The 72,089-nt window shown below is 32.1% G+C and overlaps 3 protein-coding genes across 6 annotated transcripts; 1 reads left to right on the plus strand and 2 right to left on the minus strand.

Moving 5' to 3' along the window:
- Nucleotides 1-30,352: 30,352 nt before the first annotated feature.
- Nucleotides 30,353-34,560, minus strand: LOC124934449 (homeobox-leucine zipper protein MERISTEM L1-like). Of its 4 annotated transcripts, XM_047474984.1 has the most exons (9): nucleotides 34,343-34,560; nucleotides 33,792-34,168; nucleotides 33,336-33,613; nucleotides 33,145-33,262; nucleotides 32,321-32,509; nucleotides 31,808-32,242; nucleotides 31,625-31,726; nucleotides 31,323-31,523; nucleotides 30,353-30,847 (listed from the first exon to the last, which is right to left on the minus strand). In XM_047474984.1, exons 3-9 carry the CDS (start codon nucleotides 33,572-33,574, stop codon nucleotides 30,368-30,370), a joined length of 1,764 nt encoding a protein of 587 aa, XP_047330940.1. In that variant the 5' UTR covers nucleotides 33,575-33,613; nucleotides 33,792-34,168; nucleotides 34,343-34,560; the 3' UTR covers nucleotides 30,353-30,367. The 4 variants fall into 4 exon arrangements, with proteins under 4 accessions (XP_047330940.1, XP_047330943.1, XP_047330941.1 ...); XM_047474987.1 differs by lacking the exon at nucleotides 33,792-34,168; XM_047474985.1 differs by lacking the exon at nucleotides 34,343-34,560 and having other exon boundaries at nucleotides 33,792-34,309.
- A 10,916-nt stretch (nucleotides 34,561-45,476) lies between these two features.
- Nucleotides 45,477-46,690, minus strand: LOC124934053 (probable dolichyl-diphosphooligosaccharide--protein glycosyltransferase subunit 3B). The gene has a single exon (XM_047474518.1). It carries the CDS (start codon nucleotides 46,628-46,630, stop codon nucleotides 45,581-45,583), a length of 1,050 nt encoding a protein of 349 aa, XP_047330474.1. The 5' UTR covers nucleotides 46,631-46,690; the 3' UTR covers nucleotides 45,477-45,580.
- A 14,059-nt stretch (nucleotides 46,691-60,749) lies between these two features.
- Nucleotides 60,750-61,079, plus strand: LOC124935138. The gene has a single exon (XM_047475595.1). It carries the CDS (start codon nucleotides 60,750-60,752, stop codon nucleotides 61,077-61,079), a length of 330 nt encoding a protein of 109 aa, XP_047331551.1.
- The last annotated feature ends 11,010 nt before the right edge of the window (nucleotides 61,080-72,089 follow it).

Here is a 72,089-nt window from a genome sequence, read left to right on the forward strand (position 1 = left end):
TTCGCAATTACATTTTCTTAACACTTAGAATTATTTTCAGTTTTTTTGGGGAAAGAGTCAAAGCCTTTGGTTTTTTGAAAAATCTTCGTAATGACCTCTTCCCAACAATTAGGATTATTTTTAGTTTTTTGGGGAATAGTCAAAATCGATGGTTTTTTAAAAACTTTCGCAATTACATTTTCCCAACACTTAGAATTATGATCAGTTTTTTGGGGGAAGAGTCAAAGACGAGAGTTTTTTGAAAAACCATCGCAATTACCCCTTTCCAACACGTAAAATTATTTTTAGTTTTTTTGGGGAAGAGTCAAAACTGGGTTTTTTTTGAAAAACCTTTGCAATTACTCATTCCAACAATTAAAATTTTTTTTCAGTTTTTTTGGGGAAGAGTCAAAATCGAGGGTTTTTTGAAAAACCTTCGCAATTATCCTTCCCAACACTTAGAATTGTTTTTAGTTTTTTTGGGAAAGAGTCAAAACCGAGAGTTTTTTGAAAAATATTCGTAATTACCTTTTCCAAACATTTATAATTATTTTTAGTGTTTTTGAAGAAGAGTCAAAACTGACGGTTTTTTGAAAAATCTTTGCAATTACCCCTTCTAAACACTTAGAATTATTTTTAGTTTTTTTTAGGAAAAGTCTAAACCGATTGTTTTTTTAAAAACCTTCACAATTACCTTTTCCCAACAATTAGAATTATTTTTAGTTTTTTTGGGGAAGAGTCCATGCCTAGGGATTTTTTGAAAAACTTTCGCAATTACCGAACCTGAACACTTAGAAATATTTTCAGTTTTTCTTTTACGAAGAGTCAAAATCAAGGGTTTTTTTGAAAAACTTTCGCAATTACCTTTTTCTTTTACGAAAAGTCAAAATCGAGGGTTTTTTAGGAAAAGTCTAAACTGATTGTTTTTTAAAAACCTTCACAATTACCTTTTCTCAACAATTAGAAATATTTTAAGTTTTTTTTGGGAAGAGTCAAGACTGATTGTTTTTTAAAACCTTCACAATTACCCTTTTCAACACTTAGAATTATTTTAAGTTTATTGGGGAATTGTCAAAACCGATGATTTTTTTAAAAAAAACCTTCGCAATTATCACATTCCCAACACTTAGAATTATTTTTAGTTTTTTTGAGGAAGAGTCAAAAACAGGTTTTTTTTAAAACCTTCGCAATTACGTTTCCCAACACTTAGAATTATTTTCATTTTTTGGGGGAAAGAGTCAAAACCGAGGGTTTTTTTTAGAAAAACCTTCGCAATTACCAATTCCCAACACTTAAAATTATTTTCAGTTTTTTTGTGGAAGAGTCAAAACCGAGGGTTTTTTAGAAAAACCTTCGCAATTACCCATTCTCAACACTTCAAATTATTTTCAGTTTTTTTGGAAAGAGTCAAAACCGATTGTTTTTTAAAATCTTCACAATTATCTTTTCCCAACACTTAGAATTATTTTCAGTTTCTTTGGGGAAGAGTTAAAGCCTATGATTTTTTTAAAAACTTTCGCAATTACCCATTCCAAACACTTAGAAATATTTTCAGTTTTTGTTTTACGAATAGTCAAAATCGATGGGTTTTTTGAATTTTTTTTGGCAATTACCTCTTCCCAACACTTAGATTTAATTTCAGTTTTTCTTTTACGAATTGTCAAAATCCAGCGTTTTTTTAAAAAACTTTCGCAATTACCTCTTCCCAACACTTAGAATTATTTTCAGTTTTTTTGGGGAAGAGTTAAAACCGATGGTTTTTTAAAAATCTTTGCAATTACCCCTTCCAACACTTAGATTATTTTCAGTTTTTTGGGAGAAGAGTAAAAAACGATGATTTTTTGAAAAACTTTCACACTAACCTTTTTCTAACACTTAAAATTATTTTCAATTTTGGGGGAAGATTCAAAATCGAGGATTTTTTGAAAAATCTTCACAATTACCCTTCCCAACACTTAGAATTATTTTCAGTTTTTTTGAGGAATTGTCAAAATTGAAGGTTTTTTGAAAAACTTCACAATTACCCATTCTTAACACTTAGAATTATTTTTAGTTTTTTTAGGGAAGTGTTAAAACCGAGGTTTTTTTGAAAAACCTTCCCAATTACCCATTCACAACAGTTAGAATTATTTTTAGTTTTTTTTGGGGAATAGTCAAAACCGAGGATTTTTTTGAAAAACCTTCGCATTTACTCATTTCCCAACACATAGAATTATTTAAAGTTTTTTGGGGCAGAGTCAAAATTGAGGGGTCTTAAAAAACCTTCGCAATTACCCTTCTCAACACTTAGAAATCTTTTCAATTTTTTTAGGAAGAGTAATAACTTATTGTTTTTTTAAAAACTTTCAGAATTACCCAATTCTCAACACTTAGAATTATTTTCAGATATTTTGGGAATAGTCAAAACCGATGGTTTTTGGAAAAACCTTCGCAATTACCACTTCCCAACACATATAATTATTTTCAGTTTTTTGGGAAAGAGTTAAAACTGAGGGTTTTTTTGAAAAACCTTTGCAATTACCCTTCCCAACACTTATAATTATTTTCAATTTTTTTGTGGAAAAGACAAAACCGAGGGTTTTTTGAAAACCTTCGCAATTACCGCCTTCCCAACACTTAGAATTATTTTCAGATATTTTGGGAAAAGTCAATACAAAGGGTTTTTTGAAAAACCTTCGCAATTAACATTTCCCAACACTTATAATTATTTTCAGTTTTTTGGGGGAATAGTCAAAACCAAGGGTTTTTTGAAAAACCTTCGCAATTACCCATTTCCAACACTTAAAAGTATTTTTAGTTTTCTTGGGGAAGAGTGAAAATCGGCGGTTTTTTAAAAAACCTTCGCAATTACCTTTTCCCAACACTTAGAATTATTTTCAGTTTTTTTGGGGAAAAGTCAAAACCGAGGATTTTTTGAAAAACCTTCGCAATTATCCTTCCCAACACTTAGAATTAATTTTAGTTTTTTGGGGGAAGAGTCAAAACTTAGGGTTTTTGTGAAAAACATCACAATTATGTCTTCTTAACACTTAGAATTATTTTCAATTTTTTTGGGGAAGAGTCTAAACCGAAGGTTTTTTAAAACATCCGCAATTAATGCTTCCCAACACTTAAAATTATCTTCAGTTTTTTGGTTAATAGTCAAAACACATGGTTTTTTAAAAACCTTCGCAATTAGCCCAATCCCAACACTTAGAATTATTTTCAGTTTTTTGGGGGAAGAATTAAAATCGATGGTATTTTGAAAAACCTTCACAATTACACCTTTTCCCAACATTTAAAATTATTTTCAGTTTTTTTTGGCGAAGACTCAAAAACGAGGATTTTTTGAAAACCTTCGCAATTACCCTTCCCAGCACTTAAAATTATTTTCAGTTTTTTTGGGGAAGAGTCAAAACCGGGGTTTTTTGAAAAACCTTCGACGTTATCCCTTTCCAACACTTAAATTATTTTTAAGAGATGAGTCAAAACCGATGGTTTTTGAAAAACCTTCACAAATACTTTTTTCCTAACTTAAATTATTTTCATTTTTTGTGGAATTGTCAAAGCCTATGGTTTTTTTAAAAAACGAAATTACATTTTCCCAACACTTGAATTATTTTTCAACTTTTTTGGAAAAAAGTCATAGCCGAAGGTTTTTAAAAAACCTTCGTAATTACCCCATTCTCAACACTTAGAAATATTTTCAGTTTTTTTTTGGGAAGAGTCAAAACTAATTGTTTTTTTTTTGGAAATGGTTAAAACCAATTCATTAAATCCCAAAAGTGTGAGGGTTAAAATCAAAGTTAGATAAACCCTAGCTATGATGAAGGATGACAATCAAAAGACCCTAAAAAACTGATTAGTAGCATTCATACATTTGAAAAAAACAGAGATTATAAACAAAAAAGACTACATTCAAACCTAACCATCCCAACATGGGATTTTCGCATGCTATATATTTTCATTGAGATCCATACTTACCCTTACTCTTCCACTTCCTCTTCCTCTAACGATAAAAGGAGATTGTATTGAAGAGGATGATGAGTATTGTTGATTCTCATTTTGAATTCTCTTTTTGAATTCTCTCTTTGTACGAGCCCATTCTGATTTGATAGAAAGATTTATTTCTGAGAATTTCAGGTCTTATACCTTTGTTATCTTCAATTTGAATTTATGTATTCTTGTCTTCATTATCTTCAGCTTCGACTTCAGACTCCACATCGGTTTTGGAATCTTCTTTATCGTCTTTAGAATTCTCTGTTTCAACTTTGAGATTCTGGGTGTTTTTCTCTTGAGTTTTCTCAACAACAACTTGAGGTTCATCTTCCCTTTCCATCCTGATCTTTCGCATTACATAAAATTTTCTTTTCCTCTTCACTTTGATTCCCTTTACTTTCTTTTTTTCTTCGCTTTCCTTTTTCTCAGAATCCTTCTTGCTTTCTTCCTCTGCATTTTCCTCATTTTTGTCTTTTTTTATCACTATCCTTAACTTCCACAATATGCTATCCCATTCTTGATTCTTCAGTTTCATTATCCTACTTTTTTTGCTTCTCAGGCTTTCATGATTTTATGTTCTTTCTCAATTGCTTTTGCACATTTTGTACTAACATGTTGGAAAGTATTGCATAAAGCACACCTGTTTGGCCTCCATTCATATGAGATTTCCATGACTTTGGGCTTTCTATTCATATCAACAACTGTCATGTTTTTTGGAAGTGTAATTTGAGGATGCACTTCAATGCGTATTCTAATAAAAGTAAGGTGCTCTCCTTCCTCTATAATTGAGTCTATATATAATGGTTTACCCAATAGACTAGAAAAGTGACTTAGAGCTTCTGCATTGTACATGTGTGCTGGGATGTTCTTAACTTTGAACTATATTTGGAATGTTTCCTTTGGCTTGCTTAGAAGACTCAATACTTCAGACCATCTCTCCAACTTCATATAGTTGGGTCTAATATAAGTATGCCCAATTTTTAGAATATCATCCAAGTTAGTTCCCTTTTTGAATTGTAGAAATACAGATCATGGATGTTTGTAGAAACCTTCTACAGTCCCTTCTGCTCTCATTGTTTCATTAGTGATTCCTTAGTGTTTGGAAAAGATACACGGTTCTTTCCTATGTAGTTCCCAACAACTACATTTTCCCATTCTTTGACGCATTTCTCTTCCACTTCAGTGGGCAATTTAAATTCAAAAGAAGAGTTGAGAATCTCAACTTTTGTTTTAAACTCACCCAAGTAGATTTGACATTTGTATGAATGATCTTCTGCTTTCTTTTCTGCATTCTTTTAACAGACTTCATTTACCTTCCAGTTGGAATTACTCCTGATAGTATAGGTCTTTGATTTTGGGGACTTCATTAGCTCCCTCATTGTTTCCACTGACCAGTTTACTATATTTTCGTATTCTTCCTTCTTCAGTAGGTTCCAATCTTGAAGATAATGTTTATTCAATTGGACGGTTGTTTGCTATATTTTCTCTTTTTTGAGCACAATCTCTCCTTTTTTACATGCATCAGTAGCTTTGTGATTTGATTTTTAAGTCCAAAGAGGTTTGCTCTTTCATTATACCCAACCTTCCATATTCCTTCATTTTCCCCCTGTTTTTCTGTTGCATTTTCTTCAGAATTTATATTAGTAATTGGTTCATTACCTTTGCTGCATTCCTGTTTTTCATGGATAATTTCTTCAGCAATCATATCGTTTTCTTTTTCAGCACAACCGTCATCATACCTCCCTTAAACTTTCCATCACAAATTCTCTGACTTCTTTATTCTTATTGCTTTTTGCCTTCCCATTTTGATGAATAGAAGAACACACAAAAAAAAGCAATAATAGAATAGGGTAGACTAGAAACCCTAACAATTACATAACATGGTAAACTAGAAACCCTAACCTTCCAACCAAGATTTGCAGATGAATAAACGACCTAGTGATTAGAGTCGATACCGTTTCGTTCGTGCTGATTGTGTCGTTCGTGCCGATCGTGTCGATTGTGTAGATCGTGCCGATTGTGCGCACGTTCTTGAATTGACAAGCGAGTTTGAGCGACTAGCAATCGCGACCACAACAAAAAAATGATTGTTTTTTAAAACCTTCACAATTACCTTTTCCCAACACATAGAATTATTTTCAGTTTTTTAGGGAAAGAGTCAAAGCCTATAGTTTTTTGAAAAACTTTCGCAATTACCCATTTCAAACACTTAGAAATATTTTCAGTTTTTTCTTTTACGAATAGTCAAAATAGAGGGTTTTTTTAAAAAAAACTTTTGCAATTACCTCTCCCAAACACTTAGAATTATTTTCAGTTTTTTTGGGAAGAGTGAAAACCGATGGTTTTTAAAAAATCTTTGCAATTACCCCCTTCCAATACTGAAAATTATTTTTAGTTTTTTTGAGGAAGAGTCAAAACCGGGGTTTTTTTTGAAAAACCTTCGCAATTACCCTAATCACAACACTTAGAATTATTTTTAGTTTCTTTGGGGAAGAGTCAAAGACAAAGATTTTTTGAAAAAAATTCGTAATTACCTTTTCCCATCACTTAGAATTATTTTTAGTTTCTTTGGAGAATAGACAAAACTGACGGTTTTTTGAAAACCTTCGCAATTACCCCTTATAAACACTTAGAATTATTTTCAGTTTTTTTGGGGAAAGAGTCAAAACTGAGCGTTTTTTTGAAAAACTTCACAATTACCCCTTCTTAACACTTAGAATTATTTTTAGTTTTTTTGGCGAAATGTCAAAATCGAGGGTCTTTTAAAACTTTCACAATTACCGCTTCCAAACACTTAAAATTATTTTCACAGTTTTTTGGGGAATAGTCAAAACCGATGGTTTTTTAAAAACTTTCGCAATTACCTCATTCCCAACACTTAGAATTATTTTCAGTTTTTTTGGGGAAGAGTCAAAATCGATTGTTTTTTGAAAAAACCTTCACAATTAACTTTTCCCAACACTTAGAATTATTTTCAGTTTTGGGGGGAAAGAGTCAAAGATGAGGGTTTTTTGAAAAATCTTCGCAATTATCCCTTCCCAACACGTAAAATTATTTTCAGTTTTTTGGGGAAAGAATCAAAACTGATGGTTTTTTAAAAACCTTCGCAATTACCTTTTTTCCAACACTTAAAATTATTTTCAGTTTTTGGGGGGAAGAGTCAAAGACGATGGTTTTTTGAAAAACCTTCGCGATTACCCCATCCCAACACGTAGAATTATTTTTAGTTTTTTGAGGAAGAGTCAATACCGGGTTTTTTTAAACCTTTGCAATTACATTTTCCCATCACTTAAAATTATTTTTAGTTTCTTTGGGGAAGAGTCAAAGACAAAGGTTTTTTAAAAAACATTCGCAATTACTCACTCCAAACACTTAAAAAATTATTTTCAGTTTTTTGGGGAAGAGTCAAAACTGAGGGTTTTATGAAAAACCTTCACAACTATCCTTCCCATACCTTAGAATTATTTTTAGTTTTTTGGGGGAAGAGTCAAAATCGATGATTTTTTGAAAAACCTTCACAATTACCTTTTTTCAACACGTAAAATTATTTTCTGTTTTTGGAGGGAAGAGTCAAAGACGAGGGTTTTTTGAAAACTTCGCAATTATCCCTTCCCAACACGTAGAATTATTTTCAGTTTTTTTGAGAAAGAGTCAAAACCGATAGTTTTTAAAAACCTTCTCAATTATACCTTCCCAACACTTAGAATTATTTTCAGTTTTTGTATGGAAGAGACAAAGACGAGGGTTTTTTGAAAAACATTCGCAATTACCCATTCCCAACACGTAGAATTATTTTTAGTTTTTTTGAGAAAGAGTCAAAACCGGGTATTTTCTTAAAACCTTCGCAATTACATTTTCCCAATAATTAGAATTATTTTCTGTTTCATTGGGGTAGAGTCAAAGATAAGGGTTTTTTTGAAAAACCTTTACAATTACTCACTCCCAACACTTAAAATTATTTTTAGTTTTTTTAGGGAAGAGTCAAAACCGAGAGTTTTTTGAAAAACCTTCGCAATTATCCTTCCCAACATTTAGAATTGTTTTTAGTTTTTTGGGGGAAGAATCAAAACTGAGGGTTTTTTGAAAAACATCACAATTACCCCTTATTAACATTTAGAATGATTTTCAATTTTTTTGAGAAAGAGTCTAAACCGAGGGTTATTTAAAACTTTCACAAATAACGCTTCCCAACACTTAATATTATTTTCAGTTTTTTGGGGAATAGTCAAGACGATGGTTTTTTAAAAACCTTCGCAATTACCTCAATCCCAACACTTAGAATTATTTTCAGTTTTTTGGTGGAAGAGTTAAAATCGATTGTATTTTGAAAAACCTTCACAATTACCTTTTCCCAACATTTAAAATTATTTTCAGTTTTTTTGGTGAAGATTCAAAACCAGGGGTTTTTGAAAACCTTCGCAATTACTTTTTTCCAACCCTTAGAACTATTTTCATTTTTTTGGGGGAATAGTCAAAATCGATGGTTTTTGAAAAAACTTTCGTAATTACCTCTTCCCAACACTAGAATTATTTTCTAGTTTTGGGGAAGACTCAAAATCTGGGGTTTTTTAAAAAACCTTCGCAATTACCTTTTCCTAACACTTTGAATTATTTTCAGCTTTTTTTGAGAAAGAGTCAAAAACGATGGTTTTTTGAAAAACCTTCGCAATTACCCTCTTCCCAACATTTAAAATTATTTTCAAGGGATGAATCAAAACCGATGGTTTTGAATAACCATCACAATTACCTTTTCCCAACACTTAGAATTATTTTCATTTTTTTGGGGAAGAGTCTGGTTTTTTGAAAAACCTTTAAAATTACCCCTTCTCAACACTTAGAATTATTTTTAGTTTTGGGAATAGTCTAAACTGAGGGTTTTTTAAAACCTTCGCAACCCTTCCCAACACTTAAAATAATTTTCAGTTTTTGGAGGAATAGTCAAAACCGATGGTTTTTTAAAACCTTCGCAATTACCTCATTTCCAACACTTAGAATTACTTTCTGTTTTTTTTGGGAAGATTCAAAATCGATGGTTTTTTAAAACCTTAGCAATTGCCACATCCCATCACTTAGAATTATTTTCAGTTTTTTGGGGAAGAGTTAAAACCGAGGGTTTTTTATAAACCTTCACAATTACCCCATTCCCAATACTTAGAATTATTTTCAGTTTTTTTGAGGAAGAGTAAAAATTAATGATTTTTTGAAAAACCTTCACAATTACCTTTTCCCAACACTTAGAATTATTTTTAATTTTTTTAAGGAAGAGTCAAAGCCGAGGGTTTTTAGAAAAACTTTCGCAATTACCTCTTCACAACACTTCGAACTATTTTTAGTTTTTTTGTGGAAAAGTCGAAAACGGGTTTTTTTGAAAAACCTTTGCAATTACCTTTTCCCAACACTTAGAATTATTTTCAATATTTTGGGGAATAGTCAAAACCAAGGGTTTTTTGAAAACCTTCGCAATTACCCCTTCCCAACACTTAGAATTATTTTTAGTTTTTTGGGGGAAAAGTTAAAACCGATAGTTTTTTTAAAACATTCGGTATTACCTTTTCCCAACACTTATAATTATTTTTAGTTTTTTTGGAAAAGAGTTAAAACTAACGGTTTTTTGAAAAAACCTTCGCAATTAACCTTTTAAACACTTAGAATTATTTTTAGTTTTTTTGGGAAAAGTCAAAACCGATGGTTTTTTGAAAAACCCTCACAATTATCCTTTCCTAACACTTAGAATTATTTTTAGTTTTTTTTGGGAAGAGTCAAAACCGATTATTTTTAAAAAACCTTCACAATTACCTTTTCCCAACACTTAAAATTATTTTCATTTTTTTTGGGAAGTGTCAAATCTAGGGTTTTTTTGAAAAACTTTCGTAATTACCCATTCCAAACACTTAGAAATATTTTCCAATTTTTCTTTTACGAAGAGTCAAAATCAAAGGTTTTTTTGAAATTTTTTCGTAATTACCTCTTCCCAAAACCTAGAATTATTTTTAGTTTTTTTGGGGAAGATTCAAAACCGATGGTTTTTTAAAAATCTTTGCAATTACCACCTTCCAACACTTGAATTATTTTTAGTGTTTTGGTGGAAAAGTAAAAAACGATGGTTTTTTGAAAAACCTTCACAAATACCTTTTCTAACAATTAGAATTATTTTCAATTTTGGGGGAAGAGTTAAAGCCGAAAGTTTTTTAATAACCTTCGCAATTCCCTTTCCCAACACTTAGAATTATTTTTAGTTTTTTGGGTTATAGTTAAAATTGAGGGTTTTTTTGAAAAACTTCACAATTACCCCCTTCTCAACACTTAGAATTATTTTCAGTTTTTTAGGGAAGAGTCAAAACTGAGGTTTTTTTGAAAAACCTTCCCAATTACTCATTATCATCACTTAGAATTATTTTTAGTTTTTTTAGGGAAGAGTCAAAACCGAGGATTTTTTGAAAAACCTTCTTATTTACTAATTTCCCAACACTTAGAATTATTTAAAGTTTTTTGGGGATGAGTCAAAATTGAGGGGTTTTGAAAAACTTTCGCAATTACCCTTTCCCAACACTTAGAATTATTTTCAGTTTTTTTAGGGAAGATTCAAACTGATTTTTTTTGAAAAACATTCACAATTACCCTTCCCAACACATAGAATTATTTTTAGTTTTTTGGGAAAGAGTCAAAACTGAGGGTTTTTTGAAAAACCTTCGCAATTACCCCATTCTCAACACTTAGAATGTTTTTCAGTTTTTTTAGGGAAGAGTCAAAATTGAGGGTTTTTAATAAACCTTTGCAATTACTCCTTTCCAACACTTAGAATTATTTTCAATTTTTTTGAGGAATAGTTAAAAACGAGGTTTTTTTTAAAAACCTTCGCAATTATCCTTTCCCAACACTTAGATATATTTTTAGTTTTTGGGGGAATAGTCAAAACCGAGGATTTTTTGAAAAACTTCGCAATTACCCCATTCCCAAAACTTAGAATTATTTTCCGTTTTTTTTGGAAGAGTCAAAACAGAGAGATTTTTGAATAACCTTCGCAATTACCATCATGTCAACACTTAGAATTATTTTTTGTTTTTTAGGATAGAGTATAAATGAGGTATTTTTAATAACCTTCGCAATTACCCTCATACCAACACTTAGAAATATTTTTTGTTTTTTGGGGAGAGTCAAACCCGAGGGTTATTTAAAAAGTTTTCGGTGAAAACTAATATCACTGATTGTTTTACACACCTCTCAGAATTTATTTTTAATAATGAAAGATTTCATGCTCTCGGGACCAGTACCGATAGTTATATAAAACTCTCGGTAAATTATGTCGGTAAAAGTCTATTTTTCACTAGTGTCGAACTCGACTCAAGCTCGGTCAAACCGAAATCGAGCCATGCTTTGACCAAGCTACTCATGTGAGTAGCAGCTTGACTCGTTTACACCCATATATTATATGTGTATACCATATCCTTGGTCATGCTTTTCTATTCTACCCAACACAAGATAGAGTCTCTAGCTAGGTTTCTTCTTATTTTCTGAAGTAAGCATATTATTGATTCATTTTGTAACTGTATCTATATTAGTAAATTTCATTAATAGCACTAAACATGGTTGTAGGTAGGACCTGATTAGGGTATGGTAAAGTCATGAATGCAATCGTTTAAGTCCCCTCAATGTTAAGGCCTCAAAAAAATTATAAATTTTTTTTATCTTAACAAGATTTGATTTAAGAGCTCTTAAAAAATATTATAAAATTTAACTATCTAAACTAAATTATTTATAATAAATATAATACAAAATTTGAAATTTTTATAATATAATATAAAAAATAATAATAAGTTAAATAAAAAATATAACAATTTTTTTTCATAGCCCCAAACTTTGGAAGTGGCCTTGCCGCAGGGTCATTAATATTGCATGCATATCTAGAGTTCTGTTGATAAGATCATATATATATATATATATTGTTGGAGAAATCGAATAATAGCACTTGTTTAGCAATTCAGAAATAAACAAGCTACAACAAGGCCTAACAATTCTTTTTCCCCTTTGTGTAATTAAATAGGAAGCCAAAACAATTGAGCATCAAACAATCAAACAATCAAAAAACAGAGAGCAGGACACCAAAATTTTACGTGGAAAACCCAAATTAGGTAAAAACCACGGGACACTTCGGCCACTTAAATCATCCACTATATCAAATGGGTATACAATGTAGTTCAATACAAGCCTAGAGGTAATCTAACAAAAGTTATCAATTGACCTCATCCTAACTTGTCATTCACATACATTATCATCATCACTAAAGATGGCTAACAAAATGGAGAAGAGATAAAGGAAATCAGAAGAAGAACCTACTGCTTCAATGGAGGAAGAACTATTTCAATGGAAGAAGAACTTCTGGAAGAGAGAGAAAGAAAAACAACTCTAAAACTGCTGTGTTTTTTTTTTCCTTAATTAAATATGCCCTAATGGGCTTTATTAATTTGTTAGGCCCAGCTGTCAAATGAGCTGACCCAACAAATCTCCCCCGTCAGCGCAACTTCGCGGGCTCCAATAAACCCGCTCTCTCCCGACAATCTTCAAACTTGTCCTTAGGCAAGGAATTCGTAAACATATCAGCACCATTCTCACTTGTATGAATCTTCTCCAAGTTCAGCTCTTTTGCCTCTAGCACATCACGTATCCAATGATATCTCACGTCGATGTGTTTGGATCTCGAATGAAAAGCTGAATTCTTTGAGAGATGAATGGCACTTTGACTGTCGCAAAACAAAGTGAACTTCTCTTGCTTTTGGCCCAACTCTTGTAGAAACTTCTTCATCCATAACACCTCTTTACATGCCTCAGTATCTGCAATATACTCAGCTTCTGTAGTAGACAAAGCAACACACTTTTGTAACCTTGACTGCCACGAAACAGCACCGCCTGCAAAGGTAACCAAAAAACCTGATATAGATTTTCTTGAATCAACATCACCCGCCATATCAGAATCTGTAAAGCCTTCCAAAATAGGAGTATCACTTCCGAAGCATAAACGTGCTTTCGAAGAGCCTCGAAGATATCTGAGAATCCACTTAACATCCAACCAATGTTCTTCTCCAGGGTTGGAGAGATACCGACTAACAACACCAACTGCGTGTGCTATGTCCGGTCTTGTACATACAATGGCATACATAAGACTACCAACTGCAGAGGCATAAGGTACATTCTTCATTTCATCTTTCTCTTTCTCACTTGTAGGACATTGTTTAGAACTCAACTTGAAATGACCTGCAAGTGGAACTGAAACCGGTTTTGCATTTTTCATTGCAAACCTCTCAAGTACCTTCTCAATGTACTTCTCCTGTGATAGCCAAAGTGTTTTGTTCTTTCTGTCTCTTGTGATTTCCATGCCTAAGATCTGCTTCACTGAACCCAAATCCTTCATCGCAAAAGACTTGTTCAAATCCCTTTTGAGCTTCTCAATTTTTGCAATATCTTGCCCAACAATCAGCATATCATCAACATAGAGCAGAAGAATAACATAATCATCAACACTGTATCTCTTGATGAAAACATAATGATCAGAAGTAGTCTTACTGTACCCATTTGCTTCCATGAAAGAGTCAAATTTCCTGTACCATTGTCTAGGCGCTTGCTTGAGCCCATACAAGCTTTTCCTCAACCTGCAGACAAGATCTTCTTTACCTTTAACATTGAAACCCTCAGGTTGTTCCATATAGATCTCTTCCTCCAAGTCACCATGGAGAAATGCAGTCTTCACATCCAGTTGTTCAATTTCCAAATCTTGACTAGCAGCCAATGCTAACACAACTCTGATGGATGACCTCTTCACAACTGGTGAGAAGATCTCTTCAAAATTAATCCCCTTTTTCTGTCCAAAGCCCTTCACAACCCGTCTTGCTTTATATCGAGGTTGTGAGCTATTCTCTTGGTGCTTCAACTTGAATACCCACTTGTTCTTCAAAGTCTTCTTTCCTTTCGGAAGTTTCACCAAGTCATAAGTCTCGTTCTCTTGCAAGGAATTTATCTCTTCTTGCATTGCCACCGACCACTTGTTCTTGTTTTCATGAGACAATGCTTCTTTATAGGTTTCTGGTTCTCCCCCGTCAGTCAACATCACATACTCATTGGGAGGATACCTACTAGAAGGTTGTCGCTGCCTAGTTAACCGGATCCCAACATCGGTACCCAAATTCTTCATGACCATACCCAATAAAGATACACTGTCTCGTCTTGCTATCAAGCTTAGCTCTCTTATCTCGAGGAACATGAACAAACACTTTACAACCAAAAACTCTCAAGTGATCATAAGAGACGTCTTTACCTCTCCAAACTCTTTCTGGAATGTCGCCATCTAAAGGAGTTGAGGGTGAAAGGTTTATCAGATCAACCGCTGTCTTCATTGCCTCTCCCCAAAAGGATTTTGGCAACTTAGCATGAGACAACATATACAAAATTCTCTCATTGATAGACCTGTTCATCCTCTCTGCAACTCCATTCTGTTGAGGTGTTTTTGGCACAGTCTTCAAAAGCTTGATCCCATGACTTTTACAGTATTCCACAAATGGCCCTCTGTATTCGCCACCATTATCCGAACGAACACATTTCAACTTCTTCCCAGTTTCTCTCTCCACTTCAGCATGAAACAACTTGAAGTAATCCAATGCTTGATCCTTAGTCTTCAAGCAATAGACCCACACCTTTCTTGAGAAATCATCGATAAAAGTGATGTAATAATGAGCACCACCTAAAGTCAAGGAATCCATAGAACATATGTCTGTGTGAACCATATCTAGGATATTGGGCTTCCTAGATGGAGAGAAACTTTTGAAGGAAACTCTATGTTGCTTACCAACTAAGCAATCTGTGCATGTCTTCAAATCTGTGGACTTTAAGCTCTAGAGATCAATTGTCTTGGAGAGAACTTGCATGCCATTCTGACTTAAGTGACCAAGTCTCTTATGCCAAAGCTGTGCTGAACAATCATTAACTGCATTTGCTTCTCCCCCGTAAGACTTAGTCTCTGTCACATAAAGAGAACCGACCTTCTTTCCTTTATCTATCACCAAAGATCCCTTAGTGAGTTTCCATTTTCCTTCACCAAAGTAACTATGATAGCCCTCATCGTCAAGAATACCAATAGAGATCAAATTCATCCGAATATCAGGAACATGTCGAACATTCTTCAAAAGTAGCTTGCACGAAGTGTTAGTATCCAAACAGACATCTCCTTTTCCAACAATCTTACACGTAACATGGTTTCCCAACGTCATTGAACCAAACTGTCCACTAGTGTAAGAAGCAAATATATCACAACGATTGGTGACATGATAAGAAGCACCTGAGTCTACCACCCATTGTGTATCTTGAGAAACAAGGTTGATACTATCATTGTCGTAAACAATATCGATGTCGTTACCACCCACATCTGCAACCTTACTACTTCCATCTTGTTTATTCTCCTTTTGTTCCCGCTTCAAAGATCTGCACTGATACTTCTTGTGTCCTGGCTTGCCACAATGATAACATGTAATCTCTTTTCTCGAGCTGGATATTCCCCGTGACCTGTCTGAACTGCCACTACGATTCTTTGGAGTTTTACTTTTACTTCTACCCCTTTTTTCAGTCACGAACACCTGACTTGGAGTCGAGAAGCCCTGTTCTTTTCTTCTAGCATCTTCATTCAGCACGCTCTCTTTCATCATTTACAAAGTGAGCTTACCTTGTGGAACAGAATTGGTAATTGAAACCACAAGTGTTTCCCAACTATCAGGCAGAGAATTAATCAAACACATAGCATGAAGCTCATCATCAAATTTCATTCCTATCGCAGCCAACTCATTTAGAATCCCCTGAAAAGTATTTAAATGCTCAGACATAGAAGACCCATCTTGATATTTCAACGAGCAAAGCTTCCTAAATAGAAATGCTCTGTTTTGAGTGTTGTTCTTCTCATACAGTTCACTCAAAATATTCCACACCTTATAAGCATTAACTTTAGTAGCCACATGCTGATACACACTGTTGTCAACCCATTGTCTGATTTTACCAACTGTCTTTCTGTTCAGCTTCTTCCAATCTACATCTGTCATAGCCTCTGGTTTGCCTTTATCACCCAAAATAGTGTCTTCATAATCATAATTACACAATAAGTCCTCCATCCGTGACTTCCAGATTGTGTAATTGGTAGCTGTGAGTTTGATCATCGTTCAATTACTGCTCAACGATTCTTCCATTTGAATTATACAAGAATCACCACCAAACGAACTCAGCTCTGATACCACTTGTTGGAGAAATCGAATAATAGCACCTGTTTAGCAATTCAGAAATAAACAAGCTACAACAAGGCCTAACAATTCTTTTTCCCTTTTGTGTAATTAAATAGGCAGCCAAAACAATTGAGCATCAAACAATCAAACAATCAAAAAACAGAGAGCAGGACACCAAGATTTTACGTGGAAAACCCAAATTAGGTAAAAACCACGGGACATTTCGGCCACTTAAATCATCCACTATATCAAATGGGTATACAATGTAGTTCAATACAAGCCTAGAGGTAATCTAACAAAATTTATCAATTGACCTCATCCTAACTTGTCATTCACATACATTATCATCATCACTAAAGATGGTTAACCAAATGGAGAAGAGATAAAGAAAATCAGAAGAAGAACCTGCTGCTTCAATGGAGGAAGAACTGTTTCAATGGAGGAAGAACTGCTGGAAGAGAGAGAAAGAAAAACAACTCTAAAACTGTGTGTTTTTTTTTCCTTAATTAAATATGCCCTAATAGGCTTTATTAATTTGTTAGGCCCAGCTGAGAGCTGACCCAACATATATATATATAATTCTATTTATACATCTATATACATATTACCTAGTGAGTCACTCATCTATTTAATTTGTCTTATTAAAAGTGGGTTGCCTCTGGATATAATTTTATCATTAATAGAGCTAAACATGGCTGGCTGAAGGATTCGTTAGCATGTGCATCAATTGTCTGTGCATCAATTGTCTGAAGTTTTTTATTTTATTTATTTATTTTTATTTTTTTTTTGTTGGGTTTGAATATTGGAAAGACGGATAATTTTATTTATAAAGTTGGAAGGAGGTCTCAAATTTATTTATAAAACTGTAAAATTTTATTTATGTATATAAACTTGTCAAAATGTGTCAAAATTATTTAACATAACGCGCGAAATACCTTAAACGGAATTAAGTTTTTATCCATGTGGATATTTATTTTATATTATGTTTTAATTTATTTTTTTCATTTCAAACAGACTTTTTCTTTACATTTAATACATAAAAAGTAAATAAATAAATTGAGATTCTAGCTTTGATGGTTAGAATTTTGAAAAATGAAAATGAGATTCTAGAAACGGTAATTGAGATTATAGCTTTGATTATAATCGAAGTTAGAGTTGATAAGTTAAATGTGATATGTCACCTGTTTGTCTTTGTTTCTGATTGTTCTTCGTAAAGTAAAAACTAGTTCCAAGATCGCTTCAGCTAAGTTTTGGAAATCATTTAGTTAGATCCTTAATCACAAAGTTCATTCGTAGATAAACGAGATTTGTTACTCATATTATATTGTTTGATCGAAATTGATCTATCCGATGATCAAATCACGAAACAAGCTTGTATTATCAGCCTAACTGCAATATCAAAGTTTAGGAATGATCTAATTAAAAAATGAATAGCAAAAACAGTCTCCGACATTCTCTGGAGATTGAGATTCATTTGTTGAGTTCTTAAATGTAATTGGATTGATTGCGGCGGCGTCTGCTGGTGAAGAGAGGGGATGAAGATTGATAGGATCGTTAACACAAATAGAGACGGAGTCTGACTATTTATGACAACTTCTGGAAAACGTTTTGATAGAAATTCTGTTAGGGATTAATATCACTTTTTACTCTTCACAAACCCTTGCAAACTATTGAAGCGATTCAAGTGCGGAAACGTTTGCTCATATTTGAAGCTAAGAACCGATAAGAAGAAGAAGACAAAATGTAAATAACACAGCGAGTTGTTTATGGATGTTCGGAGCAAACTCTCCTACGTCACCCCTTCTTCCAACCACCGGAATGATTCACTAAACTGTTTTGAATCAAATACAGTTTTCTAACTAGCTAACTGTTGAACAGAACAACCTTTGTTCAACTTACAGAATGTTTAAGAATATCACTCATCTAGACAAAATTTTGATTCTCTCTCTCTTTGAATATGATGTATAAACTCAGTAAGCAAGCAATCAATTCGTAAGATAGATTGTATGTCCGGTAGTTCGTCCGTTGTCCTTGAGGATCTTTAAATAGAAGACAAGTACCAATAGTCGAATCTTCTGCATTGAAACGTGGAAAGCACCCATTAGAACACATTCATAGTACAAGAGTAAACAGGCTCTGTGTACAAGGATCGTGGTTGTACCGAACTGGTAGTGTGCCGGATATTCTTCTAGACATGTCCTGCAAGGAACAAGTAGTGGAGAGAATATTTAATTACGTGGCATTCATTCATTGGGTACAACTGGTTGTCGTACCGTTCTGCAAGGATTAGTGGACTAAGAGTAGCATACAGTTATTTGATCGTGGGTAGACGGATGCTAATTTCAAGCAACTATTGAAGCGAGGCATTAGACGTGCTTCGTTAGACTGTCAAGTCTAAGGAAGTTAGACGTCCTACGTCTAATAGCTGGATCAATTAGACCACCAAGTCTAATGGATTTAGACAGCACGTCTAACTACGTTTTACTTCAGACTAGTCTGAAGGAGTTAGACGCGAGCGTCTAACTTTCATCTGTTAGACTACACGTCTAACTATGTATCTGTTAAACCGCACGGCTAACTACGTATTTGTTAGAGTGTACGTCTAACTACGTATTTGTTAGACTACACGTTTAACTACGTATCTGTTAGACTGCACGTCTAACTATGTATCTATTAGACTACACGTCTAACTACGTTTTACTTCAGACTAGTTTAAAGGAGTTAGACGTCAGCGTCTAACTTTCATCTGTTAGACTGCACGTTTAACTACGTATTTGTTAGATTTCCCGTCTAACTACGTATCTGTTAGACTGCACGTCTAACTATGTATCTGTTAGATTGTCCGTCTAACTACGTATCTGTTAGACTACACGTCTAACTACGTATTTATTAGACTACACGTCTAACTACGTATTTGTTAGACTACACGTCTAACTACGTATCTGTTAGACTGCACGTCTAACTACGTATCTGTTAGATTGCACGTCTAACTACGAGATCCATTAGACCACCAAGTCTAATGGAGTTAGACGAAATGTCTAACTACCAGCGCGTCTAACTAGCCTGATTTAAACTAAGTCTTACTTAGTATATTTTTGATGCACCTGCACAAAAATAATTTGACGGATTAACTTCATTCTTATTTAAGTTTTACACAAGTTCATCATCAAAATATCGCTAGTCAAAATAATTTGACCCGCAATTTCCCCCTTTTTGATGATGTTAAAACTTTGCCCAGTTAATAAGATAAACACCAATCAAATTAAAGTAAGAATGACATTTGTTCCCAAATTCCAAGTTTAAGTACCAAAAACCAAATTCCAAAAACCAAGTTCAAAATCCAACGAAAATAATTTAAAAGAAAAGAGATCATTATTCTTCCCTTTTCAAGTTTGGATGAGAAAACTCTTCACTAGTCAGTAAGTTGCGAAATTGAGGGAGAGCACGGCCACCTCTTCCACCACTTCCGCCACCTCGGTCACCACTGCGACCTCCACCTCTTTTGGTTGGTCTGCAACCTCTTTCGTCAGCAACAACTTTTCTTTTAGATCTGGTACCCGTTGAAGAACCTCCTCTACTTGTTCCACCGCCTCTTGAGCTTCCTTCCCCCTTTTTAACATTATCAACGTCAGGAGCAAGAAAACTTTTCTCTTTATCAGCTACAGCTTCAGCATTTTCCTTAGCTTGAATTGATCTGACAAAGGAATCAGCTTGTTCCATTCGTTCAATATCAGCTCTATTCATATGATTGGTTAACTCAACCATTTGACCTTGAACCATATTCATTCCAGCCATAACTTCATGATGAAGATCAATGTTGAATTTCGTTTCACAATCAAACCTTACAGACTGCCGTTTGAAGAAGTTCTTTTTAAATTTTGTGTAGGTATTGTTAAGAATGTTGATCTCATAAGTATTCCTCTCCATGATCTTCTCCGTTTCTTTTTGAGTTTCAAAAAGAGAAAAGAATTTTTTCTTGTTGGATCTTTGACTCTTTTAGATACTCATCATTTTGGACTACAACTCCAACACGTTCTTCTGAAGAGTACTCATCATTTTTGTCATAGACTTTAATAGTTTAGCCCCTCGAAGAGAGGTTTCTTCATTTGATGATACTTCGTGAGAATTGTCAGGAGCTGTTTAAATAGGAATAATATGAGTATGAACTTGCAAAGACTGCTCTGGTTCATCCACCTTAGAAACATCTTTATATTTTTTTCGTCTCCGTGAATGTCTTCACACACCTTGTGAATTTGATCAAAAGGTCTGTCGGAGTGAAGAGGTAGATCGACAATATTTTCATATATATTAGCAGCTGTTATCTTGGGTGAGGATCGAGGAGTTGGAGATCCGGGAATAAAACATTGCGATAGTGTTAGTTCTTCTGACGACTTATCATTGTTGTCTTGTTCCCCCTCATTTCTTTTGAAGGTTCCCCCTTAGATCGTGCTTCAATAGGCTGAGAAGCTTTAGCCTCCTTCAGTGGAGATGTCTTTGTTTCAAGAACAGGGGATTCCAGCACGTCTATTTTCTGTAAAACAAGCGTTTGAACAAGTTCGACATTGTTCTCTTCTTCTTCAATTATTGGATCAGGTTGAACTGGATCCTGAGTTTGCTCAATTCTAGGCTGAGCTAAAAGGCATTTTTCCTCAACAGACACATTTCCAAGTTCAATGAGGTGAGCAGCGGCTTGCTCATCTTCCGGTAGGATTGGGTCAATATCTTCAGAAAGTTGCATCTGCTCGCCTTTATCTGAAGAACTTCCAAAAGGATTCACCCCTGAACAGTTGGCTTCATGAACATATCTGAGGACAATTGAGATGTAGTCTTGCATGATTTCATCAAGTTTCTTTAAGGCCTTCTCCTCTGCATTAGCATTTCTTTCTATTGGGTTAAAATTTTTGTTTCTTTCTTCGAGCATAGGAAAGAGAGCTCGACCTCTAAGATTAGCTTCAACCAGTTCCTTCCTTTTTAGAGCTTCATAGACCTTAGAAGTTTTAGTCCATTTTAGGACTCTTTTTCTCTTTGTTGATCAGCTTCAACCATTTCTCACTTACACCCTTTCCTTTGATGATTTGATCATATCTGTTGGACATTCTGTTCATAACCCACGTGTCGAAAATGTTAATCTTCGCAGCATCTTTCGCGTTGGCCTGATCAATCATTAGGTTCACAATACATGTTGCCTCTGAAACCTCCTCAATGGATTCAGTTGCGACTACCTTGCTCTTTCCAATAACCTCAACAGGTTTTGGAGTTGGCCTAGGTTCACCAATAGTTATGCCAGCAGAAGCCCTGGTGGCTCTCATGACCTCGTGGAGAGTTAGGGGCTTGAAAAAATTCCCCGCCAAAGAACTGGATTGGACAATTTTTCCTGTCACGACTGACTCTTTTTGAACAAATTTAGATGCGGGTGGCTTGTCATTTGGAAAAATGAGAGCCTGTTCAGATGTTATAACAGTCGTAGGAGTAATAACTATACTCTGCTCTGTTTCAGCAGCAACGGTAGCTTCAGTAGCTACAGAATCAATTGGGTGGACAAGAGACGGAGTCCTGTCAATATTTTCAGCAATTGGACCAACTAGCTCAACAGTTGGCCCGGCAGAAGGTTCCAATACTAGAACAGAAACAGACATATCTTGTTCCAACACAGGAACACTAAACTTAGGCACTTCGGCCTGAGATAGAGGAGGGGTTACCTTTGATGAAGCTTTCGATGAATTAGACCCCTAGGTGCCTTTAACTTTTCTTCTTTTAAAATGGACGACTTCTCCGACTTTCTCAACTGGCTGGCGGGAGGAGAAAGAGGAGACATTGGGATAGCAGCAAGTGCAGAAGGACCTTGCTTTGATCTGCAATTAACCACACATAATCTTTCTTCGAAGAAATTTTCTAGATATTAGAGCTAGCCTTCGATTCATTTATTGTTCTTACTCTTTTGGTCCCATCGAAATAATAGAAGCAGCTGGTTTCTTAGAACGAGTAACGGATCTTCCACCTGTCTGTTGGCTAGACGCGCCAGATAAGAACTCCTTGGAGTTCTTCATTCGAGTGAGAGTGTTGGCGACGGTGAAGATGTTGAACACACGACTAATATGAATAGCCTCCTTCTCTCCCGTAGGAACCCCAAGTATTCCAACAATCTGCTAAGTTGGGCAGCAAAACTTACATTTTCTTTGTTCTTCGAGTCAATCGTCCCACATAGATTTAAGAAGAGCGTCAAAGCCCAGTTGACTTGAATGCCCTTAGATATGGCTGTCATATAGTCAAATCTGTCCTGAGTATAGAGATTGAAAGAGCCCGCTCTTCCTTGAAGAGCATTAGCAATATGTCTTTTAATAGGATGAAATGGGGTTTGAGAACTTTCTTACTCCCATTTATTCGGATTTCTAAACCGTCGGCGGAGAATGCAGTCTTCATTTCCGTGATGATTTCCGATGGAAGATGAAGATTGAACGTGTGTCCCTCCAATAGAAGTTCGAGAAACTCTGCATAAGACGCCTCATCGAAAGAAATAACTATTGCGTTTATCGTTGTTGTGATTGAGTCACCAACCATTGTTGTCGTTTTAAAGAACTCCCGGACTTCCTTTTCGTAGAAGATAAATGGGCTGCCAAGATACTTCCCGAGACCGGAATACTCCAAGGATCTAAACATGTCAACCACCTCCTGTTTATGAGTGTATACACCGAGGCGAAATCCACCTGCAAAGTATAATGACCGAGGGTAATCTTCTTGTTTGCCATTTGGTAATTTAGTTTTTATTCAGCTAACAGTTGACGGAACATAAGTTATTTCATTCTTCAAAGCTAATTCTTCATGAATTGGATCAGTTTCATTGTCAGTTAGACTCCCTTTGACAAAGCTTATTGACTTAAGCTTGTTAGTTGCTGAGTTTCACTTCTCACATGACTGATTTAGGTCATTGCTATCAAATTCTAAACCAGATTTGGATCTAGCAGGTTTCAACATACTAATCTGATATTTGACAGATTCTCCAGACCTTGTCCAAGCACTAACAATATAGTTTAACCTTTTGTTTTCAGAAGAGATAGTTTTAATCTTCTCTTTGAGCATCTCATTCTCAGATGAGATCTCGACCTTGTCATTTTCAAAAGTGTTTGATTCTAGAGTTTGAGATAGGGTAGATTGAGACATTTCGTAGGAGGATTTTATTTCATTTATGGACTCTGATAGCTTTCTGTACTCTATGACCATGTAATTTAGTGCAGCTACCAGTTGTTTCTTGAAACATTTTTAGAAGAGAAGTCAAATACCTCAGATTCTTGAGTTTCTTCTTCTCTTTCCATGAAGCAAGCAACCTCGTCATCATCACTGTCGCTAGATGAAGAGTAAGAATCACTATGGTTTCGTTTGTTCTTCCTGTCACCTGCCAAGAGAGCCTTCAGCTCCTTTTCTTCGTCCTTCTTCTTCTCATCACGCTTCGACTTCCGACATTTCGATTGGTAATGACCTAAGATGCCACAGTTAAAACACTTAACATTAGCTTTGGATTTCTTATTATCATTTGAATTTGAGGAGTTTGAGTTAGAGTTGCTCTTCTTCATGAAGTCGTCAATCTTCTTCACGAAGAGAGACATGGCATCACTGTTGAGCTGATGGGAAGTTGTCTTCACATAGGGGCAGCTGGTGGCTCTTCTGCAGTTATCAGAGCTTTGGTGATGATGATGGATGAGGGTTGATCTTCTTCAATCCTTGAGTTCAACTCGAACTCATAGGCCTTGAGATCAGCAAATAAATCGAAGAGCCCGATCTTGTTGAGGTCTTTGGATTTCCTCATTGTCATCGTCTTTTTGTCCTACTCTCTTGGTAAAGCACGCATGATCTTGATAGAAATCTCTCTGTTGCTATATGTCTTGCCAAGAATGGAAAAAGTGGAGATAACTTTGCTGAACATTACGTTAAACTCAGTCATTGTTTCACTAGGATGCATTTTGAAGTTGTCAAACTGCTGAGTGACAACCATGATTTTTTTCTCTTTAGTTTGCTCATTACCCTCGCACAGTTGGGTGAGTCTGTCCCAGATCTCCTTGGCAGTCTCACACTCGATGATGTAGTTGAACATGTTGTCATCAAGAGATCTGTACAGAACATTCAATGCCATGTTGTTGAGATTGTTTCTCCTTTTATCTTCGCTGGTCCATTCGAATTTCTCCTTTTCAATCTTGATGGGACCATCTGTGATAACACTCCTCATGTCATCAAAAAGAGACGAAAGATGAGCACGGACTCTCTTCTTCCACACAATATAGTTTTCTTTTGAGAATGTGGGGATTCTGGTAGCACTGGCATCTTTGGATATGATCGACATTCTTGGTGATAACTTGAGAATAGAAACTTAGCTCTGATACCAATTGATAGGATCGGTGACATAAATAGAGATGAGTGTCTGACTATTTATTACAACTTCTAGAAAACGTTTTGATAGATATCCTATTAGGGATTAATATCACTTTCTAATCTTCACAAACCCTTGCAAACTCTTGAAGCGATTCAAGTGCGGAAACGTTTGCTCAGATTTGAAGCTAAGAACCGATAAAAAGAAGAAGACAAAATGTAAATGACACAACGAGTTGTTTATGGATGTTCGGAGCAAACTCTCCTACATCACCCCTTCTTCCAACCACCGAAAGGATTCACTAAACTTCTTTGAATTAAATACAGTTTTCTGACTAGCTAACTGTTGAACAAAATAGCCTCTGTTCAACTTACAAAATGTTTAAGAATATCACTCAGCTAGACAAAGTTTTGTATGTGCGAAATCTAAGGGACTAGTTCAATTGTATGAAGATTCCCACTGGTCTAATTCCACGCCTTATGACGTTTGGGGGTCGGTGTGGCGTAAAGTTCAGATTGGGGGAAGTAGAGCTAAATTCCCTTCCGGGGTATTCCGAAGGTGTAACCTAGGCAACAAAAAAGGGGTTCGATACTGAAAACTATAGGAGCGACCAGTTGGTTCACCAAACCCCGACCCAGTGTCACAAATTCTCCAAGTCCGAAGGGATCCAATGCCCAACTACCGACTCCTCCCAGAATTGCGTTATCGGAGCCATTCCTAAAGGCCTCCCGCGCTCTGTAAGAAGACTGAAAAGTGCATTCCATCGCCATTCATTCACATAATCAGACACTCCTTTGTCCACCCATGCCGACGGGATATCCATGGTAGCATATGCGGTAAGTAAGGGGGTTTGATCCTCAGTCCAGATATCTGTCCAAAAGCGAAGGCGGTTGCCGTTCCCTATACGCCTGAGTACTGTCTTTTGTAATGTCGGCCAAATGATACAAATCTGTCTCCATACCAAAGAACTATTCGACTAACTACAGGTCCGAATATACTGCGCCAGACCGAACACCCGAAAAAGAAGTTCTTTCTCCTGAAAACAGAAATGGACGAAAAGCGAGGAGGTATTCTTCAGCCATAAGAGCTTACCCAAAAAAATAGCCTGAAGAATGAGTGTCTCATCCCTTATGCAACTCGCCAGTGTCATCACTCACTGGATGAGCGTTTGTACCAGTTCATTTTCTGAAGACGAAGGCAGCAGGACTGCTTCTTCCGCATCTCAGGATAAGAGTTCTGATTCTATTACGAATCTTGTCTACGATTGGAGGGTTTTAACTCTTTCTTCCCTTAGAGTGAGCCATGTGTAAATTCTTGCCGAGAATCATCCAGAAGGATAGAGGAGCTGAATCCTTATGTTAGTGTGGCTAACGATTTCTTGCTCTAAAGTTGAATATCCAATCTCGCTAGTTTCAGTTACCTTTTTGGTCTCGACAAATAGATTCAGTGCTAGTTGCCAGTGGTGAGTATTAAGTACTCCCATTCTTATCTTAAGTCTTCCCTTTCTAAGCAAGCCTTTCCGAATCTCTAGGGTTCAAGTGGACTTCCTCAAGATCGGGTGCACTTATAGGCTGAGGTGCACGCTAACCACATACATATATAGAGAGGTAACCGGTAGTTGTAGGCCCAGTTTGATACGGCTCTTTCTTTCGACATTGGAACCTGATTCGGATCTACTGAGGAAAGTGATTTAGAAAGTCGAAAAATAAAAATAAAGAATATCTTATTCTAAGAAGACGCACAAGGAAATAGAATGATCGGGCAAGGCGGTCTCTTTCGTCGCCTTGACGGCTATTTGCGCCTTTCTAACCAAAATGGAAGAGCAGGTCTCGTGCCTGGGATATCTCTCTATCTTTGAATATGATGTATAAACTTAGTAAGCAAGCAATCAATTCGTAAGATAGATTGTATGTTCGGCAGTTCGTCCGTTGTCCTTGAGAATCTTTAAATAGAAGACAAGTACCAATGGTCGAATCTTATGCATTAAAACGTGGCAATCACCCATTGGAACGTCTTCATAGTACAAGAGTACAATAGGCTCTATGTACAAGGATCGTGGTCGTACCGAACTGATAGTGCGCCATATATTCTTCTAGACCTGTCCTACAAGGAACAAGTAGTGGAAAGAATATTTACTTATGTGGAATTCATTCATTGGTGCAACTGGCTATCGTATTGTTCTGCATGGAATAGTGGAGCAGGAGTAGCGTACAGCTAGTTGATCGTGGGTAGACGGATGTTAACTTCAAGCAACTGCTGAAACGAGGCATTAGACGTGCTTCGTTAGACTGTCAAGTCTAAGGAAGTTAGACGCCCTACGTCTAATAGCTGGATCCATTAGACCACCAAGTCTAATGGAGTTAGATGGCACATTTAACTATGTTTCACTTCAGACTAGTCTGAAAGAGTTAGACGTCATCGTCTAACTTTCATCTGTTAGACTGCACGTCTACTACGTATCTGTTAGACTACACGTCTAACTACGTATTTGTTAGACTGCACGTCTAACTACGTATCTGTTAGACTGCAAGTCTAATGGAGTTAGATGGCACATTTAACTATGTTTCACTTCAGACTAGTCTGAAAGAGTTAGACGTCATCGTCTAACTTTCATCTGTTAGACTGCACGTCTACTACGTATCTGTTAGACTACACGTCTAACTACGTATTTGTTAGACTGCACGTCTAACTACGTATCTGTTAGACTGCACGTCTAACTACGTATATGTTAGACTACACGTCTAACTATGTATATGTTAGACTACACGTCTAACTACGTATATGATAAACGACACGTCTAACTACGTTTCACTTCAGACTAATCTGAAGGAGTTAGACGTCAGCGTCTAACTTTTATCTGTTAGACTGCACGTCTAACTACGTATTTGTTAGACTGCCCGTCTAACTACGTATCTGTTAGACTGCCCGTCTAACTACTTATATGTTAGACTGCACGTCTAATTACGTATATGTTAGACTATATGTCTAACTACGTATCTGTTAGATTGCACGTCTAACTACGTATCTGTTAGACTGCACATCTAACTACGAGATCCATTAGACCACCAAGTCTAATGGAGTTAAACGACACGTCTAACTACCAGCGCGTCTAACTAGCCTGATTTAAACTAATTAAGTCTTACTTAGCATATTTTTGGTGCACTTGCACAAAACAATTTGACGGCTTAGCGTCATTCTTATTTATGTTTTATAAAGTTATCATCAAAATATCGTTAGTCAAAATAATTTGACCCAACAATTTCCTCATTTTTGATGATGTTAAAACTTTGCCAAATTAATAAGATAAACACCAATCAAATTTCGTTATGTTAAATAATTTTAACACATTTTGACAAATATATATATATATAAATAGAATTTGACAACTTTATAAATAAATTTGACACATTCTTCCAACTTTATAAATAAAATTGACATTTTTCCCAATATAATATAGAAATAAATAGATAAGTTTAAAAATGTTTTTAAATTTATATTCTAATTTTTTATTTATATCAATTTTTAAAACAAAAAAAAAAAAATTTTTACTTCTTTTCGTATTTTTTTTTTGTATGTTTTTTTATTGTTTTTATCTATTATTTAATTTATTATTTATAAAATTTTATAAAATTCTATATTTTCATTTTCTTTAACAATTATAGAAAAATTATATTGTTAATCTCCTTATTATTGTTAATAACTTTAAAGGTTATAAATCTTTAAATGCATATATTTATTGTTTTTCTGTTAATATTTTATTTATTCTTGCATAAATTGAGTTTATTTTCTAAAGGACATCATACATTTCCTTGTCAGAATCATGCACACCGCAGTCCAATAAAAGTGCTTCTCCCAAACAAGTTGTTAAATCGGAACTCATCAAAAAGTCAAGATTCATATATAAATGAAGGGAAGTTTAAACTTGTAAACCAATTTTCCTTTTGTAATATTCTTGACACTCTATTTATGTCATTTAATATTCTAAATCATCAAGTATTGTCAATACTCTCAAGTTCATCTTGCATTCGGATTCTCATAGTACCAAATCATTAATCTCAATCTTGCAATCCTTATTGCTTGTCATTAGAACACTATCATCACTTAGACTTTCATAACTGTGGATCCACTTCTTGTTTTGTGTCATGTGGAACAAGCATTATGAGACAAGAATCCATGCATTATTTTCAAAAATAAATATAGATGTAGTAGCCAGAACATTGGAGTTTTCTTCATATGTGACATTAACATCATGACAATGCTTCCACTTAAGATTTTCTTACATTTTTCACATTGTCTTATTTTGAAACATTAACTATGTTCCTCTTCTTGACATTCATGATAACTTGGAAATTGCAATGCTTTAAAATTGTCTTAAAACACATACAAATACTAAATAATGTCAATAGTGAAATAATTAAAATTACCTAATGAAAATTAAGTCATTAAGAGATGGGATATTGAAAACACAACATATGGCAAAGTCAATACCCGAACCCATCATCTTTATAGCTAGTTTCCTCAAGCTAGCTAGCCGAGGGTTCGTTCTTGACTTCTTCCGGTTGTTTAGCTTCAAACCGACATCCTACAAATTTAGCTACTAACACTTAATACATATTGTTTTTAATTAAGATAGTAATCCTCCAACAACTTCACTTCCAACAGATGCCTTGATCCTTTCAACGGTACACTTAATGAGACTGTTGACAGTAGCCACCGATCCAAGAGACAGTCTGGCGGTTGGGATCGAATCAACTAAGATTTGAAATGCAACCGTTAGCAATGAACCGCCCGAACCAGCTGATTCAGATAAAACTAATCCACTATGATTATGCATGGGACCATCGGGCAGAATAGCGAAACCAGATGGCAAAAGCGCGACATAATCAGGGTCACCTCCGCTAAGTACAACGTTCATGGCCACAATGTCAACAGGTGCGTATATAACGTATGAGCCTGTCTCATCTACACAACTTTCTTGAAGTATAAGCATGTTTCCTTGGTTTGGATTTGCACCCTGTGCCACATTTTCACACTTTTGAAAAGATAAATTAGTTAAATGTCGGTCACCATCAAATTATAATCGACGGTTTAATTGATAGAATAAAATCAAAATAATTAATTTAGACGACTAACGTTAACACGCAGGAGCGAGACAGAATTGCCTGGATCGCGACCGTTTGCAATGTGTGCCATTTCTTGAACTAGGCCACCGTTCGATAGGATATCCCACTGCATTATTATTGTTATAGATATAGATGAAAACAAATTAGTTAGAAGAAAATAAAAATTTATTAATTATAACATTTGATAAAATTAATTTTGAAGCATTTTGAAAATTTTAAAGAACAACAAAAGGAAATAAACAAAAATCAAATTAAAGAGAAATACAAAACTTCACAATAACGTGAATATATGATAAATAATGTCATAACTTGGTTATATTGGTGAATTTTTGAAAGAAAAATCTCTTTTTCAAAAAATTAAACCATTTTAAAGAATAAAAACCAATCAAAATGAACAAATTTTGACATAGTGAAAATATGTAATATTTTACAATTCAAATCCCATAAACATCTAGATATTAAGATGTATTGATAATACCTACATTTTGAAAATTTATCTGAAAATTTTAGAAAGTTTTTCATTAGTTTTCCTCAAGAGTTCACAATAATTAGAGAATGAAACCACATAAAATAAGAACAAGTCATGATTTGTTTGTCCTAATGTTGTTAATTTTTTACCTATGTAATGTTATGTTATGACTTCTTATTACATTAAAATGTAGATTAGTGAAAAAGTTTTAAAAAAATGGTCGGTCCACAAGTATAAATACCTCACTCCTGGAATTCTCGTCGCGCAAGAAATCGAAGACTCTCTTTGGAGGAACGGGAAGCCAAAAAGAAGTTGCAGCACTTAAAACAACACCAGGAGGACGACCAGGATCATCGACACTCTTTCGAGTCATGACCCTAACATCATCAGCTCCACTTCCAGACAATGTGGTCCATGTGTGAGCTGTAGAAGCCCCAACTCCAGAGCAAAAACTCATCACCATCCTCTCTGCAAGCTTCAACATGCTCTTCCTTCCTTCAGGTGTTGTTATAACTCCAGCATCTCCAGGTGGGATGTTATTCGCCATTGAACTAGCAAGACGCTCACATTGTCGATCCAAGTTTGCTACCCATCGTTTAGCCCCGAAAGCTATACCTGAATTCACAAGGGCTCGGTATATGTTGTGAACACCTCTATCATCTGTTTCAATGTGTTCCACCCAAGTCACCTGAAATTAACATAAACATAACTATCAATTTTTGTGTTACAGTCCCCGTGAAGATCACAAGTTCTTCACAAGTATCAGTTGAACAATATCGTGAACTATTACAAAAACAAATTAACTAAATTGTCACAAATTTAACAAAATAAAACTATTTAGACAGATACAAACAATATAGTCTACATAAGTAGATGAATGCAAGTTGTAGATAATAAATATAATTAAAATGTTAAACATAAAAACAATTTTTTGAAAAAGTAGGACTCTTCTTCATTAAGCTACATTCCCATAAAAATCACATGTAACCATGAACCAATATGGTGGAACACTACAAACCAAGTTACGACAAATTGTCACAAATTTAACAAAATGAAACTAGTTAGAACACATAAGAACATTACATTTTTATAAGTAAATCAAGACAGGTCGTAGATAAGAATGCTAAATATACAAAATGAATAAATAAATTAAATTATGTTACCTTTGAATACCCATTTGGCAATGCTTGGATTAAACAACCCGATGGCCTTCTCCTACATCTCGATAAGGAACCAGTACGCAAACTATCCAAGGAAACGTCAACCACAGCCCATGTTCCATCAACATGTTGTTTGCAATATCTAACGAAATAGCTATCACGAGTTGGAACAAGTGGCGAAGGGACTTGAAACTCGGCTGTCATCTAAAAATACAATTGAATCAATTTAGTAACAATAAACAATCATAATCTTAATTAGCTAGTATTTTTCTTTGAAAAAATATTAAATTAAATTTGTCACATACAACTTGCAAAGCACCATTGTAGTTCCCAGCCACACCAGTTGATAAGACTTCCAATGTCATGGCCTTTGAAACGATACTCGCGAACACATTCGACCATTGGTTCTACAAAAAACAAAGAGTATAAATAACAATGTTATGAATTAACATCCAAACATGTTATCATTACAAATGTTTTAATCTCACCACGTCCATTAAGATCTCCACAATGTTGATGTGATTCATGATGATAATAGCTGATTCACGTGAAGCTTCTGATTTTAATCCGACAGGTTTCGGACCAATACCTCGAGGAAAAATTCTCAGATATTCTTCTTCATTAAGAGTTTCTGTGTTATCAGGGCTAGATACCCACAAGGGTTCCCCAGCCTGAGCCATTCTAACTAGTTCCTCCATTGCAGCAACCGCAAGTTCGATGATTGCAGGTTTGTCGGCTTCAGTTGGACCTGATACTGACCTAATAAGAAGGTCACTTGCAGCTCCATAAATGTCACTTACCAAGCTTGACTGAGACCCAAAGTTTCCAACTCCAAGATCTAATGAACGTGATGACGGCCCATGAGGATATGAAAGCATAGGTTTGCCCACATACTTTGCTGCTATTCCCGATATCCTATCAATCTGAAAAACAAAATAATCTAATAAAAAAACAGACTTTTTATGAATCTGAAAATCTATATGAATTAACGGGTTAATTACCTCTTCACGTAGACGAGCATTTTCAATCCTTAAGTGTTGTTCGTCGAAGGACATTTCACCTATGGCGGCGGGTCCACCGCAGTTGGGGCAAGTGGCATTGCTGAGGGCTTCTTTGTATCGAATGTTGTCTGCCCGAAGCTTGTCGTTTTCTGTCCTCAGTTGTGTATTCTCCGACCGTTCGTGATGGGCCTGCATGTATAGTGAGAAAATCAAATTATCATGTTATGAGATATTTCAATTAACTTCAAACTAATCAAGTAATAACTCATAAATAATTCATTCAATTTTGTAAAATAATTTTGAACATTAACTAGCATTTAATAAATGTACTAATTTACACAACTATATAGATGTCCCACTTTTAAAAATGACATTACTTTTCATTATACTATGATGGGCCTAATGGAGAAATTGAAGGCAAAATAAAGAGTATAAAATTATTCAAATTGATTTTTAATAAAATAAAAAAATTAAACTAATTTTATATGAAAATAGATTATGATGATCCTCTTGCATGATTATAAATGGACTGATTTACCCAATAATGAATGAAATCAGAAGAAGTAAATGAAGGATACAAAATTGAACCTTAAAAGATAAACATAAAAACCTTAAAATGATGTTAATTAGGATTCTCACAAAAGGAAAGTCGAATATGTGTAAGGAGAGGGCTACGATTAGATTTAGTACCTAAACTTACCTTGATCTACTTATCAAATGTTCTAAGTAGTTTCATTTTATTCAATTTGTGACAGTTTTTTTCATTACTTAATGGTTCATAATATTGATCCAATGTTATTTGTGATCTTTAATAAAAAAAGTACCTTCATTTGAGTTCGCTTGTTTTGGAACCAAAACTTAACTTGTAATGGCTCCAAGCAAAGCCTACGCCCAAGTTCTTTCCTTTGCTTGTCATCTGGATGAGGGCATTCCTTAAAGAATCTGCAAAATATATATATATGCATAACAGGTTCTATTTGATGATAAAAGTTGTTACAACATTAGAATTACTTACGATTCCATTTCTTGGATTTGATGCTGGGTATGGCGGTGATAGCGCTTCTTTTTGGGTGGTTGGTTTGGATCTTGGTCGTCACCAGATGGTGCTTCTGTGATATCAGCACCAGATTTGCTATCGAACTCATCAATCATGTCAACTCTCATCAACTCCATATCATTTTCTGGACTTGGCTTGTGACCGGTTATGTCCAGCAAGTGATGGTGGCTCGTCTCAAACATGCTTGGCTGAAACATCTTTCAATTATGCTTCCAATTCCCAAATCCTTTCTCACTCTACTTGTTCAAAAGCTGATCAATTAGAAACAAGAAAATAGAGATTATAATTAACACGGATCTTCTTTCTCTCTCTCTCTCTCTCTACATTGAAGATGATGGTTAAGATCCCAGAAAAATGGTGAAAATTACATAAGTCAAACTTTATACAAGGAGAGAGAGATATGGAGTTGCGTACCCACTAGATCAGTTGTTCTGAAGACAAGACAAGAAACTTCCAAGGATCTCTTAAACCTTTGATCTAGGTATGTTTCCAGATATTGTTGTTGTTGGAAAAGACAAACTTAGAACCCTAAAAGAAATTGCACCGAAGATTGTATCCTTTCTCTCTCTAACAAAACCCTAAAACAGCTCTATCTATCTCTAGACTCTAGAAGGTGAGGTGAGAAGTGAGAAGTGGTGGCTTCTACAACAAATGACGTCTGTTGGGTTTTGAGATATGAGAATAGAAGAATCTCTGCCACCACTTGTATTTAAATACGACATCCTTTTTTCTTGCTTCAAAATTGGACTTCCAAACAAACGTTTATATCCAAGCTGTCCTCCATCACATAACTAATTCCAGAACAAATAATATATTAAACATTAATCCAAACAACCTGAAACAACTAGAAAACATATATCATAAACAAGATTTTTTATCTCTCTCTATAATGTGCCAATGCAATTAACAAAACAAATGGGATCCAAGGCAATGCAAGCAAGAAGAGTAAAAATATAGACACATACTTTTGGTTTGAAGAAGCGATGAGATCTGAGTTTTCTTTCAGTCGGAAAACCGGCTTCTTAGTGGTATTATGTATTAACTAATGAACGAGTGAGAGAGAATAGTGTCCAGGCAAGCGTGAAATGGACCTATCTTGTGATCAAGAATTTAAGAAGAATAGTTTATGATTGTGTGTGTGTGTCTAAGAGAGAGAAAAGTTAAACGGATGGTAGAAAAGATGAGATGATGGAGACTCGGAGAGGGAGAGAAAGAGAGAGAAAAGATGAAGATGTGGGCATGGGAGGAGAGTTAATGCAGAGCGTATTGAAAGGGTGCAATTGCATTTATGGTGTGGACATAAATGAGAGTGATGAGAGTAGTTGAGAAGCCATGAGTTGTTTCACCATACAGAATTCAAACAGAGAGGAACCATCAAAACTCTCTCTCTCTTTCTTAAACTCTAGTTGGTCAGCATTTTTGCTCGTTTAGTGAACTCATTCAACGAATTCAGTACTTTTAATAATCACATTTTACTATGCATGCAGTGTAAATGTAAATTCTTAAAGTAATTAAAATATATATAACCATGAGGATTGGAAAAGAAGGGTCAGGAGAGGAGGCTTAATTTGTCCCAAAGAAGGTAATTTTAATGTTGATATAAATCGACATGCCTTTGGTTTTAGATGATGTTGTGGTGTTGAAGGAACCAGCTAGTCTTTGGAGCACATAGGATTAGGTTTATATTAGCTGGTGGGGCTTTATAGATGAAACATTCAAACTCTCACTAACTTGTTTTAGGATTATACCAGCCTGACTAATATTCCTATAACAAAAATGGTTTACTACCTATCTTCATATATAATCGTCACAGAATTTGTCAAAAACGCCATTGATACTATATATCTATTAAATATTGATAAATTACATTGCAAAAAAATATTATTTTTTTTTACTGAAAAGTGATTTCATGGAAGCCAAAAGGCAAAAGTAAACATAGTGATAAATGTCAAACTATTTTCTAAAAAAACAAAAAATAAAATGAGAAAAATATAGATAATAATTTGAATATATAGAGGTATAAAATTATGAATTAATTTTTTTGTGTGTGTGAACTTAGAACATGTCATATTTATTCAACTAACTACAAATTAATAACTTGTTAGTTTTTGCCATTACCAATTTGATTTTAAAAAAAGATATCATATTAAATTTAATAGAGTTAAATATAGGAAATTAATTAGTAAGTGATATAAAATAGCATTTATAAAATTAAAATATCAATTGATTATCTTATATCAAATTTTATGAACAATTTACAAAAATAAAATTTTTAATGAAAAAAAATATCTAACAATATAATACATTTTGTTTAGGGTCATTCAAAAGAAAAAAAAACTCATTTAGGTTTCTGAACGATGAGTGTTCAATTAGATCAACCGAATAAACTAATAAAAATGTGTCCCAAAATTTCTTTAAAATTATTTTGAGTGGCAATTAAAATTATCATTTGTCGAGTGTGGGTAAATAACGCCAAAAAAAAGTCGCGCCAAATCATAATGAACAATTTAAACATAGTCGAAATAGTGAGAAATCCATACAAATCAAAAAAAAAATATTTATTAGAGAGACTTCATATTAAAGATCAAATCAATTATTGAAAAAATAAAAAATAATTGTATATCCGATATTTAGTTTCATTAATTTGCTGTTAGAAGAGGACGGACATGAACTTCACTACTTTACGCTCGAAGAGTTGAGTGGTCGATAGTCCTTCCGTGCATATATATATATATATATATATATATATATATATATATATATATATATATATATATATATATATATATATATATATATATATATATATATATATATATATATATATATTCATTCTTCATATATACGATCCAACTTCTTTCCTTGTAATCTTTGGTATTTGGCTTTAGGCTTTACGAACGCTCCATCCGGTTGATAAGAATTCAGTCTTGTTTGGTAAGACAAAATTGGAAAAAAAAAGTGTTCGAACTCCACACTGACCAACAAAGAGCGTGATTACATAGAAAGGCTCCTCCCCTTCTCCATTTTTAATGCGCCAAACAGTATGTCAATTGGAAATATAGACGATCTCATCTTCTCTAGTTTGGTGTTAGTGAGAGCAATTTGTCTATCCCTGCCTTCTTCCTTCTTTTGTAGATAAAATATTCCATGGGTGGAAAGAAGCAACCTTACATTGAAAGATGTTTGTTAAGTAAGGCCGCTCTCGGGCCTATGCCCCTTGTATAGGTTGGCTGCTTGATTGCATCTTTCTCATATCAATAAAGGCTTAAAAAGTGAAATAATATCAATATAATCGAAGGGTATAAGTAACAAAGAACCCACCAACGATTAAGAGCATTATTTGGATTAAAAAAATTAAGACAAAAATCTAAATAAGCTAAAATGATGCCAAAACAAAAAAAAAACACATTAAAATTTCAAATGTTAGTGAAAATAATTAATAAGACACTTTCATACTAAAAAAACCATTAAAAGACTAAGAAAATTTGACTTTTCAACTTTTATAGAAACTAGGAAAATTTTCGTGTGATGCACACGTATAAGAATAAAAACAAAATAACTTAAAAATTTATAATAATATTTTCAATGTTTAAAATTATCAAAATAAAAAATATAACGCTCTCATTCCACATTTTATTAACTTCGATAAAACAACTTATTTTCTCACTTCAATAAAACAACTTATTTTCTCACATGTTTCATGACATATTTTTTTCGAATGAATCTCTCATCTCGTGACTTTACACTTTCAATTTGTCAATCAAATATGTGATTCATATTTTTTTAATAATTAACATCGTGACCTCACACTTTGGTCAATCAAATATTTGATTCATATTTTTTTAACCACTTTCAAATGATACCGGTCTATTATCCATCAGCAAACCACATCTCAATCACACTTGATTAAAAGTTGTACTTGTTTTGTTAGGTTGCAAGTTCGAAACATACAAATAACATTTTTAATTTTATTTTTAACCGTTTTAAGTTTATGGGCGGGTCAACCCACAATCCGACCAAAGTATCTATTTACTCTCACATAAATATCCAAATTAACCACAGCTCTCGACCTGGCAATCCGGACACTTTCAAAATTAAGCAACATTATATATATATATTAGTTAGTTAGTTAAAAATTTGAACTTTTATTGTTAAAATATCTCGCGTCCATCAAATTTGGTTAAATCTTAAATATAAAGTGTTGTTAACCTAGTTGGTTAAAGAGTTGTACTTGTTTTGTTAGGTTGCAAGTTCGAAACATACAAATAGAATTTTTATTTTTTTTAACCGTTTTAAGTTTATGAGCGGGTCAACCCACAATCCGACCTAAATATCCATTTACTCTCACATAAATATCCAAATTAACCAAAGTTCTCGATCCGGCAATCCGGACACTTTCAAAATTAAGCATCATTATATATATATATATATATATAGATTAGTTATTTAAAAATTTGAACTTTTATTGTTAAAATGTATCGCGTTCATCAAATTTGGTGTTGAATCTTAAATATAAAGTGTTGTTAGTCTAGTTGGTTAAAGTGTTATACTTGTTTTGTTAGGTTGCAAGTTCGAAACATACAAATAACATTTTTAATTTTACCCGTTTTAAGTTTATGGGCGGGTCAACCACAATCCGACCCAAGTATCCATTTACTCTCACATAAATATCCAAATTAACCACCGCTCTCGACCGGCAATCCGGACACTTTAAAAATTAAGCATCATTGTATATATATACTAATTAGTTAAAAAAAATAAACATTTATTGTTAAAATGTCTCGCGTTTATCAAATTTGGTATTGAATCTTAAATATAAAATGTTGTTAGCTTAGTTGGTTAAAGGGTTGTACTTATTTTGTTAGGTTGTAAGTTCGAAACATACAAATAACATTTTTATTTTTTATTTAACCATTTTAAGTTTATGGGCGGGTGAACCCACAATCCGACCCAAGTATCTATTTACTCTCACATAAATATCCAAATTAACCATAGCTCTCGACCCGACAATCTGGACACTTTAAAAATTAAGCATCATTAAACATACAAATAACATTTTTAATTTTATTTTTAACCGTTTTAAGTTTATGGGCGGGTCAACCCACAATCTGACCAAAATATCCATTTACTCTCACATAAATATCCAAATTAAAGTCATTCAAGATTTTGTGGTGGTTTCTGATTTTCCTATGATTTTTATCGATTAGATTATGCAATGCGTTTCATCATCCTGCTTTGTTGTTAGCGTCAATGGAGTCCACAGAGGCTATTTCAAGGGTGAAAACGGGGTAAGGCAAGTGGACCCCATCTCTTCTTACCTTTTCGTAGCTATCATGGAGATCTTTGAGAGCATCTTCGCGATGTTCCGAAAGAATCGTCTATACATCTTTCACCCATTCTGTGAGGTAGAGGAGGTAACACATTTATGCTTTGCTGACGATTTGTTCATTCTAGCGCACGCAGACGTTGATTCCATTAAAACTATTAGGGCTGCACTAACGTTCTTTTCTGAGGTAACAGATTTAACTATTAATGAAAGCAAAAGTGTGGCATTTTATGGAGGCGTGAAGGACGAAACAAAGCAGGACATATTCAACATCATGGGCATCAAGGAAGGCAGGTTTCCCATAAGGTACTTAGGAATTCCGTTAATTGTGAAGCAAATCGAGATCTCACACTACAAGACGCTGATTGAAAAGGTAAAAAACACGATATCTGGCTGGGAAGCGAAAAAACTTTCTTATGCAGGGAGGATCGAACTTATCAAAATCGTGGTTATGGGAATAGTTGGCTACTAGACGCAACAAATGGTCATAACGAAGAAGGTAATGAAGGAACTCGACACGCTGATGAGAAACTTTATCTAGGGTAGTAGTGGAAGAGGAGGAAAGAAATTCAAATGGACCGCTCTCTGCAAACCGAAGGACGAAGGAGGCATCGACTTGAAGAACTGTAATGAGTGGAACAAGGCTCTAACCTTCAAGCATCTGTGGGATTTGGAGCGCAATCAGGAGTCACTATGGATCAAATGGGTGTATACGAGGTTTATGAAACACGAAACCAACATCTGGACCTGCAAAATTCACAAAGGTATGAGCTGGTCTTTAAAAAAGATTCTTAAACTAAGAAGCGATATTGCAGATCTTTAAGACATCCGACTAAGGGATGGGAAATTCACTATATATTTGGCACGACCCCTGGTTCGAAAACTAACCTATCATCAACAAGGAGGAGTTTCAAAATACCCGTATCAAAAGGGATTGCGCAAAAGCGAAAATCAGAGACATCAAAGACGGGAATTGGAACTTGCTCTTGAGAAGAATTTTAGAAGGAAAGAGGATACTTGATCATATAAGTAACATACAACTACACGACAGACCGAATATTCATGAATGGAAAGTTGAGGACAATGGGAAGCTAGTATTGAAGAAAATATGGGAAGTAATCCGGGAAAGAGCGTAGAAAGTAGAATGGGCTCCTCTTGTATGGTCAACGAAGATTATCCATCGACACCAGTTCATCCTATGGCTCGCCTTCTGGGAAAGACTCAACACTCGTGATCGTATCAGCAAGTATATGAGCATTCCGGACGCGAGCTGTCTTCTATGCATAGGAAATGAAGAAACTATATATCACCTATTCGGGAGTTGCTGTATTGCTTCGGAGCTTTGGGACAAATTCTATAAAAGCCTGGAGCTGATTAGTTTCCCGAGCGAATGGAATGAAATTAAAGAAGCAGCACTACTCAAAACCAAGGGAAATAAATTTGCAACAAGCGTGTTCAAGTGCGACTTTGGAGCAGTGGTGTATAACATTTGGCAAGAACGGAATGCAAGGGTATATGGCAGAACCCGCATGAGCGTTGACGAGTTATGGAAAGATATTGTATCGGATTGCAGCGCCCTCGCGAGAACGTGGAGAGGAATTCCAAGCACGGAGCAGAACTGAAATATCTGCAAGAACTAGAGTTTACCGTTTTTTAAACTCACTAGAATTGAAAGCATTGTAAACAGATAATTCATTTACGTTTTTAGCTTTTTAGCTTTTATTCAGAATGTTACGACTTCAAAATCATTCTAGGCCTGTCTAAAATGATCTCTTAAACTCGTGGTTTTTTCCCCGTTTTTGAGAATTTTTAATGAAATGACGCTAAGTCGTTTTTCCCCAAAAAAAACATGCATAAATAGAATATTTTTAATAGATATTGGACACATTTAGAAAAGTTTGTGTAGATAAATATGGTATTTTTTTTATTTAATAATGTGTTTAATAAGATTAACAATTTTTACTAACACATGAATTGATATTTTACTATAGACCAAGGAGTTTGGAAGACACCCTTTTATTCTTAAAACATTTGAAAAGACAAATAAAAAAAGATGGTACATAAAGTGTTAATAGGGCAACAAAAGTTGTGGTATGTGTTAAACACTATTAAGTATATATTTGTTTATGTTCATGAATGTGTAGAGATTAATATTTATATAATACTAATTATGTTTTTTTTATGTAGACTACTTTTACTCAACTACATCAAACTCAGGATTATTTGGATATCAATGAACAAAAATCAGAGAAATGAGTTGTGGATGGAGGCATTAAAGAATACCAAAAGCGGTTGTGTGTTTGGAATAGGCTACATGAGCCAAATATAAGTATTTGAATATGGGAAATACATCATACAACTATGTTTGAAGGTAAATACCCTTAAAGAAACAGTAAGTGATTTGCAAATGCAAAATTCAGAAAATGATAAAGAGAATGCACTTCAAAAAGAAAAAATTGATAAATATAATGTAGAGTATATTGAACAAATATAGTCTTTAAATGAAAAAGTAGACAATATCCTAGATTATATTCAACGAACAAAATCCAAATTTTACAACTCCGGACAACTTATGAAGAATGTTAGTGATTTTAATCATTAATTTGGTTTATATGCTTCATATTCTAATGCAAGGTATGATATTTTTATAAAATGCTATCGATTTTAGTTATAATCATAATGTTTGAAGCATGTTGAATTATTTGTTTGAATAATTAATAGGTAGATGAAAAATAATATAGTTATTTATTGAGATCGTGTTTAATCCTGAATATTTTCAACATGTTTATTTGCAAATACATAGGCCTTCAAGTGGTTTAGTTTATATTTTATGTCAAATATTTGAGTTTTTTAATGTTGTGAAATGTTGTTAAAGAATGCACCATGATGGGATGAGACAGTCTTGGATTGCAAATGCTGTAAGAAAATCACTATACATTGACATGTTCAATAAATAAACTAGATACTAAATTTAATTAGTTATTTTGTTAAATGTATACAAATTTATAGAAATGAATATATAACCATGATCAATTTTTTGTAAATCTCAATGGATGAGGTGAAGAATGTACATACCAATGGATGGGTGAAACGAAAGGAACTATTTGAAAATCTCAGTATTTTGAAAATTTTGGCATATTTTGTAAATTTGGAACTGTTTGGACATTTATTTTGTAAATTTATAACGAATTATATTAGTTTACAATGAATTGATCATATAATTGATTTTTGTTTTGATGATTATTATATATATATATATTATTATATATATATATATATATATATATATATATATATATATATATATATATATATATATATATATATATATATATATATATATATATATATATATATATATATATATTAAACAGGGAATCATTTGAAAATGGATTCAATTAAATTTATAATATTAATTTTTAAAATATTGCGTTGAAGATTGAACAAGATTTTACAAATTTAATGTAAAATTTAAAATATATTATATACATATATGCAAATAGTGTATTTTAAATAATACAAATAAAATTGTAAAAGTTATGATTAATAGTATTACAAAGTTATGAATAAAATAATTGCAATTATGTGCGAAATATATTATAATATTATTAATAATATAATTTTATTTATGGCATTGAAAAAATAATTGCAGGTTAGCTACATAAATATAATGTAAATTGATAATATTTACAAATATATATATATATATATATATTTTAAATAAAATTTCAAATCAAATATTACCAGCAAAATAAGGGTATTGCATTATATAATTGTGAAAAGTATTGCGTTACATAATTTTATAAGGTATTACAGTTTATATTAAATATATTATTAACGTAGATAATATAGATATGATTGCATAAAAATGTATAAAGTTTGTTGCTTCATTTTCATATATTCATTATATTGAATATTACGAAAAATATTATATTACGTAAATTTTATAAGATATTGTAGTTTATGTTAAATATATATTTTCATTATTTAGTAGATTAATGGTATTATTAATTTTTATTACAAAACAACAAGTTTATTAATAAAAAGTATATTACAAAACTTAATTGCATTTTATTATTGACCATGATTAATTAGAGTTTGACTATTTGTAATGTTTTGTTTGTGTTTGCAAATTTAGTTGTGAATGTCGTAAATAATGCCAATAAAATTGTTAAAGTCCATTTTAATGAAAATAATGTCGAGATACTAATTACAAATCAGACTTATTTTTGTAGTGCAATAAAATAAAATTTGGGATTCTTAATATCCTTAAAAAAAATCTAAAATTGCAATTTATTCTATTTTCAAACTTTTCTATACAAGAAAATCCAAGATAAACAAATTAATAAACAAATTAATTAATTCAATAAAATTTGATCTATTTATAAACCCTCATAAGTTATTGTGTGGCCAGATTATGATATAGTTGGCACCATATATAATACTCACATATTTTATTATAGTAATTTTTTTTTATCTTTATTTGACAAATTTTATTCTAAGTGGTGAATTGTTTTATTATAAAAAAAATTCTAGGGTCCAATTTCCAACAACATTAAGAACTAGCAAAACAAAAACAAAAAAATTGATTATAGTTGAATGCGTATTTTAATTGATGGTCGGTTGTTCAGTCTATTTACATTTTCTGCGGTTTCATTTGTAAACAATTGAATGTTCAGAATTCTAATATAAAATACTTATGAAATATGTATTATTTTATAATTTAATTGTATTTATTGAACATATTGTTCAAACTGAAAAAAAATCAAACATAAAAATTTGTAATAAATTGTATTATGAAACCAATTTACAATGTTTAAGCCATTTTATAAATGAATTTGTTGCGTAACTGAATATGAATGCAAAAACTATGTAAGTTGTTTTTTTTTTTTTTTTTTTCTTTTAGTGAAAATCAAATTTGTTTTATTTAATAAATATAACTCTTATCTAATATAAGTTGCAGAAACTTTTGCAAACAATGCTGAAAAAATACAACTAATTCAGAAAATATTGCAGTACCAATTCCAAAATTCAATAAAATACTTGCAATTTCATAGATAAATTATGACAAAATGATGTCATAATTTTAACTGTATATTTTGATAGGTTTTCACCACCATCACGATTTATTGGATAATTAGAATAAATTGTATCCTTTAAAAAATTAATATGTTCCATTTCTAGTAAAAAAAAATTGTTCTAAAATGATATATATACATATATCAAATGGTCCATTCTTTTCATCTTAAAACTTCAATCTTCTTGCATGTGAAGATTATTTGAAATAAACTAAATATTATCTATTCATCAAATACCAATAACTTCTTTTTATTAAATCATTCAATATATAGCTAAAGAATTAATTTTAATAAGATTTAAAATATCTTTTATCAATATTTTCGTCATTTTATCAAAATCATCTAAATAAACATTTTTTTTACATAAAAAAATTTAAGAAAATTAATTTTCCATTTTGTAAAATATTCCATAACCAAGATGAACAAAAATGTATGTATTATATAGCTTTTAAAAATAGGATTTGTAAAAAGTAAAAAAAAAAAATTTGTTTGAATTTGGTATATAAAAATATAATTGAATTTTAAAAAATAAATAAAAGTATGATTAATCAAATTTTTTTTGAAGATACTCAAAACTGAAGCTTCCTGCTGTGTCTAAAAACAAGTTAAAATTGGCCTCATAACAAGTTTTAACTTTGTATACTTTTTGTTGATGAGTTTAGTTTTGTTATCATGAAAACTTATAAAAAAAATTTACTTTGTTTTTTTAAACTTACAAATAAATATATATATATATATATATATATATATATATATATATATATATATATATATATATATATATATATATATATAATTGCAGCAGAATCAAGGTTTATATCAATTTTTTTCAATTAAGGATAACTAACCATAGAGTCATGGTCAGGTAGTCTTCAAAATCAAGATTGCCTTGGTTTTAGGTAGTCATGGTCCCGCTTTCATTCAAAACGCACCCATTAAACAAAAGTATCTAAATCGGAAAATTTGACAAATCTATTATCAGGATTATTTCGTCAAATTTCCCTTCTCATCCATTACTCTAATGCTAATTGAGCTTCCACTATAGATTTTTCAAGATTTCTCCAAGGGTTGCTGCATATTTATTTCTAAATGATGCTCTATCTCGTCCAAAACCAAGAAAAGTGTAACAATTTCAAAGCCTTTTGCTAAGGATGAATACTGAAGAGTCTTTGTGCGATTCTTTGTGAAGCATAATAGATATCTTATAGAGAAATTAACAATCTTCAGCATATTACCTTACATACTAGGCCAGAGAATTTGGCTTCTATCTCACAGCAGTTAATAAGAAACAACTCTGTTTCCCAACAATTTAGAATCCACTAAGGATATAGCAATTACTTGAAATTGTATTGCCAGAAGAATGATCTCAACTATTACAATTAGATGAAAAAGAGAAGTAATGGAAAATGAAACCCCCACATATCGATCCCAATATGCAGTTCAGCGATGCACAAAAAACCACAATCAAGAACGGATGTAAATCAAATGAAAAGAACTCTTGATCAGAATCAAATTTCGACAATTTGAATAAAAACCCTCTAGCTAATAGTCATCACCTAAAGCAATGCTTCATTTCCTCAAATTAGGACAAGTTGACATACAGAGTTTTGGTTTAGAGAATTAACTAGGTGATCTTAAGATTGCCTTATGACATGTTTGAAGATAATGCAGACAAAATTCAAAGAAGACAGCATAGATATGTAAGTCCATTATCATTAATCAATAAAGCAAGTAGAGTTCTATCATCATTTGGGTTCAATTGAAGATCAAAATATAAAGAACTTACTCTATGGTTAATCTCACAACCAACCAGAAGGCCAATACATGTGAATTGCATATCCTGTCTTCCAACCATCCAACTCAATAACCTTCTTCACTGCCAAGAAAGAAACAATAATGGCGAAGAACATCACCCCACGTTGCAGGTTTACATTCTTCACTTTTACTAGCAGATGAATCACAACCGCAAGCAACAAACCCACGATCGTGTACAGAAACCCAACTGTAAATCCCTCTGCTCCAAGTTGCATGTCGGATCCCTGGTAAAAGAAAATCAATTTCGAAGGGTCGTTTCTGTCCGCCATAAACATCGGCATTTTTCGAATGATATTGTACATACCCCCAGAAACACTGACAAAATACACAAAAATCGCGCCTACTAGCCAAATTTTCCTGTCGTGGAGAAGGGTTTCACCAGCAATTACCTTTTTAATAGCGAAAGGAATACATAATAACAGTGCAACGATGCAGAAAGCTATTTGCTTTTTTGAAAGAACTGGTGGGCGATGAATCGGTCCAACTATGGCATTGGTTCTGGACTCAACGAATTGAGCCATGGATTCTGCAACGCTGGAGGGATCGACGCCGCCCATTTGAATCGAGTCGTCCTTGAGTCTGGCGGCGGTTGTAGGTACAAGGCGGATGTGAGGGAGAGAGTTAACTCCGAACTGTTGGAAACTGGATTGAGATTCTTTAAACTCTATATCGCAGAAGAAGATCGTGGATCTAGATGATGGGTTTTCTTTATTGTTAGTAATGAAGGAAGAAGCTAGGAGAGCGAATTCGTTTCTCAGGACTTTGAGATTGAGTTCTGACTTGTCGCGGAGCTGATTTGCATCGAAGAAGATAAGGAGGGAGAAAGCCCGGGGGGGTTTGGAGGAGGTGATGAATCGAGAAAGGAGTCGGTCATTGAGACGGATTACGCCGGATTCTGATTGGGATTGGAGGGAGATGAGATCGGAGACGAGATCGTCGTGGGAACAGGACGAGATAGTGAAAAGGGTTATGAAGGAGAAGATGAAGATGAAGATGAACAGAGGAGACATTGAAGGCGCCGCGATCGCTGACATTGGAGCTTGATATGAGTTTTAACTAAAACCTGAAGAGCTTATATTTCATCCGTTTTAAAATCTTCTTCATGAATGTCAAGTCAAGCAAACTCCTCTATTTCTAAACCAATAGTAAAATAAAGAAAGTAAACTCTTTTAATTCACTAGATTTTATCAAAATTTAGTCTTTATAATCTATATTTTTGTAAAAATAGTTCAAATACTTAACTTTAGTCTTTTTTAACATTCTTAAATATAACTTAGATCAATGCTTTTGGATTGTAAAGTAAAAAAAATAAAATTATTATACACAATTTGAACATTACTATTTGAACACAAAGCTAACAATACAAAAATTGTAACAATCAGATACCAAAAGATTGTAAATAACTAGAATGTTTGAAAAAAAAAAAAATTCTTAAACTAAAATTACCAAATTAATATTTTATATATATAATGATGCTTAAAGTTAACATCACTATAATTCATGTCATCAATTCTCGTTTTTAATAATTATTTTTTCTCCTAATATATATACACACAAAATAATAAAATTATTTCTAACCGTTTAAAATAGTCTATCGATTAAACTGTCTATATCTCATACTTACATATAAATATATAATATAATTACCTTTTATATATATATATATATATATTATATTATTTTTCATCATTAATTTTATATAATTACATTTTATTTTTTATTATAAAAATTTTCTCTCTCATAGTTAATTAACTAATTGATAATAAATATTAAATACAAAATATATATACATACACAAACTAATAAAATTATTCAATATTATAAATGCGTTAAATTCCAAAACATACAAATTTAGATATTCAAAAATACATTCTTAACAATAATATATGTTGCCACAACTTTTAAACAAAGGATACGAGACATCTGAAAGTGTGAAGTCGGAATTAGTGATTGGTTTGACAAGCATTTGAAAGTGTGAGGTCAAGTGGTGGGTGGTTTATCGAGTGTGAGGTCGGAATTAGTTGTTGGTTTAACAAACATTTAAAAGTGTGAGGTCATGTGGTGGGTGGTTTGTCGAGTGTGAGGTCGGAATTAGTGATGGGTTTGATGATCATTTGAAAGTGTGGGGTCACGAGATGAAGGTCTGGTGATGAGTGTTTTATCGAGTGTGAGGTCAGAATTAGTGGTTGGTGGAGGTTGTGTGGTGGGTTTGTCGAGTGTGAGGTCGAAATTATAGGTTGGTTTAACAACCATTTGAAAGTGTGAGGTCACGAGATGGAGGTCGGATGGTGAGTGGTTTATCAAGTGTGAGGTCGGAATTAGTGATTGATTTGACAAACCTTTGAAAGTGTGGGGTCACGAGATGAAGGTTGGGTGGTGGTTAGCATGGTTGGTTTGACGTTGGATAAGAGTTTGTGATAAATTGAGATTGAGTGTTGATTTGTTGAAGTGAGAGTAAAAGAGAGGTTGACTTATATTAGTGAGTGATTTGTCGAGTGATAAAAGACATATGAAAAAGTGTGAGTCATAAGATTAGGGTCAGTGGGTGGTTTGCCGAGGGGATAAAGAGACATATGAAAAAGTGAGTCACAAAATGAGGGTCAATTGGGGGTTTAGTGGCTGAGTTTTTACGAGAGATAAGAGATGTGTCATCAATTGAGGTTGAATAAGATTGGTGGGTGGTTTGTCGAGGAGATAAAAAAATAGATAAATAAGTGTGAGTCACAAGATTATGGTTAGTGAGTGGTTTGTTGAGGGGATAAAAAGGCATTTAAAAAAGTGTGAGTCACAAAATGAGAGTCAGTTGGGGGTTTAGTGGTTGAGTTTTGACGAGAGATAAGAGATGTGTCATCAATTGAGATCGACTAAGATTGGTGAGTGGTTTGCCGATGGGATAAAAAAATAGATGAGAATGTATGAGTCACAAGATAATGGTCAATTGAGTGGTTAAGTAGGTGTCGATGAGATAAAATATATGTTAACATTAAGTTTAAGATTAAACTTAATTTTTCAAACTAAAATTAATTTTAAATTAATTAAATTTAAATAATAATTTTATATAAAATATTTATAGATAAATAATATTTTGTATATATATTTTTATCCGTATAAATGCACGAGATTCATGCTAGTTATTATAATTATATTACACTGATAAAAATGTCAATAATATGAGGATAAAAAACTAATGTTTAATATCATTAAAATTGCTGTGATCGAATATAAATTGATTGTTCTATTTACAATATTTTTAAAATTAAATATATAAAAAATTGATCAACTATTATGTCATTTTTTTAATTATGTTTCTAAAAATGAGAATTTTATAAATAAAAATGATAAGATTTGTTTTTTAAAAGTATAACATGTTAGAATCTTTAATCTAAATTTTTATTTTTTAATTCTATAATCTTAATACTCCATGTCGATAATTTAAGACAATCTTTAAATGTGGAAACATACCTGAATCTGTAATGAAGAACGGTTCATTAAGTCGTTCTTCGTTATTTTTCGGATCTTCTCTTGATCTTAGATCTTCTTGTTCTGGATCTAGACCTGAATCGTAATGTCTGATGTGGGTGGGGTTTAAGTCTTTCAACCCTATATTGATAGCCTTCTTGAATGTTCTTGAGAGATGAACATTAACCTTTTGTCTAATGAGATAAACATAATAGATAAGCTATCTATATGGGTTGAGGATTTAACCCTAATATACCCATTTATTATTCGTCTCATCAACGAAATAATAAATAGTATTTCTGCTTCTACACAAATATATCTCCATATTTATTATAAATGTCTAAATAAGCTTCATAATCTTTATACTTTAATAGATCACTTTAATTGAGCTTTAATTTTTATATAATAACAACTAATAAACAATTATTTAATAATATATGTACCCAAATATTAGAAATAATTTCAACAATTTCTCACTTGGGTCATATATATTTCCTTCAATTATATATTATAACCTTAAATGCTCAAAATATTGTTATCATTTTCAAATATATCTATATCAATTTCGTCCATCAATTATATCAATATAGGATTAAAGTGATTTTTGTTACATTAGTTTGTAACTAAACCTTCAATAATTACATATGTCAATACAATCAAATGACATAGATTAAACATGGGTGTGTAGTGTGGATTAACATGTAGTGTGATTTTTAACATGTCTAATACCAACTTGTTTTCCTTTATTCCTTATAGAGATCAATCTAAATAACTTTATATTCTTGATTTCTTTAAAATTGAATCTTTAATTTCTTTAAGAACCAATTTTTTAATGTGCACATACATTTCAAATTATATCTATACAAGTATCACAATACAAACTCTCACTAAAACTGTATATCATTTAAATATGCAATATCCATATGAACAATATGTTCATGAAACACCTCTGATAACAAATATTTAGAGAACTGATCCGTACTTTTAGAGTTTGTCCAAATATGTTCAATAAATAACTAAACTTTCTGAATTCTTTATTTTCCATAGTTCGACTTAGTCAAACTCATATTACTCTTAAAGTAAAAGAACTGTATATTATTGTCACATAATATATTTAGTGATATTTCTATATCATTCATAATTTTCAACCCCGTGACAAAACTTTGCAGTCAAATTCTTTAACTGGATGTCACAAAACACAAAATTAATCATGCCATCATATTGAAAAAATTCGAGTGTCTGCTTAACACTCTTACAAGAATTAATTCTTTAAACTAATAATTAAAGTAATAATTATGTGGCATGAATATCCGACTGTTTTGGTATCCAACAAAATTCAAATCAAAATACCAAATGATCTTTATCCGATTTGATTTCACTATATGACTATGTAATGTTTTGTTCTTAAAATGTCACATTACTTGTTTGGTTGCTTTCTTAGTGATCCAAATCAGGATCCTTCAAGTATTTGTCAAACGTGATAAATATACTTAATTTTTTTATTCATATAATCTTGAGCATACATTAGACTCTTGTTTAAAGAGTCTTTTTTATTTATTTATTTTCAAGGCAAATCTTGAAATACTTATGAGACTAAATTTGTCGCTAGACCTTTTAAAATATCCAACAATTAACATTTAACAATTCTTAAGTCCAATTTATTTTCTTTAGGCCTTAACTGGACAACCACAGAAGATTTTATTAGTTCTTTTAGTTGAAACTTAATTTATATATAAGTTGTAGTTCTTTAATTATCCTCTTCAAATAAATTTATTATATGGAGATATGCCCTAAATGTTTGTTTCTAAATAAAGAGTTTCTAAATTTTTTCCCTTTATTCTTTATCTTTAATTTGAATTTTCATTGTTCACGTCGATGTTTCTTTCACCATCAATTGACTTTTAACAACTAATTCAACCATACATCAACACACTCACTTTAGATAGTAACACCTAAGTTCCCATCAAATGTGTCTAAGTACTGAAGTTAAATTACTCTTAGAACAAAAAAAAACTGTAATATGTATTCTTTTATGCACAAATTTCATTAGTAATTTCTTTTAGGTGCAACATTTGCAATTCTTACAACTTCATTTCTTTATTATCTTTTAAGGTATTTGCTAAGTGAACACTTTTTATGTTATTTTTGTTTCAATCTTTTATTTTTTACACACAATATGATATGAGTTCATATAGAAACTAAGTCTCCCTTTATACAATTGCAATTCACATCAATTAACTTAAGTATGAATAAGAAAATTCAAATTAGATGAATGAGAATACATTAGTGCAACTCTAACTTTATTGCATTTAATTTTGAAACAAAATAAAACATATATTATAGTATATTTCATATGATATATTTATTTTAATAATACCCTTAATAATTTTAACTTTTTTAGATATAATTTTTAAAAACAACAAATTCTAAATATGCCTTAAAACTTTATCATATAAAATGAACTTAAGATGTTGAAAAAAAACTGTATAAGCAAAAATGTGTTAACTTAAATAGATAACAAAACAAATGAACAACCATACTTACAAAAATTTAATAATCGTAAAAATTAAATAATCACATAAATTCAAAATAATGGTAAGTCTCGTAAGAAGATACCAAACACACATTAATATTTAGTCTTTGGACATTAAATATTAACTTGTAAACGATACTCTGTTGTAGTAATCAAATATTAACAATAAGTCTCGTCAAACAATTGATTATCTTTGGATAGTTCAATTATTCACATGGCACACCGAATAATTATTACATATTTATTACTACATGTGCATAATGTTATTCCGACCAATTATTTATCTTCCTTTGGGCCGATTAAATAACCGCATAAATTACATACACACCACCTTTTTAATTTATAAAATATATTAACCTACACAAGAGAGCCTACTTTCGTAGGACGTTGCTTCGATTAATTGATTTAATAAATTAATAATTAATGTACATACTTTAAGTGTGTATCTCGACAAATTATTAAACTTCATTCTGTCCGATTAATAATTGCATAATTATAAACACAACCGTCTTAATCTTATAAAACAAATATATTCTATAAAGAGTATTTAAATTTGCAATTCGACCAATGATTAACTTTTTTTTTGCCGATTAACGACCGCATACTTACAAATTTAAGTAGGTCTAAAATTGTACCAAATTTTGAATGTGTTATTAATATCGAAAATCCGAATATTACTTTATGTATCAAAATCGCATAAATTTCATATGCGTGTAACACAAAACAAATAATTGTGATTTTACTAATCATTCAAATATTTTTTTTTATATCAATCAACACAATATATATATATATATATATATATATATATATATATATATATATATATATATATAAATATCGAAACATGTATATATATTCGAATGTGTACTATAACAGGATTGATTATTCATCCAAATATAATATAAAATAACTCTAAATTTTTAAATTTATCAATTATTATATTAATGTATATATTACAATTTATTTCTTTAATTATTGATAAATATAAAAAAAAAATTATTGATATTTTTTATTTATTCTTTAATTATAAATTATTATTAATAAAAAAGTATAATGAATATTTTCTTTCTCTTTATACTAAATAACATAAATAATAAACACTTTAATTAAGTTATAAATTAAATGTATGTATTTATTGTTTATCCGATTCTATATTAATTCATTAAATATATTTTAATATTTAATTTTTAAGGTGTACTTAATGTAATCGATATTTATAAAATAATAATATTGATAATTAGGTAAATGTAAATATATACACGTTTCTTTACTTAATTCTCAAATCATAATATATATATATATATATATATATAATAAATTTATTTTATTTTTTTCATAAAATATTTTAAGTTTATTCTGAATTGTATATGAATGTATAAATATATTAACAGTTATTAATAATTAAAATAATATTATTGTTATTTTAATTTCTTAATTAATAATTACTCATAATTAATTAGTATTTTAAATTATGAATTTCTTAATTAATTTAATATTAAATTATTATTCTAAAATTCAATTTCTTCCATTCATTCGGTTAAGAGGTTCGTTATAATTATTATAAATTATTAAATTCATAAACAATTATAAATATATATAACTCCAAATCAAATATAAATATATATATATATATATAACCAAAATATATATAATATATTAATTAATATCTCATTAATTATCTAACTAATCATAATTAATAATAAAGAGATATTAATTTGACCAATGCTTTAACAAAAAAAAAATATTTCAACTTCTTCACCATAAATTTAATCACAATTCCTTAAACAAAACACCTTTCATCTTCTTGAATATTTCCCTATTTAATTCGTTTACATTCTTTTAAGATCTTATAAATTAAATTTTAATTCCTCAATAAAATACTATCATAGTTCTAAAAATAACATATATTTCAAAATGTTTATCATAGAAATAATTTCTCCTTGATTATATATATATTATTTAATTTGATCGAGTAAGATAGAAAAAACAAATGTAATTTATCCTTAATGAGTGAAAACTTAATTCCTATTCATATTCTCGTTCACCTTACAAATTCAACAATATACTTACTAGTTATTGAATTTGGATTTAATTTCATATTCTAAAAATCTGATACCCTTCTTAAAATTTTTAATATAAATATTTTTCTTTAGTTTTATAATCTTAATACTCTATTTCAATAAATTAAGATAATCTTTATTATTCGGATCTTCTTGTTCTGGATCTAGACTTGGGTCGTAATATCTGATGTGGGCGGGATTTAAGTCTTCCAAATCTATATCAATAGCCTTCTTAAATGTTCTTGAGAGATGAATATAAATCTTTATAACTATCTACCAATTTATTATTCCGCTCTTCAACGAAATAATAAATTGTATTTCTGATTCTACACAAATATATTCTCATATTTATTATAGATGTCTAAATAAGCTCCATAATTTTAATACTTTAATACATAACTTTAATTGAGCTTTAATCTTTTATATAATAACAACTAATACACAATTACTAAATAATATATGTACCAAAATATTGAAAATAATTCCAATAGATATAAGTTTGTGTCACCAAATTATTAAAAATTTGAAATAAATTATTCAACTCACATATATTACCATTTAATTATTTATATTTTTTTAAATAATCCTCTAACTGCTTTCGAGTATAAAATATAAATATTTTAATCATTAAATTATATGTTAAATTTTATTTATAATTTTGTGGATGAATATATAATATAATAAATTTTAAAACATATTTTTACCTACTAATTACCCATATTTATTTAAACTCATGATACATAACCCATTGACCTTCTATTAACAAAAGTTACCTATTAACCTCTATTAATCAGAGTTTTAACATCACTATCAAGTTTCTTTTAACAATAGTGAATTCCCTAAGCTTCAATATATTATAATGGTAAGTTACACCATATTTGTAATTTACATTATATTAACTTAAATGATGATCGTCAAAACTGATTCCAAATGCATAAATTTCATCTAATTTAAGCAATCATTCTTAAATAGTTATAAGTTTTAAAAAGGATTGTAACCACATCATTTCCTTAGCAGCTTCTGTCACAACAACATACTCTGCCTCACAACTAGAAAGAGCAACAATCTTCTACAATTTTGAAACCCAACTGATTGCAGTACCTCCCAAAGTATAAATATACCCTATTGTGCTCTTCCTACTATCAACATCACCACCATTGTCAGCATCAACATATCCTTCCAAACCCATATTAGACTTTCGAAAACACAAAGCGAGACCCGTACTTCCTCTTAAGTATCGTAGTATCCACTTTACTGCTTCCCAATGTTGTCTATCCGGATTGCTCATGAATCTGCTAACAATCCCACTACACGTGCTATGTCTGGTCTTGTGCAAACCATCGCATACATAATACAACCAATGGCAGAGGCATACAGAACAGTTGCCATGTAATTTTTCTCCTCCTCTGTTGAAGGCGACTGATCTTTAGATAGTCTGAAGTGACTAGCTAAGGGGGTAGTAACTGATTTTGCATCATACAAGTTGAACCTGCTAAGAACTTTCTTCACATATTCTTCTTCTGAAAGCTTGAGAACTTCTTCATCCCTGAAAATTCTCATCCCAAGGATTTGTTTAGCGGCACCCAAATTCTTCATTGCAAACTTTTCAGACAACTCTTTCTTGAGCTTGTTAATCTCATACAACTTTTCTCAAGCAATCAACATATCATCAACGTAGAGAAAAAGAATAATGTACGATTTATCAAACCTCTTGATATAGCAGCAATGATCAGCTTCACACCTCAAAAAATTGTTACTTTTCATGAAGCTATCGAACTTCTTGTACCATTGCCTTAGAGCCTGTTTCAAACCATACAGACTCTTCTGAAGCTTACACACAAGCTCATCTTTTCCTTTGATTTCAAATCCTTCTGATTGTCGCATATAAATCTCTTCATCTAAATCACCATGAAGAAAAGTAGTTTTGACATCCATTTGTTGAAGATAAAGGTCTTCTCTCACAACCAAGCTCAAAATAGTTTTGATTGTCATCAATTTAACTACTGTAGAGAAGATTTAACCAACCTTACCTTATACCTCATGGTTTTATCATGTTCTTCTTTAATCCTGAAGATCTATTTGTTGTGAATTGCTTTCTTTCTCTTTGGCAGCTTAGTGAGCTCCCAAGTCTGATTCAACGTCAAAGAGTCCATCTCATCTTTCATCGCAGACTCCCACTTAACTGATTCATCAGATTTTATTGCTTGCTCAAAGTATTCAGGTTCACCTCTATCTATCAACAAGATATAGTTCAGAGATGGAGACCACCTCTCAACTGATTTTCGATTCTTTGACGATCTTCTCAACTGTATAACCGGTGTTTGCTGATTTACCTATGGGGCCACATTCACAACAATTTCATCTTCAACAACACATTGTTCTTCTTCGACAGTCGGTATATATTCAGCTGAAAAATCTCTCAAATCGACTGTACCAGTCTCTTCCAACTTGGAATCACCATTTGATGTCTTCTCAACACAATCTTTGTAGAGAACCTGTTCATTGAAGATAACATTTCTGTTACGAATGATCTTCCGATTTTGATTATCCCAGAAACGATAATCAAACTCGATATCACCATAACCAATGAAAAAACATTTATTAGACTTTGGATCAAACTTGCTCCTATCACATTCATTAATATGAACATATGATAAACAACCAAACACTTTCAAATAAGAAAGGTTTACCTTTTTATTGCTCCAGGATTCTTCAGGAATTCTGAATTCAAGAGGAACATAGAGTCTCCTGTTTATCAAATAGGCAACAATATTAATAGTTTCCGCCCAGAAGGTTTTAGGCAGCCCTGCATGCAATCTCATGCTTCTAGCACGCTCGTTCAATGTTCGATTCATTCGTTCAGCTACTCCATTCTCTTGAGGCATTCGGGGAACACTCTTCACCATACTAATCCCATTCACAACACAATACTCTTTGAAATCTGAATTGATATATTCACCCCGTTGTCGGATCTCAAGCACTTAACTTTCTGATTTGTTTCATTTTCAACCAAAGCCTTCCATTTCTTGAAAATAGAAAATACTTCAGACTTGTGCTTCATAAAATATACCCATACCTTTCTTGTCGAATCATCTATAAATGTTACGTAGTATTGTGATCCGCGAATAGAAGAAACAGGTGCAGGTCCCCACACATCAGTGTGTACCAACTTTAGCCTTTCTTTTTGAGCTCCTTCCTAATTTTTAAGAAACTCGTTCGTTTCTGTTTTCCAAGAATGCAGGTTTCACATAACTGATGTTCAACAGACTTCAGTTCTGGAATATGTCCATTCTTCAAAAGAATTTTCATCCATTTTTCGCTCATATGGCCCAACCTGCAATGCCATAGCTCACTGTTCTTCGAGTCATCAACTACAGCAACAACTGATTCTCTGCAAGTTGAAGTCGTGTATAACGTTCCAGTTTTGTGACCTCGAGCAACAACTATTGCTCCTTTAGTCACCTTCAACGCACCATTTCCACAACTAAAATTGTGACCTTCTTCATAAAGTTGTGTAACAGAAATCAAATTGCGCATTAAACCTGGAATGTTTCTCACCTTATTAATCTTCCAAACAGAACCATTTACCATCTTCAATTTGATGTCCCTCATGCCAACAATATCTAGTGGCTCACCATCTGCGAGATAAACTTTCCCATAGTTTCTAGCCACATAATTCTCCATTAATTCTTTGTGGGTAGTGGTGTGGAAAGACGCTCCTGAGTCCAAAACCCATGAATCTATCGGGCTATCAACAGATAGAAGTAACACATCAGTGACAGATTCTGTAACAACGTTGGCTGCATCATTTTTATCATCACCATTTTTCTTTGGTGCTTTGCAGTTCCACTTTAAATGACCCTATTTACCACAATTCCAACACTCAAATGTCCGCCCAGACTTGGACTGACTCCTCCTACTCCTTGACATAGATCTGCTCTTACCTCGGTTGAAATTTCTATCATTACCTATTCCCCTGTTTTCCACATTCAGAGAAGAACCTTTGAATGTTTACCAAAATCAATTTTATGAACCTCTTCAGCAAGAATATGATCTCTAACTTCAACAAATTTCAGTTTAGCATTTCCGACTGAATTACTAATTGCTGCCCTCATAGGTTCCCAACTATTTGGTAGCGATGCTAACAAAATCAGGGCACTAACTTCATTCCCAAAATCAATCTCAACAGATAGCCATTGATTCACAATTGTATTGAATTCATTCAAATGAGTAGTGACAGAAGTACCATCAACCATTCTTAAGTAAAAGAGTCTTTTTATTAAGTGTACCTTGTTGTTAGCAGATGGTTTCTCATACATATCAGAAAGAGCTTTCATCAGACCCATGGTGGTCTTCTCCTTTGCTACATTGTGAGCAACCGTCTTGGCTAGCGTCAATCGGACAACTCCCAAAACCTGTCTATCAAGAAGTTTCCATTCAGCTTCATCCATCTTCTCTGGTTTCTCACTCAAAGGAACATGAAGCTTCTTTCCATAGAGATAATCTTCAATCTACATTCTCCAGAAGGTATAATCTGTCCCATCAAATCTTCCAATCCCATGTCCTATACTGTTCTCACTTGCCATCAATTCCAATGCTCAGATTTAGCCTAACCTCGCTCTGATACCAGTTGTTAGGATTTGTATCTCCCAAATCCGACCTGCTTGAAAACAATCTGTAAAAAACACAAGAAAGAAGAACACAAGAATACATAGATTTATAGTGGTTCACTCAAATTGAGCTACATCCACTTGAGCCACCATCAGATTTCACTATGAAGAGGAAAAATGAATACAGAGTTTTGCCTCACACTTTATCTTTCTAAAATTCTGTCTTAACAATGTAAACCCTTAATAATTACATATTTATAGGGTAAACATTCAGGTAATAAACCTAAATAACTTTGGTTAGGCTCAAGCCCAAAACTAAAAAGAAAACCCAATAAACTGTAATTAACAATGTAGAGTTTATTATAAGTGTAGGTTTCATAACTCAACATGGATCAACTTAGACTTGTTTAGGTTTACCATCAAGACGAATTTTTGTAAGACAAGGAAGTAGTTTCAGTGGAAAATGTCATTCTTCCATTAGGAATTGAATCGTTAGTCTTGTGGCTACTTAAAGAGGGTGAATGATCAACTAATTTGGTTTTGCACGCTTGTAAAATATGATATCCCGATCGACAAACACGAATCGATTGAAAATCATTTTCAATCACTTTGCTAAGTGTGCAGAAGGGCTTAGCAAATGATGCGTACTTGGTTTTTTCTGAAAGTCGCCGTCTAATTTTTTTATATGAGGAATTAAGAAATAAAAATTAAAAAATTAATTTGGGTTCGGTTCTTGGTTAAGTGTGCGGAAGGGCCTCAACGCTTTGCCCCACAACGTCCGCTCAAATGAGCATTTTTAACTTCAAAAATTTTGGTCTTTAAGAAAACACGACATTTTACCAATTTTAAAATTAAATAAAGTCCATCCTAACTGCATGCATCTAAATACCACTTATGCCATATTCTAAATCTATCGGATTACTTCCGATCTGTTCCCACAAGTGTCGGAAAAATAAACGTAGATCTTGAGTAGAAATGATATTTGTATAGTATGAACGAAGAAGAGACAAGAACTTGAAATTATTCTAAATTTTTTGATCAACATACCAAATTGTGAGGTTTTATTTCAGAATCGTGCATATATTTTAATTTTATTTTTTTGACAAATAGAATGCAAGTAATTATTATTGCAATCAAGCTAAAATGATAAAATTCTACCAAAAAAATACCTAAAATTATTGCATTTGCACAATCCAGTAGGAGAAAAATATGAGGAATAATTTATATTTTTTTTTTGAAATTTAATAAAATATTCTAATGCTTAAATAATTAAAATGAATAGACATATAACTGACTCAATCAAACGGGTAAATAATATTTCATCCAAACATCATGTCTAAGAATCTATGTATGTATTTCCTCTCTTGTATTTCATGTGTTAAGAACAAATATTATAATCTAGTGCATTATAGTTTATGATCTAATTTTAAGTAGAAAATTATTTCTAATAATTGGTATCAGAGCAGAGCCGGTTTGAATTTAGGGAAAATAAATCATTATAATGTTTGAAGTTTATAAAAATAAATCATTATAATGTTTGAAGTTTATTGAGATAATTAATGACTAATACTAATTAACAGATTGGTTGAAATCCTAATTTGATAACGTTATGTGTTGTAAGTTAAAACCGTATAACACACTTATTAATATATATATATATATATATTTGTTAAAAAGTTATATAATTTTTAATTTTTATTTTAAAAGAAATAATTTTATTTAATTTTTTATTATTATAAAAGGATTCAGTAAAATAATATTTTTTGGAAATAATATTATTCAATTTTTAGGAAATAATATTATTCAGATTTTTAGGAAATAATATTATTTAATTATTTTATTGGAAAATAAATTTTTAAGGAAAATAAAATTTTAATATACAATTAGATTTCAGTAAATAATATTTATTTCGTTAAAATCAATATATGAAATGTCCAAATCTTTTAATTTTTATTCAGATTTTAATATGATTCTATAATTTAGCGTACTGTTCCTTTTTTAAATTAATTAAGTTAAATCATGATCTCGTCAATGTAATTTCTCAAATTAGTTTTTAAGTTTGAATTTTGAATGTTTGTAACAGTGAAATTTTATGTGACTATATAATCGGTCCAAAGGAAGATTATTAGTTGACCGAAATTCATAATTATCTGTGATAATAAACACATAACATTGTAAGGATTTATATTAGAATATCAAATCAATCCAAAGAAGGGTTTGTTATTCGTCATGCATTATTGTTAGTGTTTGATTATTGCAACAAGATATGACTAGCAATTAAATTTCATTGTCGAAAGACTTGAATTGGTTGGTGCAATATATATTTGGATGGGATTTGTTGATTATTTTGAATTTGTTTGAAAGAATTGAGCATGTTAGTTATAGTTTAAATTATGTTCTCTTTTCACCTAATGTTGCAAATATTCATGCCAACTTAAGTTCAGTCTCAATCCTTAATGGTTCCAACTTTAAAGATTGGAAGGAGAATATGCAGATACTTCTCGGATGTATGGACACGAATCTTGCGATAGAGACAGAGAAACCCACTACTCTTACAGTTATTAGCTCTTCCGAAGAGAAGGCTAAATTTGAGAAAGGGGATCGCTCTAACTGCATGAGTCTTATGATCATAAAATGTGCAATTCCGGAGGTGTTCAGGGGGACTATGTCCGAGGACACCACAAATGCTAAAGATTACTTTGCAGAAATAGAAAAGTGCTTTGTTAAAAGCGATAAGGCTAAATCAAGCACTATTCTTAAGATCTTGATTTCAATGAGGTATAAGGAAAATGGTAATATAAGGGAGTACATGATGTAGATGTCTAATCTTGCATAGAAACTTAAAGCATTAAAGCTTGATTTGCCTGAGAATTTACTTGTGCATATCATTCTGATTTCTCTCCCGTTTCAATTCAACCACTATAAGGTAAGTTTTAACTTTCAGAAGGAAACGTTGAACTTGAATGAACTAATTTCTCATTGTGTTCAAAAGGAAGAGAGATTGAAGCAAGAAAAGATAAAAAAAATCTAATCTGGAAAGCACCTCTAGGGATAAGGGCAAGAAAAGGAAGAATAGGGATGCTGCTCAGGGTCCAAATACAAAGTAAAATGTTAAAAATGACAGTTTCTTTTACAATAAGGTTGGACATCTAAAGAAGGATTGTACTAAATATCATGCATAGCGAGAAAAAATGTACATTTCTTAATTTGGTTTGGTCTGAAGTTAGTTTAGCATCAGTACATGAGAATACTTGGTTGTTAAACTCTGGTGCTACTACTAACCTCATTATTTCAATACAGGGTTGACTGAGCTACCGAAAGACAAGTGATGCTGAAAGACGTATCTTTGTGGGCGATGGAAAATCGGTAAAAGTTGAAGTGATTAGGCACTTTAGATTGTTTCTTAGTTCTTGTTTCTATTTAGAATTAAATGATACTTTTATTGTTCCTTCATTTAAACAAAATTTGGTTTCTATTCGTTATTTGGACAAACATGGTTATTCTAGTTTATTTGGAAATGGTCAATTTATGTTATCTATTGGTACTTCGGATGTTGGAACTGATTCACTAATGCATTATGATAATATTTATTTACTTGATACAATTGCTTCATATAATGAAACCCTAAATGTGTAATCAAAAGGTACAAAACGAAAGCTAAATAATAATAATTTGGTTACCTTGTGGCACAAACGCTTAGGTCACTCTCTAGAAATAAAGTTGAACGTCTTGTGTCAAATGAGATTCTAAATTCCATTGATTTTATGGACTTTAATATATGTATTGAATGTGTTAAAGGAAAAAAAACCAAAGATAGAAAACTAAATGCGTATAGAGCTACATAAGTCCTTAAGTTGATACATACGAATGTATGTGGGGCGTTTCCGACTCCATCTTGGAATAGTAAGCGCTATTTCGTATCATTCATAGACGATTTCTCTAGATATGCATAGATTTTTCTTATTCAATAAAATGCTCAAACATTGGATGTGTTCAAGTCATTTAAGGTTGAAGTTGAAAATCAATTCAATAGAAAGATAAAGAAAGTTAAATCCGATTGTGGTGGTGAATACTACGGTCCGTATGACGGATCTGGTGAACAACGTCCAGGCCCTTTCGCTAAATACCTAGAGGAGTGTGGTATCGTTCCATAATACACCATGTCGGGTTCTTCAAGCATGAATGGTGTATCAGAAAGACATAGTTTACAAGATATGGCGAGGATTATGGTTAGCCATTCATTTTTACCAAAGTCACTCTAGGGTGAAGCACCAAAGACTGTAACATACATTTTGAATAGAGTTTCAATAAAATTAACGACTAAAACCCCTTATGAGCTTTGGTTAGGGCAAAAACCCAGTCTAAAGAATTTTCATGATTGGGAATGTCTAGTGGAGGCAAGGCCTTATAAACTCGATATGAATAAATTGGACCCCAAAACAATTAGTAGTTAATTTATTGTCTATTCTAAACGATGAATGGGCTATAAACTTTATGATCCCAACTTAAAGTCAATTTTCGAGACATGTATAACTGTATTCTTTGAGAATGTTGAGTTTGGGGGTGAAGAATCAATGTCTTTGAGAAAGAGTCAACTTCTAATTTGGTTAATGAGGAGTTGACTTCTATTTCGATTTATATGGACAATGATCATGATTCTCATCTGGTCACTGAAAATATTAGAATAATTCTAGAAAATCAAAACGATGTTGATCTCCTAGAGGTACAAACTCAAAAACCTCAATAAGAAAGTATTATTGATAAACAAGTGTCATTGCGGCGATCCACAAGAGTAAGGAGAAGTACTATGTTAGATGAATATGCATTTATTCAGAAACATGAGGATAATCTTGAAATTATGGAAGATGATCCAATCAACTTTCGTCAAGTTATAGATAGTTCTAATTCAGAAAAGTGGATTGATGCAATGAATGAAGACTATAAATCTATTACAAGACAATAAAGTTTGAGAACTTGTCCCATTACTAGAAGGGGTGAAACATGTTGGCTGTAAATGGATTTTTAAAACCAAACATGATTCTAAAGTTAATGTGGAAAATATAAATCACATCTTGTGGCAAAAGGATTTACTCAAAAATACGGGATTGACTATAAAGAGATATTTTCTCTGGTTTCAACTAAAGACTATTTTAGAACAAACATGGCACTTGTTGCACATTTTGATATGGAGCTACATCATATGGATGTAAAGACAACATTTCTCAATGGAGAAATTGATGAAACTATTTATATGATACAACCAAAAATCTTTGTGTTTGGAGATTCAAAGAATATGGTTTTCAAATTAAAGAAATCCATCTATGGGCTTAAGAAAGCGTATCGTCAGTGGTACCATAAATTTTATGAGGTAATTCTCTCATTTGGTTTTGGAGGGAATTTAATTAATGATTATGTGTATCACAAATTCAGTGGGAGTAAACATATATATATATATAATTAATTTTATATGTTGATGACATTTTGTTTGACTCGAATGATATAGGATTAATGCACCAAACTAAGACTTTTCTGCCTAGAAATTTCGAGATGAAAGATCTTGGTGAGACCTCATTTGTATTAGAGATCCAAATACATCAAGATCGTTCTCGAGGAGTTCTTTGATTATCATAGATGAGCTATATCGATAAAGTACTTAAGAGATATGGCATGCAAGATTATAAATTAGGAAGCACTCCGGTTACTAAGAGAGACAAATTTAGTCTTCAACAATGCCCTAAAGAAAATCAGGAAATTTAAGAAATGTAAAAGATTCCATATGCTTCGACAGTTGGAAGTCTAATATATGCTCAGGTTTGTACGCGTCTAGACATTACGTACATAGTTGATGTATTAGGAAGATATTTGAGCAACCCAGGTTTGGAACACTAGAAGACAACTAAACGGGTTATGAGATATCTAAAGAGAACTAGAAGTTATACGCTCACATATCGTAGGTCGGATAATCTTCAAATCATTGAATATTCTGACTCTAATTTTGCAGGATGCCAAGATAGTTTAAGATTCACTTCGGGCTATGTATTTCTATTGTTTGGTGGAGTTATCTCTTAGATGAGTTCAAAACAAGGACATACAGATTCCTCCACCATGGAAGCATAATTTGTAGCATGTTATAAGGCATCAAATCAAGCAATATGGATAAAGAACTTTGTCACTAAGTTGCGCATTCTCGAAGGGATTGAAAAACCCATTAAGTTATTTTGTAATAATAAATTAGCTTTGTTATATTCGAACAACAATACGAGCTCGATTAAGTCAAAACATATAGATATAAAGTTCTTAGTTGTGAAAGAAAGGGTACAAAGTGGTCAGATTTCTTTAGATCACTTGGGTTCAAACTCCATGCTAGTTAGACCTCCTAACAAAGGGTTTGTCGCCTAATATCTTTCTTGAGCACACTAGTAACACGAGTGTTTTAGAGATGGATGATCTCTAGGTTAAGTGAAAGTTTGTAAATTTAATTATCTTTCAGTTTATTTTATAGGTAATTATGTATTCAGTTTTTGATCAGATAAAGTATTGACATAAATAGATCACCTTGCATTTAATTTTTTATGCCTTAAATTTATGATTGATCTATGTCATTTTTTCATATTGATATTTATGACCATTGAAGGTTTAATTGTGATTGATACAACGAAAACTACCTTGATCCTACATTATTGTGACTAATGAACGAGATTGTTAATGTTCTCAGAATCAATGACAATATTGCGCACAATAAGGGTATATTATTCATTTTAAATATATATGTCTAGTAGGAGATTGTTAGAATTTAATGAGACATTTATATATTTAAATGGATATATATGGTCATTGAATATAATAAGTCAATATTATATGATCTAGGGTTATTTGGGATTTGACTTAAGGTAAGGACATTATTGTCATGAATGTTAAACTGTGGACACCTTGCAGTATTTCTAATTTGATGAGGGGCCAAATTAGAAATTAACATTATGTTATTAATAAGACAGTTATTAATAATGCGGTTATGGTCCCCAATATAGGCAGAAGAGAATATAAAGGGAATAAAGTCGTGGATAAAATATGAAGATTATTTTATTTTATCTCTCTCGATCCCCATCATTAGAGAATTAAGGAAACTAAGGATTTCTTCCCTTTTGGAAGACCATTTTATCCAAACATCATGTCTAAGGATCCATATATGTATTTCACTATTTTCTTTCATATGTCATGAGCAAGTATTATGATCTAAGGCATTACAGTTTATGATTTAGTTTTAAGTAGAAAATTATTTCCAACACATCCCACATGGTGCTCCGTAGACTTGTCACTCATCGGTTGAAGTTAATGTAGTTGCACCCACCATAACTAGCTTGCGAGACTCTTCCTAGTTGATAGATTATGAATGACGAGCATATGGTTCCTACACATAACTAATACTCAGGTCGGCATTTTGGTAGGTCGTGGGTGCACAATGGAGAGTGTCTCTATTTGGCTCTTATGTCTTACGTCGAGCTTTTGAAGGTTCTCCTACTTGACATAAGATGAATGATGATTTAGTGCCGGTACATAATTGATCCTTATCGTGTTGTGAATATTTCGGTATGTGGTTCACCCGTTTTAGTGCACCATAACATCGCCTATTACTAGTTGAACACAAACTATCTTTAACGCCTCATAAAGTGTTTCCCCTATCTTTAAACGCATTTCTTGGAAAATTGATAAAAAAAAATGACGTGTTTTAGATCATGCACCATTGTAGTTGGCTTCGTTGTAGTCATTTTGGTAACTCGAACTAGTTGTTTAGTGCATCGTAGTATTTGTGGTGGTCGAGTGAATGCAAGCTTCCCATGGTCTTCCTTTGTAGTTGATGGTGGGATGAAGAACTTGAAGAATGGAGGACCCTTGAAGCTGATTCCGTGACATTGATAAAGAGGGAAGCTCCCGTGCATGCATGAAGCATCCATCGCTAGGTCTTGTTTGAATGGTCATTTTGGGATTAGGCCCTATTTAAACCTTTTTCTTTTTCTCAAATTCCTAGAAAATAAAACAAACAATAACATGTTAGTGATTTAATACACTTGATCATTTATTATTCGTTTATTTTTATATTTTCGGGATTTATTTTTATAAAATGTATGGATTCTAACTAATATAGAAACTGGTCGATATAGTTCGATTTTCGAATCAATTATTTATTCTCAATCTTGTGCAATGAGTCCATCATAGAAATTTATTCAATAATTTGGTTGGTTAGAGATTTTTTAAAGTTATAAATTTAGGTGTCAAGATGAGTGTCTATAGAATGTCTCTCTTTGATAAAGTTTAGATAAACACTTCTATTTAGTAAAATGTGTGTTCAAATTTAATAAATTGATACGAATTTGTAACACCAAATCTATAATATTTTCTTGGACTTATTTTTATTTATTAACACTACGTAATAAAAGGGATAAAGATATACATGTTGAGACCCACTTTTCTAATGCTTCGTTGTGTCTCACGATTCAAAGGATTCAATGCCTGATAGTAACATGCAAACTAGTGACTATCCTTTGTTGAGCTGTGATATATCGAGATATCGGTTTTTAATGGCCAATCCAATGACCATCCAGGGCGATGCTCCTGTGTTGCACGATCTATGGGACATGAATACTACTAATACTTTTAAAATTATTGGGTATCTTCAGCGTCGTTTCTAACCGGTAATGTTTAAGGTATCACTTTCTAATGGTCAATATAAAAGTCATCTAGGGCGATGCTCTCATTTTGCACGATCTAGGGGACCCAAATATTGATTACAAATTTTAAATGGATTGTTATCTTCAACGTCGATTCTAATAGGCGATGTTCCCATTTTGCACGATCTAGGGGACCCAAATATTGATTACAAATTTTAAATGGATTGTTATCTTCAACGTCGATTCTAATAGGCGATGTTCCCATTTTGCACGATTTAAGGGACCCAAATATCTATAACACTTCCCAAATTGATGGTTATATTCGACATTGTTTCTAACTAGTGATGTTTAAAGTATCGCTTTCTAATGATCAATCCAATGGCCATATGTGGCGATGTTTCCATGTTGCAATATCTAGGGGTCTCAAATATTGATAACACTTTCAAAACTAAAGGTTGTCTTCGATGACGTTTCTGATCGACAATGTTTAGAGTATCGGTTTCTAATGGCCAATCCAATGGTCATCTAGGGAGATGTTCCTAAGCTGGACAATCAAGAGGACCCAAATACTAATAATGCTTTCAAAACTAATGTCTATCTTCGGTGTCGTTTCAAATCAACTAAAATTACTTTTCACTCAATATTTCTTCATAGCGACGATCTCATGAAGATGTAGACCTATCTCATGTCTTACTCATTTCATGACAATGTTGGTTGTTTTCATGATTTTCGCTTTTTTTCATGCTCTTAGATTAATGTTCATTCCTAGAAACCATCTAATGAAGATGTAGACTTGTCTCATGCTTACTCATTATTGGTGACATTCACATGGCGATGTTAGTCATTTTAATGGTTTTACCTCTTTTCATTTGTCCTTGGACTACGAGACATGCCTATGGGCCAAGTCTAGGGTTTCAACGTATGATCAGGAAAACAAATTAGTATTAAAACTAGGGTTTCACCATGTAATTTCAAAAGACTCCTAGTGTTCGAATCCATGATTTCAATATATTGTTAGAATTATCCTAATTATATCCTAATTTAATGTGTGAAAAATTAAAATTGGATGCGGCGGAAGCATACCTTAATTTGATGTATCATGAATCTTCTTTTTCTTAAACTTTGCATGGATTGAACGATTCTTTAATCTCTTTCCTTGAACTTTCCTTATATGGAATGGTTCTTCCATTTGATGAGTACATCAATAGGTTTCTCTCTGTTGATGGGAACACAAAGGAGAATTGGTCTTACTTCAAATGGGGACCATTACCGTTACATATAACTAATATTATGTTTGTTATTATAGTTAGGTTATTTCTAATTCAGCCCCTTCATAAAATTAGAAATGCCACTCATGTATCATCACTTTATATTCATGACAAATACACCCATAAGCCATAAACTTAATCACATTATATCACATTATTTATGCTTATATTAAATATGACATTTGCACAATTATTTATTATAATAGTGACCCTAAAAATTCCAACAATCTCCCACGTATGTACAAAAATAAATGTATCAACCATAATGCGCCTGAAGTTTAATTTCAACTCAATCATATGTTGTATAAACAATTTTATCAATTAATTATATCAATATAGGACCAAAGAGCTCGTCGTTGTATTTAAGCACAAATAGACCCAATAATGATCACATAAATCAATACAATTAATTGACAAATCATATCATGAATGTGAGGAATGAAAATTCCATACAAGGTGATCTTTTCATGTCAATTTTCAACTGGTCCTACTTGATTTTAGTGAGATCATACTTTAAACATAATTATACAAAGTGTAATGAACTGAATAATACTTAATTTCTGATTAGAATAATTTTTTTTATAAATATCTATAAAATAATTAAACTAGAAGATGTCAAAATTACAAACTCCCACTGAAGTGTTAGAGATCGTTGATCTCTATGACACACATACGAGCAATATCCTCATGAAAGATATTAGATGAGAAACCTATTGCCAAAAGGTTCATAACCATAGAGTTTGTACATATATATTTTATAGAAATCTATCTACTTTGTATCATTTCTTTCATAAAATAAACTTGATGTCAAAATCACTTAATTTGATGCCTAGTAACGTGTCATAAATTTCGCTGATATAGTGAATGACGTCATAAGTGTTTGTTTGACACTTATTCAAGAAACGATAAAACCAGCTAGAGAAAAATATTATCCGAAGTAGATTTCATACTATTTTGGCACCGCGTAATATCGGAGTTAGAATACTCAATGATCTCAAGACTATACGACTTCCAATATGTGAGCACTTAATTATAAATTCTTTTCAAATATTTCATAAAAATTGGGCTACTTAATGTCAAGCAAAGTTTGTGACAAACAAAATGTCACCCATATATAAAACCATAAATAAACGTTTACTCCCACTGAACTTGTGATACACAAATAATTAATTAAATTCACCTCAAAACCAAAAGAGAGAATTGTTATTTTGTGAAACTTATGGTATCACTAACGAGACACTTCTTTAAGTCTTTAATTTGCAAATCATATTAATTTGGTCTCTCGACACAAAGTTTTCTCATTGCACCAAATTGTTTTTCAATGTCTCTATTGAAAAACCCCTTAACATATATATGGTGAAGCTCCATATCAAAATATGCAACGAGTACTATAAATTGTCCTTAAAGAGTAATTCAATTAAACTGGATTGTCATAAAGACACTTGATTTTGAGGTTGTTGAGTTTGTACTTAATGAATTCAATCAATTGTCTTGTTACTCTTGATTTTTGAACATTATCATCAATATCAATAAAATCCTTATCAATGTCAAAAACACTTCAGATATAATTCAAATCTTCCACAATAGGAACTATTGATCTAAATCATTTTTAAAGACAAAATCATTTCTCCCCTCAAATTCAATATCCTCAAAAAAATATTGCAGTCTCGTTTAAAAAAACTATCTTTAACTTGACATAATAAAAAATTACAGCTCTTCATTATTTAGGATATTCAATAAAGTAGTTGTTCATAATTTATAAACATAAGTAACAACTAAATTCAAATAATGATTTATCCCATCTCAAAATACTTAATACAACATTAATATCAAGTCTTTGGACAATAATATTAATTACTAATAGTATTTTGGTGTAATGATCAAACATTAATAATAAGACATGTCAAATAATCAATCTATCTTAGGATGGTTTAATTATTCACATGAATAAGACTAATTATTACATGTTCATCATCACAAGTATTATTAATGCAATTCTGTCAATTAATTATCAGATTTTGGACCAAATAATATAATCACATGAATTACACAATACTACCATTCAAAATTGTCTTAAATTAATTTCAACAAATATGGTCACTTTAGTGATTATTTGTATTAATCAATACAATTCAAATAATGAACAATAATATCATTATTTTAAATTTACATTTAAATGTCATATTATTTTATAACCCAAATCAATAATATATATTTTTTTTCCAAAGAGACATGTAATTTATTTTATTATAAAAAATAAAATTATACTATAAGTCAAATCATACTTCTTGAATTTGAAATTTGTAATGTGTCATATTAATTAAATTAAATAATAAATCATCAAGATTTATTTAACCAAATTTCAAATATTCTTATTACCGAAATCCAATTATTCATTAATTTATTAATAATCATCAACCTTAATCTTTTAATCCTAAAATAAAAGATATAATTAATTTTTTTTTATTATATATTGATTTATATATACTTAACAATAAAATTATTCCTTAATTCTCTCTTTAAATTTATAATATATATATATATATATATATATATATATATATATATATATATATATATTATATCAAACCTTTAACAACAAATATTCCCAACTGTATGGATATTTAATTATATCCAATAAAACAGAGAATTCCTCTTAAGGTCTAAATATTCAAAAATTGAGGAACTTGAATATCTTTATATTCCGTACTCAATTATTTCATATTACCAAAAATTAATATATCTATATATATATAATGATGGTAGAGAATTCAAATATCCTTAATCTATCGTCAATAAAATTTAATTTTAATTCAGAATATATGAATATATGATTCTTTTGATTAAATTTTTTATATCTAACATATATATATTCTTCATCAAATTAATTTTTGATAGACAAAATCAATATATATTCCTAATAATATTATGGTTTGAAATTATAAAAACCAATATATATAATCGAAAACATCATTTAAAAAGATTCTAAATATCACTAAATCATGAGATAATTCAATTATCTTTTCGTATCAATCTTCACTCTTCATGATAACGTTATATAATATAATATAAAGATATATCAATCTTCATTAAAAGATAAATATATATATATATATATATAATCCAATTTATTCAAATATAATATATATATATATATTCTTAATAATATTATCATAATCAATATATATTCCTAATAATATTGATATGATTTGAAATTGTCAAAAGATATTATTTGAAATTATCATAAATCCATAATATATCTTATGATATCAATTATTAAAATTATCCTAATTATATCCTAATTTAATGTTTAATGTGTGAGAAATTAAAACTGAATGAAGCGTAAGCGTATCTTAATTTGATGAATCATGATTGAACTTTTCTTATATGGAATGATTTTCCACAATATATTTCTCTCTCTGTTGATGGGAAGAGAATTGGTCGTACTTCAAATGAGGACCATTACCGTTACATATAACTAACATTAAGTTAGTTATTATAATTATGTTATTTCTAATTCATCCCCTTCATAAAATTAGAAATGACACTTAGGTATCCTCACTTTATATTCATGACAAATACACCCATAAGCCATAAACTTAATCACATTAGATCACATTATTTTGGCTTATATTAAATCTGACATTTGCACAATTATTTATTATTCTAGTGACCCTAAAAGTTCCAACATATATGACACGAAAAACTACTTCGTGACGAAACTAGGATTTCTACATGTCGTTTTGTAAAAAGACCTTATTGTTCAGAACTAGGTTATTAGTTTATGACTTGGAAAACTATCATGTGTTTGAATATAATGTGTCAGCATGTCATCTTATAAAAAAAACACCTAGTGTTCGAAACAATGCTTTTAATGTATTACTTGGAAAACTT

The sequence above is a fragment of the Impatiens glandulifera genome, chromosome 4, assembly GCF_907164915.1.
Source record: "Impatiens glandulifera chromosome 4, dImpGla2.1, whole genome shotgun sequence".
NCBI lineage: Eukaryota > Viridiplantae > Streptophyta > Magnoliopsida > Ericales > Balsaminaceae > Impatiens > Impatiens glandulifera.

Excerpts from the sequence above, each read along its gene's own strand:
- LOC124934449 (XM_047474987.1), bottom strand. The coding sequence starts at position 33,574 with ATGTTTCAGCCAAGCATGTTTGAGACGAGCCACCATCACTTGCTGGAC. Across the intron at positions 32,243-32,320 it reads ATGCTCGTCTACGTGAAGAG|ATTGATAGGATATCGGGAAT; the intron begins GTAATTAACCCG and ends TTTGTTTTTCAG. Across the intron at positions 31,727-31,807 it reads TGGAGATCTTAATGGACGTG|AACCAATGGTCGAATGTGTT; the intron begins GTGAGATTAAAA and ends TGTTTTTTGTAG.
- LOC124934053 (XM_047474518.1), bottom strand. The coding sequence starts at position 46,630 with ATGTCAGCGATCGCGGCGCCTTCAATGTCTCCTCTGTTCATCTTCATC.
- LOC124935138 (XM_047475595.1), top strand. The coding sequence starts at position 60,750 with ATGCAGATACTTCTCGGATGTATGGACACGAATCTTGCGATAGAGACA.